The sequence below is a fragment of the Lathyrus oleraceus genome, chromosome 5 (genome assembly GCF_024323335.1).
Source record: "Lathyrus oleraceus cultivar Zhongwan6 chromosome 5, CAAS_Psat_ZW6_1.0, whole genome shotgun sequence".
NCBI classification, from domain to species: domain Eukaryota; kingdom Viridiplantae; phylum Streptophyta; class Magnoliopsida; order Fabales; family Fabaceae; genus Lathyrus; species Lathyrus oleraceus.
This window is the reverse complement of record NC_066583.1, coordinates 54,290,794-54,362,882: the sequence shown is the minus strand read 5'-3', so window position 1 is coordinate 54,362,882 and position 72,089 is coordinate 54,290,794. Positions and strand designations below refer to the sequence as shown.

Here is a 72,089-nt window from a genome sequence, read left to right as displayed (position 1 = left end):
TTGGGTTCCGCCAATTGCCTCATAGAGGTCTTTACCTGCTTGGCACAAAAGTAAACAATCACAATCATCGCCTCTTAAGGAGGACTTCAGACAGTTGCCTGGCCAAGTAACAGGCCAGGTCTTCCAGACTACATGGAGACAAGAGAGTCTACCTCAACTGGTTTATAAAACCAAGCAGCAGCAAGCAAGTTCTTAAAGAACTAAAGCGACTTAATGCACCTGAAATCAATCAAGTATCATCAGTACTCAGACAAACCAACAGTAAACAACAAATGTTAATCTGTACAGACAACACAAGTTAATGCACATAAGTGCAAGCCATGAGCCCAAGCTCAAGCATCAAATCCTACAACACAAAATCAATGTTAGTTGACAACATCAAACAAACTCAATTTATAACTTGCATTGTTCTCCTTATGCCTTTTGCATTTCAACCTGAAAATCCAAACCAAACATGAGAAACTAGACCACTAGGCCAAGCCTAGGGTCCAAAGGGGATAAAAAATCCTAAACAGCAAGTGAAAATTATCCAAAATCACATTCAAACAAATTAGAAGCAAATGCAATTGGTCCCATGCTCATATCAATCACCATTATCATTTCATGCACAATTTATCACAAACTAGGTCATTTGCAACACCAAAAGTCCAAACAGAACTATCTCAATCAAAAGCATATCAAAACAATTCAATTAATTCCACAAAAATTCACACCTAAACAGGACACATTCAAGGCATATCATGTCAAATTTCAGCTCAATTAGACAAAAGGAAGTAGGTCAATGAAAATCAAGAAGTCCAGACACATTTATACAAGCCAAAACAAGGCATCCAAACAAGCATTAACTTCCAAAAATCACAAAGCAGTGTCACAACAAGATAAATGAATGGGATCAAAACCACAATGACCTGTAATGTGTCTACAATCCCCATGTCAAATTTCATCTTCATCCAATACACCATGAGAATTTCACAAATGAATTACCAACATGTGTCACACAATGTTACCAAATGAGCACACAGAGAAGAAAATATTCAATCAATTAGAAAATGCAACCAATAAATCCAGCAAAATTCACATGTGATCTTGACATATCAATGATCATCCACACAAAATTTCAGCTCAAATCAACATCCCTAAGCATTTTAAATAAAATCATGAAGTTGACCTAGCTTGGTGTGACACAAATTGTCACACCTCTAATCAGAAAATCATATTTTAACAACCAAGTATTCAAAAATCACAAACTATACATGAAAATCACCATCAACGAGTCCAGAACAAGCACAAAAATTTTCATCCATTTATTTGAAGGCATCATCATTTCATGAGAGATATGGCAGGGTATACACAAATGTGACACATACAATCAATCCCTAAGCCAATTAATTTTCTACACATGCAAAAAATCCACAAAAATCATGATTAAATTCTACACATCTCAATGATCATCATGGAAAAAATCTCACCAAAATTGGACAAGAAATGAGTGAGTTATGATTTTTACAAGTTCATGGCATCAAAAATGAAATTGAAAAGAAAAAGAAATGAAATAATAATAAATAAATTCAGATAATGGCAATTTTGTAATACCAAAGCCATTGGCCAAAACGGCGCCGTTTGGAACAGAAGCCATGGCGCTTCCTGATTGGCTCAGAGGCGCGCCAAACATGATTCAAACTCTGGCCAGGCAATTGTTGGATCAAACACACGATTTCACGTGTTCTTCCTCATGAACCAACCAGAAAATTCCAGAAAATCAAGAACAACGAATCTTCACCGAAATCAACAAATTCATAATCAAAAGAACCGTCTCTCAACCTAGATCACGAACATGATAATGATTTCTCCTAACTCTCACTGTAGCGACGGGATCGAGCGATTTAAGATATGAACACAAACATTCAACTCACGATTACTCTCTCCACAGTTAACCAATTCACAAGCCAAGCATATCATGTTCATCTACACTGAAAGATCTATAAAAGCCACCTATTAATTTAAGCAAAAGAGAAATTCGAAAACTGACCTTAGGTTGATAGCAGTGCTCGATTTGGTCGTTTCCACGTGTAATTTGCCAAAACAGACGAAGCTAAGTGATGAGGAAGATGATTGGAAAGATTAGGTTAGCTCAAGGTTGCTTCAAGTGGAAGAATCTTCAAAACTCCATTAATGCACAAGCTTTGGACAGTCCTTGACCTTGGAGTTTTTGGCCTTGATTCAGCAAAACAGATGGAGATTGAGGCTTGTGGAGGACGAATCAAAAAGAATCAAGCCAATTGATGGAGAATTCGTGGAGAAATCTTGAAAAAAAGCTTGATGAAATTTGAGAGAAAATGGAGAAAATGGAGGGAAAGTTGGTTACAAATCTTGAGAATTGTGATTGTGTTTAACAAATTCTGTTACACTTAACCATTTATACCAATGCTAATCCACTCCTTAATCTCAATTAGCAAAATTTGGAAGATTAGTGTTAATTGCATTTTAAGTGAATGTCCAAAAATGACCTTGCCAAATATTGCAATGTGACAGCTCATGACAGTCCAAACAAGTTTCAGTTGTCATATGTGATGTGTTGAAAGTAGCCTTGCATCCAAATTCCAAGTATTTTGAGATTTCACTATGCCATGCCAAAAATGCACTTAAATCCACTTGAAATTTGACTTTTTTCATTGACCAATTTTGATGAATTTGGGCTATACACCATGAAAGTACATGTGAAATGGGGTTTGCTCACAAAAAGATCACCCAAATTGGACATTCCATGTGAAAGTTATGCCACTTTGATTTTAGGCATTTTTGGAAAATGAATGGACCATAACTTGCCAACCATACATGGGAATTTCAAGTTCTTGGACTTTTTGGAAAGGTGAGAGCAAGATCTACAACTTTCATGTTGAACAAAAATCCATTTGAAGCTTTTTTGGACATGTAATTTTGTGGTGAAAAACTTTCCATTTTTGGAAACTTCCATTACAAGTCACTTTCTATTTTTGGCAATTTTTTGTCTGACTTTATTTTCTTCATTCTTGATGTTTGAAATGTCAAATGAAGCTTGTTTCAACATGAATGAAGTGTATCCAACTCTCTCCCACCTCCAAATCCATAAAATCAAGCACAGTTGACCACAATTGACTTTTTCAACTGATAGATGAATTTGGCAATGCACTGATCAATCTGAGCCCCAATCTTCTGATGAAATGGCTCAAGGATGAAACCCTAGCCTCAATAAGCTCAATATAATCACATGATGATCCCCATATCCATTATAGACCCCATCTCCTTGCCATGCCCTGATTGGCCCAATGCAAATGATTAGGGTTGACCAGTGGTCAAAACCCTAATCTCAAGGTGTCTGATCAATCTCTTGAACCTTCTGGATGATATCAAGACCATGATGATGATGATGTATCATTGCAACCAAGATGAAGATCAATCTCCTTGAGAATCAAAACCCTAATTCGAACCACCACACTCAGATAGTTAGTGATCAGTCCATTCAATCAATGAAACCCTATCTTGCACATTAGTCCCTTATCTTCTGACCAAGACTTTTGAGGAATGACTTGCACAATGTAACCACATGATATGCAAGATGCAATGCCTAATGACCTAAAATGATATGCAATATGTTAAACTAGTCCCAAGAGAGGAGGGCAAATTTTGAGGTGTTACACCCGACACGTAATGGTTCATTGTAAGGGCCACCTCATGTTTAAATTTGCAAATTTGCATCATTAATAAAAGGATGTTTTTCAGTTAAAAGCGGTGTTCCCTGTTTTTCATTTATTTTTGCAGTTTAAAAATAAACAAAACAAAAATGGCAATGTTTTCATTTTTCTTTCAATTTGTCTCGTTCCGGTTCTAAAGCAATGCATGAATCCACATTCATGCAGATGCGATCACTCTCCGGATCTCATTGATAACAATCCTGTTACACCCTCGTATGACTTCGACAATCCAATCTATCATGCTGAAGAAGAAGACGAAGAAGATTGTGAACTGCCAGGGGAGTTAGCCAGGTTGTTGAAACAAGAGGAGAAGGTGATTCAACCGCACGAAGAGCAGATTGAGGTTGTGAATCTGGGTACCGACGAGGTCAAAAAAGAAGTGAAAATTGGGGCTGCTTTGGAGGAAAGTGTCAAGAGCAGAATGGTAGCACTGTTGAAAGAGTATGTCGACATCTTTGCCTGGTCTTATCAAGATATGCCAGGGTTGGATACCGATATCGTTGTGCACAAGCTACCCTTGCGAGCAGATTGTCCTCCGGTAAAGTAGAAGTTGCGCAGGACTCGACCTGACATGGCAATGAAAATCAAAGAGGAAGTGCAGAAGCAGTGGGATGCTGGTTTCCTTGCTGTCACTAATTATCCGCCATGGGTTGCAAATATCGTGCCAGTCCCGAAGAAGGATGGGAAGGTGAGAATGTGTGTGGACTACCGAGATCTGAATAGAGCTAGTCCGAAGGATGATTTTCCGCTACCTCACATCGATGTGTTGGTAGATAATACAGCTCAATTCTCGGTGTTTTCCTTCATGGATGGCTTTTCTGGCTATAATCAAATCAAAATGTCTCCAGATGATATGGAGAAAACAACGTTCATCACACCGTGAGGCACCTTTTGTTACAAGGTGATGCCATTCGGTCTCAAGAACGCCGGTGCTACTTATCAGAGGGCCATGGTGACTTTGTTTCATGATATGATTCATCATGAAATCGAATGCTATGTTGATGACATGATAGAAAAGTCCCAAACAGAAGAGGGGCATTTGGTAGATCTGGCCAAGTTATTTGACCGACTGAGACAATTCAGACTGAGGTTGAATCCGAACAAGTGCACGTTCGGAGTGCGGTCCGGTAAATTGCTGGGGTTCATTGTAAGTGAAAAAGGAATAGAGGTTGATCCTGCGAAAGTAAAAGCGATAAGAGAAATGCCTGAACCGAGGACGGAGAAGGAGGTTCGTGGTTTCTTAGGTAGATTGAACTATATCTCACGGTTCATATCTCATCTAACAGCCACGTGTGAACCGATTTTCAAATTGTTGAGAAAAGATCAAACGGTCAAGTGGAATAATGATTGCCAAGCGGCCTTTGAAAAAATAAAAGAATATTTGCAGGAGCCTCCGATTCTGATGCCTCCTGTGGAGGGACGACCGTTAATTCTGTACTTGACGGTCCTCGAGGGGTCTATGGGGTGTGTATTGGGGCAGCATGACGAGTCTGGTCGAAAAGAGCATGCCATATACTACCTTAGCAAAAAGTTTACCGACTGTGAAACAAGATATTCACTGCTCGAGAAAACTTGTTGTGCTTTGGTCTGGGTTGCTCGCCGACTGAGGCAGTACATGCTGGTTCATACCATTTTATTGATTTCCAAGATGGATCCAATCAAGTACATTTTCGAAAAGCCAGCATTGACCGGACGGGTTGCGAGATGGCAAATGATTTTGACAGAATATGATATACAATATACTTCTCAAAAAGCAATCAAGGGGAGTGTATTGTCTGATTACCTCGCCCAGCAACCCATTGATGATTATCAACCGATGAAGTTTGAATTCCCTGATGAGGACATCATGTTTCTCAAATCGAAAGATTGCGAGGAACCAATCCCGGAGGAGGGGCCTGACCCTGAATCCGAATGGATTCTGATGTTTGATGGGGCCGTTAACGTGAATGGAAGCGGTGTTGGTGCTGTTTTGGTTACGCCGAAAGGATCCCATATTCCTTTTGCTGCCCGGCTAACATTTGAGTGCACCAACAACGTGGCTGAATACGAAGCTTGCATATTGGGGATTGAAGAGGCGATTGATTTGAGAATCAAGAACCTTGTCATATATGGAGATTCAGCTCTGGTTGTAAATCAAGTTAACGGAAAATGGTATACGCATCAGTCTCATTTAGTTCCATACCGGGATTATACGAGGAGATTGTTGACGTTTTTCACCAAGGTGAAGATGCATCATGTGCCCAGAGAAGAGAACCCTTTGGCAGATGCTTTGGCTACTCTGGCCGCCTTGATTAAAGTATAGAGGTGGAATCAGTTCCCCAGTGTTGAAGTAGGTCGTCTGGATAGACCGGCTTATGTGTTTGCTGTTGATACAACGTCTGATGATGAGAAGCCGTGGTATTACGATATCAAGCGCTGTCTAGAGACTCAAGAGTATCCTGAGGGAGCATCTAAGAAGGACCGAAAGACTCTGCGGAGGTTGGCCATGGTGTTTTATCTGAATAAGGATGGGGTTCTGTATAAGAGGAATTTTGATTGGGTCTTGCTCAGATGTGTTGATGATAAAGAAGCAAGCCAATTGATGAAAGAGGTTCATGAAGGATCGTTCGGTACCCATGCCAGTGGGAATGCAATGGTGAAGAAGCTGCTGAGGGCAGGTTATTACTGGATGACAATGGAGGCCCAATGTTTCAATTTCGTGCGGAAGTGTCATAAATGCCAGATTTATGCTGACAAGGTGCACGTGCCTCCAAATCCGTTGAGCTTAATGTCGTCTCCATGGCCGTTTGCTATGTGGGGCATTGATATGATCGGAAAGATTGAGCCTACAACTTCGAATGGGCACAGATTCATCTTAGTGGCTATTGATTACTTCACCAAGTGGGTAGAAGCAGCCTCTTATACGAACGTGACGAAGCAGGTCGTTGCCAGATTTCTCAAGAGAGACATCATTTGCAGATATGGGGTTCCCGAGAGAATCATTACTGATAATGGTTCTAATCTGAACAACAAGATGATGGCAGAACTGTGCCGGGAATTCAAGATTGAGCATCACAATTCTTCTCCCTATCGTCCGAAGATGAATGGGGCGGTTGAGGCAGCCAACAAGAATATTAAGAAGATTGTGCAAAAGATGGTGGTGACCTATAAAGACTGGCATGAGATGTTGCCGTTTGCATTGCATGGGTATCGAACGTCGGTGCGTACATCTACTGGGGCAACGCCTTTCTCGTTGGTATATGGGATGGAAGTTGTGCTACCGGTTGAGGTCCAAATTCCCTCTTTGAGAGTCATGATGGACGTAAAGTTGCAAGAGGCTGAATGGGTAAGGACCCGGTATGAGAAGTTAAGCCTGATTGAGGAAAAGAGGCTGGCGGCTATCTGTCATGGGCAGTTGTACCAGCAGAGGATGAAACGTGCTTTTGACAGAAAGGTACGACCTCGGGTATATCACGTAGGTGATATGGTGCTGAAAAGGATCCTTCCTCCTCAAAAGATCGAAGGGGCAAATGGACACCCAATTATGAAGGTCCATTCGTGGTCAAGAAGGTTTTCTCTGGTGGAGCCTTGTTGTTGACGACCATGGATGGCGAGGATTTTCCATCCCCTGTGAATGCAGACGCAGTTAAAAAATACTTCGTGTAAAGAGACCCGCTGGACGAAAAGAATAAAATAGTCCAGGCAAAAAATGGGCATCCCGGCGAACCAAAAAACAGAGAAAGAGGTTCGGGCAAAAATTAGGGATAAAATGAAAAATTGTACACCCGGCAAGTCGAAAACCTGGAAAGGCGACTTGGGCAAAAAAGGGTATCCCGGTGGATTGAAAACCCGAAAGGGCGGTCCAGGCAAAAGAGGGATTGAAACGAACAACTGCGTCTGACATGATCGTTAGCGCTTTGGTTAAGGCATCATGGATAATACCCGGTGGGGATCAATCAGAAACGTCTTGTTCAGAAGGCAGAAAGCACGGAGAGTCTGAGGACATATGGGGTGTAACCGAGTTGGAACTCGATGAGATTACGGGTTTCACATTGCCATTAGGATAGATTTTTCCTTTTGTGCGCAATTACCTCTTTTCAGGAATTGCTTCTTTGTATTGCTCAATTTGAGCCACACTTTTCAAATCAATAAAATGCATATTCAGTCGAATAATTTTTGTTTTTGTTTTTCATTATCGCTTTGATTGCAAAAACATCCGATTATTTTTGATAAAGAATCTTTGCATTTTAAGACATACAGGTCCCTTCCAATGCATGTTTATAAGATTGGAATCTTGAAATCTTATTCGGAAGGTTGAGTGACCCCAGTGTTGAAATCTTGACACGCCTGGGGCACGGTTTTATCTAACGATCTCTTTTGCAGGAACTGTTAGGTATTTTACCTCACTTGCAGGTTGTGATGTGGGAGCTTTTGACGAATCAATCCCCATGGAGTCCAGTCGGGGGCGGATGGATGGAAGAACGATGAAAAGAAAGACGACGAGACGTACGACGATCTTTGGAATTAATCAAGAAGACTCTTCAAAGTCTGAAAATTGAAAAGTCTGTATAAATCCCAGGAGTTCGCTCTCCGTCGAGTACGGAGCGGTTTGGAATACAAGATGATGGAGCAGAAAAGGTCCAGACGAGTCTGGGAGTTCTCAAAATTGGAAAGCTGACATGGGAGTTGGATATGAATACCATGGTTCGACAAGTCGTCGGGTGTTCAGTGCCAGGCTGTCCTCCTCCTCAAGCAGAGTCAGAATGACTAATTCCCTAGCAGATTCAAGGTCTGTGGTTTCCCTGGCAGGGTCAGGATGGTTATCCCCAGCAGGTTCGAGATCAATGCTTCCCCAATCGCCAGGCCTGAAGGTTGCGATTTCCCCAGCGGGAGTATCTGTGTGCGGTGGTTCCTCAAGCGGAGTCGGGATTGATATCCCCAGCAAGTCAGAGACCGTTGTATCCCCACGGAGTGCATTGGTGGATCTTTCCCCAGCAATTCCCCAAGCGGATCGGGTGCAAAGGAGATATTATCCCCAGCAAGGGTTGCCTATTTCCCAGCAGCAGTGTTATTCCCCAGCAGGGTGGAGTCGGAGTATTGGCGAGTTCCTCAGCAGAGTGTCTCGAGCTCCCCAGAAAAGTCCCTTGAGGGGGATGCTTTTTATACATTCATCATGAAAAAATAAGCATAGCATATTGCATGATAAATCGCGTAGCATTTCCATGATTATGGAGCATTGCGCTAAAAAAGTCAATCATGCATCATATTGCAAGCATAAGCTAGTCTCAAACCGTGGTTATTGTTTGAGAGGTGGTTCGCCCAAAAGGAAGATGCCACTCCGAGGAGTTTGGTACTGTATCAGCAGTATTCCCCCAGTAGTGCGATATTGGAGGAAGAGTTTCTGTCGAGCAGAGATGGAAATGATGGTCAGAAAAGTTTCGGGGTCCAAAAAGAAAAACAAGAAAGAGATAATCCCCAGCTAAACGCGAAGTGTTTGTCTGCCAGGGTTGAATAGAGAGCAGTCGGCTCAGGGCTTGTTATCCTCAGCGTGGGTCGTTGTAGCACGCGTGCCGTCTCATGTATCACTATTCCTTTTCGTCGATGCTGACAGGCATGGAAGTTTTCCGGTGTCCAGACCGAGGCGGTTTCCAGACCGAGGCGAGTATCCAGACCGATGTGGCACTCCGGCCAGTTTCCGATTCCCAGATCGAAGAAGTTCTCAACAATCAGGACGAAGAACTTGTGGCACTCCGGCCAGTTTCCGATTTCCAGATCGAAGAAGTTCTCAACAATCAGGACGAAGAACTTGTGGCACTCCGGCCAGTTTCCGATTCCCAGATCGAAGAAGTTCTCAACAATCAGGACGAAGAACTTGTGGCACTCCGGCCAGTTTCCGATTCCTAGATCGAAGAAGTTCTCGACAATCAAGACGAAGAACTTGTGGCACTCCGGCCAGTTTCCGATTTCCAGATCGAAGAAGCTCACGACGATTAGCTCGATGCAGCTTGCGGCAATCTGGCCAGTTTCCCGGTATCCAGACCGAAGAGGTGTTCAGACCAAGGTGGCGTTCAGGCTAATTCCCCCAGGTGTTCAGGCCATGGTTATCCCTGCGTTACCATTTATTTTGGTATACAGGTCGATGGTTCTGTTTCGGTATTCCGACCGATTTTCTCCGTACCAGACGGATTCTTCTTTCAGAGATTGTTTCTTTGCCGATTCTGACAGGCATTGTTAATTATTTCCCATCAGAGTGCAAATTGTTCGTTTGTTCTTGGTATTCAATCACTCTTCATCCTGATCATCTGAAAGCCGAGGCTATTCATATCGACAGGTTCACAGTGGATTGAATAGAGGCAGCTGTAACACCTCAAAATTTGCCCTCCTCTCTTGGGACTAGCTGAGCATATTGCATTGCATTTCTTAGGTCATTAGTCATTAGCATGTTGCATATCATGTGGCTACATTGAGCAAGTCATCCTTCTAAGTCTTGGTCAGAAGATAAAAGGTTGATGTATGCAAGCCTAAGGGTTTCATTGATTGAATTGATCACTAGCCATCTGAGGGTTTGTGATTCAAATTAGGGTTTCTTGGTTCTCAAGGGGTTGAGCTTCATCTTGGTGGAAATGATACATCATCATCATCATGGTCTTAATATCATCCAAGAGGTTGATCAGATACCTTGGGATTAGGGTTTTGACCACTGGTCAACCCTAATCAGTTGAATCATCTGTATTAGGCCAATCAGGGCTTGGCAAGGAGATGGGGTTTTCAATGGATATGGGGGTCATCATATGATTATATTGAGCTTCTGGAAGCTAGGGTTTCATCATTGAGCCATTTCATCAGGAGTTTGAAGCTCAATTTGATCAGTGCATAGCCAGATTCATCTATCAGTCAGAAAAGTCAATTGTGGTCAACTCTGCCTGAATTGATGGATTTGGAGGTTGGAGAGGGTTAGATACACTTCATTCATGTCTAGACAAGTTTCATTTGACATTTCAAACATCAAGAGTGAAGAAAATAAAGTCAGATGAAAACTTTCCAAAAATAGAAAGTGACTTGTAATTGAAAACTGCCAAAAATGGAAAGTTTTTCACCTCAAAATTACGTGTCCAAAAATGCTTCAAATGAAAATTTGTCCAACATGAAAGTTGTAGATCTTGCTCTCACCTTTCCAAAAAGTCCAAGAACATGAATTTCTCATGTGTGGTTGGCAAGTTATGATCAAATCATTTTCAGAAAATGTTGAAATTCAAAGTGGCATAACTCTTGAATGGAATGGCCAAATTGGGTGATCTTTCTTTGAGCAAACCACATTTGACATATACTTTCATGATGTATCATTACATTTCATTGAAAACCTTCACATAAAAAGGTCATTTTTCAAGTGAACATTTAAAAATTGGTGGGAAAAAAGGTCAATTTGAAAAATACATGTGATTTCCATACAAAACCAATTCCAACACATTCTAAACATCATTTTGGACTTGCTTGAACTGGTTTTGTACTGTTGCATTGGCTGAATTAGAAAAGGGCATTTTGGCCAAAACACATGAAAATTGCACTTTGCTAATTCACTTGGATTTTGCTAATTTGGATTAACACATGGATTAGCACATGGTATAAGAGGATAATCATAACAGAAAATGATAATCACATTTCATTTCTCAGATCTAACAAACTTTTCATCCAAAAAACCTCTCAATTTTCTTCAAACTTTTTCACACTTTTTTCATCATTTTCATCAAGATTCATCATCTTTTGTGCTGGTGCTCGTGTGATTCATCTTCTACATAGGCTAAGGAAGAACTGTTGAAGGAGAATTGTGGAAGGACTTGAAGGAATCGTGACTGTCATCATCAAGCTCATCCATGGCATCTTGAAGGATTTTGGAACTGGAGCATGCTGGAGCTACAAAACCTCTTTCAATCATCTTCCTAAGCTTCAATCAACATCTGTTTTCATCTTGTGGACCTTGAAACACGCGATTGCAGCTTCTACACATTCAGAAGGTGAGATCTCGAATTTTCCAATTCTTGAAATTAACACATGGCTTTGATAGATCTCCTAGTGTAGAGTAGAATGAAACTTGAATCGTGCGTTTTGGTTGAGTATTAAGGAAGAAATCTGGAATTAAAGTTTGATGTTCAAATGTTGTTTTGATCGATTCATGCTGTGTAGTTAGAATTAGGTCAAATTAAGTTCATATCCATGATGTACATTGAATGAGGATTCCATTGATATAAAGATTGTTGAATTTGGTTGAAATTTGTTCGTGTTGATTTCTGGAAATGATGATAATGATGAATGTCTCAAGAACACGTTCAGATGAGCATTTGATCCATTTCGCCTAGCTTTGTTTTGAATTTGGTGTTTCCCGCGGCTTCCGTCCAATAGCGTGATGCCAGCTCCGTTAATGAAACGGGGCGTTTTGCCCGCGCCTCTCAATATTTACCAAACTGCCACTGCTTCACTTAATTTCATTTTATTTGTTAAATATTTATTTCATTTCATCACCAAACTTCAAAAAATCACAATTAATTCATGGATGATCCAATTTGAGTGAGGATTTTTGTGTTCATCTCCAAATTCTCTCTAGTTTTTTTTAGGTATGATAGTCAAAGTTGTGCCTGGCTGATTTTTTGCTTTTGCCTAGAGCTTTTGATCATGTATGCTATGTACATATGTTTCACCATTTCATTCATAAAATAATGATGCTTGCTCCAAAATGCTTGAAATTTTACATGCATATTCTTGACTCTTTCCTGGTGATTTTGGTGTACAGTTTGCTAATTTTGAGTTTCTGGATTGATAGATATGATGTGGTCAAGTTGAGTGTGACAATGTGTGTCACACTATGTTATGCCATCTTCTTGAATTTTTTTTCCATGCTTATTGAATGCCATTTGCCCTGAATTTTTGCATGTGATTCCATCTGTATGTTAGGTTTAACCATGATGTTTTGTAGGATTTGTTGATCTATTTCCTATTTGATTGATAATTTTCTTTGCTGTTTAGCCATTTGTGAATCTTTCTTGGGTGATCAACTTACATGACTTGTAAAATTCTCATTCCTTATCATATGAAGATGAAACTTGGTGGAGTGGTTCTTAACATGTTTAACTTCATTTTGGCTTTGGTGTGGTTCATTTTTCTTTTGTTTCCACTGTTTTACACTTGCTTGAAGTTGGTACATGAGTTGTGACCTTGTTTAAAGTTGTTTTTGCTTACCATGACTTAGTGAATTTCATTGACCTACTTCCACTTGTCCAAATAGCATGAAATTTGATATGCTACTCATTCAATGTGTTCTGTTTAGGCTTGAATTTTTGTGGAATTTATTGAGCTGTTTTGATATTGATTTGATTGTGATCATTCTGTTTGCTCTAATGTGTTTCCAAAGTGCATAGTTTGACATGTTTTGTATATGAAATGGATTTGGTACATAGTTTTGATGTGAGACCAATTGGACCTTATTCTGGAGTGATTAATCTTGATTTTGATCAATTTTCACTTGTTGTTTTAAATTTTTCATCTCCTTTGGACCCTAGGCTTGTCCTAGTGGTCTTGTTTCTCACGTTTGAATGTGATTTTCAGGTTGAAGAAGCAAATGCTTTAAGGAGATTAATGCAAGTTGATTGAGTTTGGTTTATATGCTTGTTATGAACTAACTTGGTTTATTTTGTAGGATGCTTGGCTCACTTGAGTTGATTGTGCTTTGCATAGTGCATTGTCTGATTATACATTGACTGTTGGTTCATATCTGTTTGCTTTGACTTTGTGATTGGTATACTGACTGTATTTGATTGATTTCAGGTACATTAGTTGCTAATAGTTCTTTGAGAACTTGTTGTGCTACTGCTTGGTTGTATAAACCAATTGAGGTAGAATTTCTTTTCTCCATGTAGTCTGGAAGACCTGGCCTGTTACTTGGCCAGGCAACTGTCTGAAGTCCTCCTTAAGAGGCAATGCCTGTGATTGTTTATATTTGTCCCCAAGCAGGAAAAGACCTTGATTAAGGCAATTGGCAGACACAAGAGGTGTGTAGTCCACCTCCTGCTATTCTGTTGAGTCGTCCCTCTGCTCACACCACTGTGTTGATGCATTGGGATATTAACCCAAGATCTTGTACAGTTGTATAGTTGAGTCAGAGTCATGAGTGTAGAAGGGTTCCCACTTTCTGAACCCACACTCCTTTGTCTGAAGCTCTCCCTGGCCAGGGATAAGAGCTGTGAGGCACACCCCTCACTCACCTTTCATCTGGCTTCACCCTGACTCTCAATATCAGGGTTAAGAGCCAACACCACCCTGACACAGTTGTGTTGCTTTTGTAACTTAACCCTTGATTGAGCCCACCTTGTCTGTATATAGTGTGTGCTAACTGTGAATGTTTGATTTGTTTTGTTTATGCTTGCATGCTTTGCTCTTTCCTGGTTAGGATTAGCTTGCTGTTGTGAAAGTAGATAGAAACCATAACATAGGGCAATGATGCATGATAACATCTAGGTTCGAGTACAGCTCCCTAGTAGTGTGTCTCCCTTTGTATCTAGTTAGAATTTCTTCCCGTTCAGGGGAACTACGTCGCCCTGATCCTCATACAAGATGAGGTACGTAGGCAGGAGACCGTGCGAGGTCTCTCCGGGCACTCTTTTTCTTTTTTGTGTGCGTGCTTGACAGTTGCTAGGCTCGAGTGCCTGACTCCTTAGTAACTTGTTGCTTGTTTGTTCTTGTGTGTCAGGATATGGATGTAAGACCAGCGATTGGCTGTCCGTATCCTGATTGTGTTTGTTTGGTTCGGAAGCCGATGTAAGTCCAACGATTGGCGTTCGGGTTCCATGTTTGCCTGTGTTTGTGTGTGTCCTGTTTGGCGTGCGTGAGCCGAACTACGGCAGCTCTGATTCTCGTTCCAGACGAGATACGTAGGCATAGGAGGCGATATCCTAGCGAGCCCTCTCCTCTCTTTCCCCACCTGTGTTGTTTTCAGTGCGTGTGTGTGATGTTTATGTTTTGTTTAGCAACCTTAACCTATCTTTAGAGCGTGGATCCCGTCGAGTACGACGGACGTGAGGGGTGCTAATACCTTCCCCTTGCGTAACCGACTCCCGATCCCATCTCTTTGGTCGCGAGACCACGCTTTTTCCAAGTTTACTTCGAGCGTTTCCTTTCCCTCTTTTGGGATAAATAACGCACGGTGGCGGCTCTGTGTTGTTTTTGTTTTAGCCCGCCGGTTGTTTTTCGCGGATGCGACACCATGCTTTTTCTTTGAATTTTGTCTCCATTCCATTTTGGGATTTTTGAACTTTAACTGCCTTGGCGAATCTACCTTGCTTTTACTGTAGTGAAATTTGGAGCATTCATGAGTAACTTCGTTTTTTTTTACGTGGCCTTGGTATTTAACTCAGCTTTGGATGGCTGTTAGGGAGGTTCGGTGGATATCATTTGGGTTGAAATTCGTTGGACAGTTGGAAGTTCGGTTGGGATTATTGGAGATTGAAATAGGAAACTGAATTATGTTATCTCCTTTTGAAAGTTGCAGGTTTTGTTTTATCAATTATCAGTTTGTTACAAGTTGGGTTATGTTAGGTTGAATTTGTTGTGATTCGGTTACGATACCGTTTGAGACTGGACAGTGTTGAGAGTGGGAAATCCAAAAAGAGTTTATCTTCAGTTGTGTTAATAAAATGTGTTATGGTTGAGTTTTTTTGCTGTCATGATGTTGATTGTTTTGCAGGTCTAGTATTGATGAACCGTTGTTGCAGCTAGAGACCAAGTCACTTAACATGAACTCCATCCACATATATGCAACTTCCTTCTTTGAAAGTCCTAGCTTCATCAAGTTCACTATCCGTTGAGGCAAGGTTCTGTCGATATCAAACACAAGAAGTTCTGGATATTTTTTGATAACCATGGGGAGGTAAGCTTTAGAAAGACAAATTCTACTAAGGAAATCAATCTTTCTCTATAAAGTGTTACTAATGCTGGCGGCAAAAATTTCAGGGCAGCGAGCAAGTAGTCTCCCAATGTTTCCTTTATCAGAATCCATGTTTTCAAAGAACACAACAACCTGCAGAAAGTCTTCTTCTTCAACAGCTTCACTTTCTTCAATCAAAAGCTTCAATGTTCTTCGTACCAAGAGCTTCAATCTTCATCCACTAAGGATCTCGTTTCTGTAATCAAGTTCAACTTCTCTGCATCAAGCTCAAGTCTTCTGCACCAAAGCTATGATTCTGGTGCACCGGATTTGGTAAGTTCTTCATCTCTCATGCCGTTCTGATTTTCACACACACAAATTTGGATTGCGAATTCGCTTTCAGTATGGAACTTTAATTCAATGAATATTTGAATGCGAGTTTGTTTCATCAATTTTGAGTTTCAGATTTATGGAACCTTATTGTCGATTGTGGAATTCGAACCTAGCTTTGATGCACAAGTGAAGCCGTCGGTTGGTTACAAGTGGGCACATTGAAGAAGCTGAGAATTGATGAAGGTTCCCTCGCGTTTCCAGTTATCAATTGCAAACTTTGGATGTCAAGGATGTAGATTGCTCTTGATATTTCGCATGGAATAAAGTATCTTTATGAAGGAGTTGTTCTTCCTTCTTTGGAATCAGAATGGAGACATTGGTCTGTGGTCCCGAATGTGCTTCACATGTTACCGCCGCCTGATGTTGACCTTTGCAAATCTGTTTTAAGACCAACTGAAAATGAAGCTGCACCTGTTTCACTTCTTTCTTCTGGGGTTAATGGAGCTTTGATTATTCATTAGGATTGTACTTGTAGGGTTTATGTAATATGATGAACTTGTAAGAAAATGTTGTGAAAATGTAATTTGGAACATGACTTTGTAACTTATGGTAATGTTGTAATGGTTGTGTAATGTCATGGTTTATGTAGATATGTATGTTGCAATTTGGTTCATGATTAGGTTATGGCCTAGATATAAATGTATGGTTGAATATGATTTTGAATGTATGATATTAATGAATAAATGAAAATTTGGTCGAAACTTGATTTGATTTGAATTTGGTTAAATGGTATGGAATTTTGAAATGAATTTGTGATTGTAATTTGAACTTGGTTGAAGTGTTTGTAAAAATGTAACAAGAATGGTTGTAACTTGGTTTATGGAAATGGATATTTGGTTATAAAAATGGATATGGATTTTAGAAATAATCCAAGACTAATCTAAATGTCAATTTAAAATGAAAAAATGCTACAACAGGTTCATATATGACCTGGAAATACTGGAATAAAACACAACAACAGGTTCATATATGACCTGACAATGCTGGGGAATATCAAGAAGTTCTGACAGCAGGTTCAGATATGACCTAACAAACTCAGAAAAATTCAAGAAGAGGGCATCAACAGGTTCATATCTGACCTGGTAATACTGAAATGAAAGCTCAACAGCAGGTTCATATATGACCTGACAACACTGAAACAATCATAGAGAAAGACTCTTCAGAACAGGTTCATATCTGACCTGACATTGGGATAAAGCCCAACAACAGGTTCATATATGACCTGACAAAGGAACAAAGTTCAACAACAGGTTCATATATGACCTGACAACATTGAAACAATTATAGAGAAAGACTCTTCAGAACAGGTTCATATCTGACCTGATACTGGAATAAAGCTCAACAACAGGTTCATATATGACCTGACAATGGAATAAGGTTCAACAACAGGTTCATATATGACCTGAATAGCACTGAACAACAGGTTCATATATGACCTGATAATGGAATAAAGTTCAACAACAGGTTCATATATGACCTTGAATGGTATTGAACAACAGGTTCACATATGACCTGACGATGGAATAAAGCTCAACAACAGGTTCATATATTGTTAGACTATGGCACAGATCTAGAAGGGGGGTTGAATAGATCCCAATTAAAATTTGAGTCGGCGCTACCAATTTAAAATTGGTTTTGAAAATTTGTTTTAAGTGCGGAAGCGGCCGAGGAAAAATATAGTCTAAAACGAACCGTTATTGGAAAACCGGATATGCGTCAAGCCTATGGATTAGAGATAATGTGAAATACGAATCCCTCCACTTTTTGCACAATTAATGATTTGTTTCACTTACTAGGATTCCTAGTTCCAATGATTCAAATACCAAATTAAACTAGATACACACTTAAGATAATTTTGGTTTAGGTTATCAAACACTTGGTGTGCGAAAACACTCCAAGTGATATTTGTGTTGAGTAAGTGATTCCAATTAATCTAGTACAATATTCTACTGTACTTAGGATTTAAAAACATAGTTTTAACCTCTTACTCAATTAATATCAGTTTGATAAAAGTGCTTATACTAAAATCACTTAATTTTTAAGCTGAAAATCAATTATGCAGAAAATTAAAGAAGACAGGGATTTGATGAGGCAGTTCCCCCGCCGTCCTCGCTTCGGGGTACGTCTGCCCTCAATTCTAAAACTAGAATTGAGATGATTTTATAGATATCACCTGTTGAATTTAACCGTTTATACAAGGATTGCAAAGCACATAAACAACAGAACTCTCAAGATGTTGAATGTAGCTTCCACTCCTTGTTCCTTGATTCAAGATGAATCAAGCCCTTCGATTGTTGTTGTTAGACCTCCGATTCCAACCCCTTTGTTGAATAACCTTCCGTTCTTCAAACCCTCGGCCTGGCTGATCTCAACTACAACGAATCGAACCCGAATTCTTCCCTTCAATATCACCGAATCTGCTACTAGACTGATGAAGACTTCCTCTTCTCAATCACCTTCGCTCAGCTGAATATTTATGAAGCAATTCGTCCAAAAAACCCCAAACACAAACCAGTCTTGGAGGACAAAACTCCAACGGTTTTATTCAAGAAAAAACCTGCCACGAGCTTCAACCCGAACCGGATTCTCCAATCTCGGCTTCGAACCTTATCACCTTTAACCGATCACGAAGCACATCAAAAATGGTTGTGTGTAATTGATGTGTTATGAGATGTTGAAGATGAAGATGATGAATCTTAGACACCTATTTTACTTTTTCTTGTTTCCTTGAACACTTGAAATCAATTTGACAAATGTTAGTTGATAAAAGTAATTTGACTTCTATTTATAGTAACCAACTTACCAACCAAAAATAACAGCTTTTCAAACAGTGGAAAATACTCAGAAAACTGAGTTTGCGCACGAGCGGTCGACCATAGGTTGGCGTGCGCTGACCCGTGGGAAATGCGCCGACCCCTATGGTCGACTCAAGTATTCCATGCGCTGACCCGTGGCCAACTGCACTAAGCCATGCGCCGACCTGTGGTCGACTCAAGCAACCATGCGCTGACCAGTCACCAACTGGTCTGTGTTATGCGCTGACCAGTGGCTTATGCAATGACCCTTGCGGTCGACTCAAAGCCTGCAAACCTGCAAAAATTCATATTTTTGTGGTTTTCATGCATTTCGTCATGATCACATTTTTCCACATATGTTTTATGAAATATAGCAGTTTTAGATAAGCATAGGGAAGGATATGATAGGTGATATGTTGCATTTGTTTGTAGACGTGGAATCGACAATGCCTATTCATCCATGATGGTCATTTGTCATCATCGAAACTTGTGATTGTATGTTGTCTGACAATTTTACCTTACATACTCCCCCTTTTTGATGATGACAACCTGTGCAAAGCCAAAGAGACAAACAACATGCAGTATTTACACACATTATGCACACTCCCCCTTTCTTTTGTAATCTAACGCTATCTGCAAAACGACTGTTAATTATGGTGAACATTTTGGCTGCTTGTACTCTTCTCCCCCTTTGACAACATCAAAAAGAGACAAGGAACGATTATTCAACGTAACATAAAGTTCAACAGGAAATAACACTAGCAAATAACAATATCACACCAAATATCATTACTGAACGATAATCATTAATTAAGAGAAGATAAACATTAAAATTAATGTTGCACAAACAAGCATTACAGAGAAATTAATACATTCAAACAACAAACAAATTCAGATGCATATGCAGTCCTATGTCCTAATGGTGTCGTCCTTGATGGTAACAGATATTAGGGTTTCTGTAGGGGTCATCCAGAGATGATATTTGTTCAGCAATACCGCCTAGATACTTGAGACCCCCGTCGACCGATCGTTCCTGGCGTTCAAACGTTTCGGTAAATGCAGCATACCGTTCATTCATGCTTGTAGAGAGGTTATCAAGCCTCTCATTTTGCGCTTGAATTTGGCTGCTAATATGAGCATAGCGCTCATCCTGAGTTTGCATGAAGGATTGTTGAGCCAGCTGCATATTTCGCATCATATCCAACAATTCTGAAGAGTTTGTGTGCTGTGGAGGAGACGGAGGAGATTCTTCATCATCATGGTGATACGGCTGGTAGAATTGACGGCGAGTTGACCAGCCCGTATGTTGCCATTCACCCCAGCCACTCTGGTTGGGGACATCTTCTTCAGTTGAATGTGAATGTTGAACCCAAGCGGAGTCGGAGTGGTCGTGAGTGTCAACTTGTGGAGGACTATTATCTCCACCATGGTGATCAAAGGCTTGTCCTGCTTCCTCTTCTTCATTTTCCTCTTCATCTTCTTCTTTTTCTCCGCTTTCATCACTTTCATCATCTGCTGCAACTGTCGCAGGAACATTTCCTCTTCGAACAAACTTGTACATTCTCCGCTCATCACACCAAAAATATCCCATCATAGACAGAGTTTTTGGGCTGAACTCTTTGTCTAATGAGATGGAGGTATACGGAAAGGACGGATGATTGACATCAGCTGCAGTAAGGACCTCTTGAATGAAAGATCCATAGGCAAGAGTCGTTCCTCGTCCGGAATCACGTAGGATGAACATCCTACTGGCAATGTAGTAGGGCCAGTTGATTTTCTGCTTATTCTTCAGGATGTACATGAGATGAACCTCAGCCTGTTCAACTCTGGAGAGACCACCCTTCTTTGGTCGCAGGATGCGTGACACAATCCACTGAAGAATCCGTTCTCTTGTTTTCAGCTTGCCGGCAGTGACAGTTCGTGGGAACGAGTCACTGTTAACAATATGATCAGGATATGGTCGTTTCAGCATATCATTCAACGCACTCCTAAACTCGTAACCTTCTATTTGGTGAGAGTCGGTTACCTCAGCTAGAGGATTTTCAGCATCATCCAATGACATATCCAAATATTTGTTCCAAAGGTTTGACTTAAACGATACCTTTATCGTGCCAATCCTGGAGTGAAACTTGTGCCCGCGAAATTTATCATGAAGACCGGCGTAGAACACTCGAACTAAGTCTTCGCTGTATTTAGCATTGCATTCCAAGAATTTGACAATGCCTTGATGCTGTAGCAGAGCCATGATTTCTATGAGGTGCATGCGTTCGGCGGTAAGTTTGTAGAAAGCATGTTGTCGTACAACTCCTCTTTTGCCGATATCTTTGTTGAAGGATTCAACGCGAGCCGGTGGAACTAGCGACACAACGGAGATGGGTAGAGATGCGGCGGATGATTCCCGGGATCTCTTGCTGGTGGGTCTGCGAGATGTGGAAGCCATTTGAAAAGATTTGAAGCTTAGTGTGTGTGGGAGTAGAGTGAAGCTTGGTGAGGGTTTTAGAGAATGATTTTGCTAGAGAGTGGTTTTCCCTTTTTGTAGATGAGAAGTTAGGGTTTTGGGAAGAGGAAAGATCAAGGGACAAAAGACACTAGGTAAATGCAAGTTACAAGTTAGTGGGAAGTTTGAAATGTAATTGAATGTAAATGCATACTTAATGATAATGTTTGAATGTAGATGCATGAGAAGGTTTAAGGTTTTCTGCAGAAAAACAGAATTTTTGAGCGATGCGTCGACCATACCTCTGCATGCATCGACGCATGCTGTTTGATTTTTTTGAAAAATCACAAAAAGTGTTAAGTGTGCGTCGACCATAGCCCTGTTACGGTCGACTCATACAGACAAAATTTCAGTTTTTCACTATTCTGCACATACGTTGACAAGTTTGATGCATAATTAGAATGCCATACAACAATAAACATCCAAAGAGATACATCATGCATATATATAAAATATCATTATGTAGTATAGCTATTTAACCATGAAACTTTGCAGAGAGAGAGAGAGAAGGGAACAGTATCACCTCGATGCCGGAGTAACTCGGTGAACAATAAACTTGTGCTTGCAACAACATCAACTTGTTAGAAGTACAAGATTATAGTCTTAAATGGAATAAGGTAAAACCAGCAGATTATAATGCCCGTTCCGAAATATCGAGAATACCAAGTTCTCGGCGGATGTGAAAGAAATGTTCAGTGGCTAGCGGCTTTGTGAAGATGTCCGCTAGTTGATTTTCAGTATTAACATGTTCAAATACAATATCACCTTTCTCTACATGATCCCGAAGAAAGTGGTGTCGAATTTCGATATGTTTGGTGCGAGAATGCAACACATGATTCTTGGTAAGATTAATGGCACTTGTATTGTCACAAAAAATGGGAATACATTCAAGTTTAAGGTTAAAATCCAATAGTTGTTGCTTAATCCATAGGATTTGAGCACAACAACTACCGGCGGCAACGTATTCCGCTTCGGCGGTTGAAAAAGCAACTGAAACCTGTTTCTTGCTATGCCAACTGACCAAAGAATTTGAAAATAAGTGACAAGTGCCACTGGTGCTTTTCCTATCCGATTTGCACCCAGCAAAATCGGAATCGGAGAAACCTACCAATGAACAATCATTACCTTTGGAATACCATAGTCCATACTTCGGAGTACCGGATAGGTATCGAAGTATTCGTTTAACAGCTTTTAGATGGGATTCCTTGGGACATGATTGATATCTTGCGCACATGCATACGCTAAACATAATATCGGGACGAGAAGCAGTAAGATAGAGAAGTGATCCAATCATACCTCTATACCGTTTTACATCTACTTCCTTACCGTCTTCATCTTTGTTCAAGTTTGTACAAGTTGGCATAGGGGTGTCTATGGCCTTAGCTTTTGCCATGTCAAATCTCTTGATAAGGTCCAAACAGTACTTTGTCTGGCTCACGAAAGTTCCATCTTTGAGCTGTTTAATTTGCAAGCCGAGAAAGTATGTGAGCTCCCCCATCATACTCATCTCGAATTCGCCCTGCATAAGGTCTGAAAACTCTCTCACAAGATTCATGTTAGTAGACCCAAATATAATATCATCTACATAAATTTGCACTAATATCAAGTGCTTTCCTTGACGTTTAATAAAGAGGGTTGTGTCAACCTTTCCTCTTGAGTAACCTTGATCGAGTAAAAATTTGCTTAGTCGCTCATACCAAGCTCTAGGAGCTTGTTTGAGGCCATACAAAGCCCTTTTTAGTTTATAAACATGATCAGGATACTCATGAGATTAAAAACCGGGAGGTTGTGCGACGTAAACCTCTTCATTTATGTGACCGTTAAGGAACGCACTCTTAACATCCATTTGGAATAGTTTAAAGTCTTTCGCACAAGCGAAGGCAAGGAGAAGGCGTATAGCTTCGAGTCGGGCAACCGACACATAAGTTTCCTCATAGTCGATGCCTTCCTCTTGGTTATACCCTTGCGCGACTAAACACGCCTTATTACGGGTTATTACCCCATTTTCGTCCAGCTTGTTCCTAAACACCCATCGGGTGCCGATTACTCGATGATCTCGCGGAGGAGGGACAAGGTCCCAAACCTCATTTCTAGTGAACTGATTAAGTTCCTCCTGCATTGACAAAAACCAGTGTTCATCGAGTAGGGCTTCTTTAAGGTTTTTAGGTTCCATTTGCGAAACGGAAGCGAAGTGATAACAAAAATTACTTAGCTTAGATCGAGTTGTAACACCCTTTGAGATATCTCCGAGAATGTTGTCAATTGGATGGTCTTTAGAAGACTTCAAAGCTTGAGGGAGATCATCTTTTGAAGGCGGATGAGCTACCTCGGTTTCATCATGGTGTACATCTTTATCCTCCTCAATTTTGACTTTGTCGGGTTGATCCATTCCCGGCTCGCCACCTTTGAGTATGTCTTCGGTAGATGTACCTGCACCATGAAAAATACTACCCTTTCCGACGTTTCTCGGATTGGATTCATCAAAAGTGACATGTACAGACTCTTCTACAGCAAGTAATCGTTTGTTGTATATTCTATATGCTTTGCTCGATTGAGAGTATCCGAGGAAGATACCTTCGTCGGCCTTGGAATCGAATTTGCCCAAGTTTTCCTTTCCATTATTCAATACAAAACACTTGCAACCAAAAACATGTAAGTGAGAAACATTTGGCTTTCGCCCTTTTAAAAGCTCATACGGTGTTTTATTTAGAATGGGGCAAATGAGCACCCTATTCAGAACATAACAAGCCGTACTAATGGCGTCGGCCCAAAAATATTTCGGTAAGCCACTTTCGTTGATCATTGTTCTTCCCAATTCTTCCAAAATTCGATTTTTACGCTCCACAACCCCATTTTGTTGAGGAGTACGTGGAGCGGAGAAGTTATGATCAATACCATGGTTACCGCAATATTCTTCAAATAAATGATTTTCGAACTCACCCCCATGGTCGCTTCTAATTGCAACAATGTTTGTATTTAATTTATTTTGGGAAAGCTTAGCAAATCTTTCAAAGGCGGCGAACGTATCGCTCTTGCTTACTAAAAAGATAGTCCAACAAAATCTAGAAAAGTCGTCCACTATTACGAAACCGTAATAGTTTCCTCCTAGACTTTTAATCCTAGATGGCCCAAATAAATCCATATGAAGAAGCTCGAGAGGTCTCGTTGTTGAAACGATATTTTTGGATTTAAATGAGATCCTCGTTTGCTTCCCTTTTTGACAAGCATCACAAAGGTGATCCTTGGTGAATTTTATTTTGGGGAGACCTAAGACTAGATCTTTTGAGACTACTTTATTTAGTAAGTCAAAATTAACATGTGCTAAACGCCTATGCCATAACCATGAATCTTCACTCATTGTTACAAGGCATTTGTCACTTGTTAACGATACTTCATTTAAGTCAAGCATATAGACATTGTTCACACACAGGCCATTAAACATACTCTTCTTATCATCATTATGTACAATTTTGCAACAATTTTTTGAAAACGATACATTGTATCCTTTGTCACATAATTGATTGATGCTAAGTAGATTGTGTTTAAGACCTTCGACAAGCAATACATCAGAAATAGTAGTGGAAGAAGGATTACCTACACTACCTTTACCAAGTATTGCTCCATGGTTGTTGTCACCATAAGTTACATATCCCTTCTTCTTAGCCACAAAGTCAATGAAGAGTGATATGTCTCCTGACATGTGCCTTGAGCATCCACTGTCGAGAACCCATCTTCTCTTGGTAGTCTCGAGGCATTGTACCCATGGAAATATAATTAACAAGAGAAGGTACCCAATGGCTTATTGGGTCCTGAATGGTGAGGAACGAAATGGTTGCATTTGGGCAGCCATTGATAAATGCCTTTAGGAACTAAAAATCTCCTAAACCTGCATTTAGCAATGGAGTGGCCTTTCTTGCAACAATAAAGACAAGAGAAATTTACATTTTGATTGCTTTTGATATCTTCATCCTTTATAACATATTTATATTTTTGATATGGATTAACCATACTTTTTCGAAAGTTTGATTTGTCGATAGCAAATGTAATCTTGGGCTCAAGAGCCTTGTTAAGTTTGGCCTTTAGGTTTCTTACCTCACCTTGCCAAATATAACAAGTATCACACCCAAAGTTGATCATCCTACTTCTAAGGTCCTCACAACTTGTTTTTGTGCTTTCCACTATAGAAGCTTTAAGTGCCTCAAGTTTCCTTTCGGATTCTTGAATTTTATGTTCCAAATGAGAAAAAAAATTCTTATTTGAGGCAAGCCTTTTAAAGGCCTCTTTCGCTTCACAGTGTAAAGTATCAAAAGCAGTTTGCAATTCATGATGAGACATACTAGAGGTTTTTTCATATTTAGCATGTCGTACCTGTTTCTTTTTTTTCTTTTGATGAGCAGAGAGACATAGGTTTGCATTTTCATCTTCATCACTAGAACTTTCATCATCAGAGGAGTCGCTATCGCTTTCCCAAGCTATGTATGCTCTCCTTGGCTTTGATGATTTCTTGTGTGATTTGTATGATTCCTTTTCCTTTGTCTTCTTGTTCATCGGACAGTCCGGTTTGTAATGACCCGGCTTTCCACACGTATAGCAAGATCCTCTAGTCATTTTACCTTTTGAGTCATCATTTTTAGAGTACCTAGATTGTTTCCGGAAGTTTACTAAGTTCTTCTCGGAATGTTGGATGCCGTTCTTTCTCACGTAACGATTGTAGCGTTTAACGAACAGCCCCATATCTTCACTCTTGTCCTCTTCTTCTTCGTCGCTCGATGAATAATCACTTTGCTCTTTTGCTTGAGACTTCGAGGAGGAAGTCTTTAGAGCTATAGATTTCTTTTCACTCACCTTTGCTTTGTCCTTCTTATCTTTCTTTTCGTGTTGTTCTAGGCTCAAGAGAACTTGTTCGTGCTCTTGTAGTTTGCTAAATAATGTTGTCAAGTCTAAAGTGGTAAGATCATTTGCTTCTTTGATGGCGGTCAATTTCGGCTGCCATTCCCTGTTAAGACATCTCAAGATCTTATTAGTAGCAACATCATTGGAAACCGGCCTACCAAGTGAATGTAATCGATTGATGAGATGAGTAAATCTCTTTTGCATGTCAGCAATGGTTTCCCCTTGCTCCATGAAAAAGAGATCAAACTCTTATGTTAGTGTGTTGATTCTTGCCAACTTAACATCGTTCGTCCCCTCATGGGCAATTTGTAGTGAATCCCACATGGCCTTAGCAGTAGGACAATGGGATACACGATAGTATTCATCTACACCTAATGAGGAGATTAGGATATTTTTGGCTTTCCAATCATAATTGTATTTCTTTTCATCATCATCGGTCCATTGTGCTTCGGGCTTACGCACCAATTCATTGTTCTCATTGGTCATGGTTATTTCAATTGGACCATTGAGAATAACGTTCCATATTTTTCTATCTATGGAATTTATGTGCACCCGCATACAGTCTTTCCAATAACTATAATTTTCACCATTGAAAACGGGAGCTCTATTATAAGCCCCTTTAGGTTCGTTAGCCATTTTCTATCAAAGTTATATTTTGAAGCACGGAGTGAACCGGAGCTCCTGATACCACTTGTTAGACTATGGCACGGATCTAGAAGGGGGGGTTGAATAGATCCCAATTAAAATTTGAGTCGGCGCTACCAATTTAAAATTGGTTTTGAAAAATTGTTTTAAGTGCGGAAGCGGCCGAGGAAAAATATAGTCTAAAACGAACCGTTATTGGAAAACCGGATATGCGTCAAGCCTATGGATTAGAGATAATGTGAAATACGAATCACTCCACTTTTTGCACAATCAATGATTTGTTTCACTTACTAGGATTCCTAGTTCCAATGATTCAAATACCAAATTAAACTAGATACACACTTAAGATAATTTTGGTTTAGGCAAATTATCAAACACTTGGTGTGTGAAAACACTCCAAGTGATATTTGTGTTGAGTAAGTGATTCCAATTAATCTAGTACAATATTCTACTGTACTTAGGATTTAAAAACAGAGTTTTAACCTCTTACTCAATTAATATCAGTTTGATAAAAGTGCTTATACTAAAATCACTTAATTTTTAAGCTGAAAATCAATTATGCAGAAAATTAAAGAAGACATGGATTTGATGAGGCAGTTCCCCCGCCGTCCTCGCTTCGGGGTACGTCTGCCCTCAATTCTAAAACTAGAATTGAGATGATTTTATAGATATCACCTGTTGAATTTAACCGTTTATACAAGGATTGCAAAGCACATAAACAACAGAACTCTCAAGATGTTGAATGTAGTTTCCACTCATTGTTCCTTGATTCAAGATGAATCAAGCCCTTCGATTGTTGTTGCTAGACCTCCGATTCCAGCCCCTTTGTTGAATAACCTTCCGTTCTTCAAACCCTCGGCCCAGCTGATCTCAACTACAACGAATCGAACCCGAATTCTTCTCTTCAATATCACCGAATCCGCTACTAGACTGATGAAGACTTCCTCTTCTCAATCACCTTCGCTCAGCTGAATATTTATGAAGCAATTCGTCCAAAAAACCCCAAACACAAACCAGTCTTGGAGGACAAAACTCCAACGGTTTTATTCAAGAAAAACCCTGCCACGAGCTTCAACCCGAACCGGATTCTCCAATCTCGGTTTCGAACCTTATCACCTTTAACCGATCACGAAGCACATCAAAAATGGTTGTGTGTAATTGATGTGTTATGAGATGTTGAAGATGAAGATGATGAATCTTAGACACCTATTTCACTTTTTCTTGTTTCCTTGAACACTTGAAATCAATTTGACAAATGTTAGTTGATAAAAGTAATTTGACTTCTATTTATAGTAACCAACTTACCAACCAAAAATAACAGCTTTTCAAACAGTGGAAAATACTCAGAAAACTGAGTTTGCGCACGAGCGGTCGACCATAGGTCGGCGTGCGCTGACCCGTGGGAAATGCGCCGACCCCTATGGTCGACTCAAGTATTCCATGCGCTGACCCGTGGCCAACTGCACTAAGTCATGCACCGACCTGTGGTCGACTCAAGCAACCATGCGCTGACCAGTGGCTTATGCGCTGACCCTTGCGGTCGACTCAAAGCCTGCAAACCTGCAAAAATTCGCATTTTTGTGGTTTTCATGCATTTCGCCATGATCACATTTTATCCACATATGTTTTATGAAATATAGCAGTTTTAGATAAGCATAGGGAAGGATATGATAGGTGATATGTTGCATTTGTTTGTAGACGTGGAATCGACAATGCCTATTCATCCATGATGGTCATTTGTCATCATCGAAACTTGTGATTGTATGTTGTCTGACAATTTGCCCTTACATATATGACCTGAATGGCTTGAACAACAGGTTCATATATGACCTGATAACGGAATAAAGTTCAACAACAGGTTCATATATTACCTGAATGGCTTGAACAATAGGTTCATATATGACCTGATAATGAAATAAAGTTCAACAACAATTGAACTTGAAAATGACTGCGAAAACCGGATGTTGGTTCAAGGATACCAAAGACAAACTGGAATTAGAGGTCAAAGGACATAGGATCAACAACAAGACCTAGGTTAATGCACAATGAGCACGAAGTACATTTCGGCTATGCGTGATTTGTATGCATGATATATGAATGATCATGATTATGAGAATGCTGACACTTGGCAGACTAGGAGTTTGTAGGGACTGTTTACAGAGATTCTGATTCCTCAACACCAATAACTCATACCAAATATTTTGCGATAGATGTTGCCAAAGGAGAATTTTATCAAGCTTGACAGCCACAACTTAGCCAATGGGATCCTTTTGGAGGATTCATGAATCATGCTAGCATAATTTTCGGGCACTCGTCTTAAACTCAATAGTGGTTGACGTATGGCAGAATTTGTTTGAGTAGTTTGAAAGCATAAAGAAAGAGGTTCTGCCCCTCTGTGGCTCCTCTTGCCCCAGTCTGTTGGGTCTTTGGAAATGTTCACCTTGAAAGTGAGTTTGGAAACAACTTGCCATGAGACTACCTCGAGATGGCTTGCCCCAAGTGTTTGAAACTTGCAATGGTCCGAACTTGACTAACCAAATGTTAGAATGGTGGACTCTTGATTGACTGTCCTTTGGATAGTTGGACTCATTGAGCTCTGAGGTGGCTTGCCCCGGTCTGAGTATTGAAACAAATTACTCTTGGCGAGATGACCCTTAGGGTGATTAGCTCGAATTAACTGATGCTCAAAGTGATTTCCCCTGTTTGGACTTCTTTCACTTTATCAATTTCCTCAACTGCATTTGGAATTTCTTTGATGCTAAGTGTTGACTCGCAAATAAGATTGTGCATTCAAAAAATGGTAATTTTAATGCAATATTTATGAAAAAATTTGAACTCAAAGTTTATTGATATGAATGGGTGAAATACAGTGAAAGAGTCGTTGATAAGAACACAATGGTGATCAAGTCATTCACAGTATGCAAGTTGGTGCCATCAAATGATTAACAAAAATCGTTTGGAGTCAAGTTAACACAACCTTGTTATAGTATGCTTTCAAAATAAACCATGTCGCAATTAGGTCTTTTAAGGGTTGTAACATGGTCTGGTTCACGGTTTTTTGAAACAAAAGGATATAAGGATCAAAATTTATTTTTACCCACCCCTTCTTCTTGATGATCTCCAGATCCTACGTTCAGCTAATTCGATACACGCATTCGACTTCTAAGAGGGTTCGAAGGTGTGATGGTAAAGATGAGGGTTCAAGATAGATTTCCTTGAATGACAGTCACCTTATTTTGTTTTTGTTGAGGATTTAGTGACCTCTTTTGATTGATCTTCCTTATCCCTGATTTTGCCTGGACTGCTTCTTTGAAGCTTTCGGTCCATCGGGATGCCCTGACTTTTGCCTAAGTTATTTTGTGGTGTTTGACTTAGCGGGATTTTTTCTTCTGTTTTTTGAAATGTGTTGACTGCCACATTATTGGTGGATGAGGATCAACCAACACTAATTTTAGCTTTTCTCAACTTCTTCGACACCTCAACATGTGCGCGAAGGATAACATGTGGTTGAACCTAATTGGAGGATGTACATATGGACGATTTTTTTGAAAGATCGAATGCACGACCAAACTATCTGAACACAACTACCCTGCCCCAGGTTAAGATTAAGGGTTTTAGATCCGAAATAAACACCGACTTCTAGGCTCAAAGTGGCTGACTAGGGATTAACTTCTTATCTCTTCAGTGTTTGGGGATTTGAAATAATGCCTTACATCATCGACAAGGTTTTACTCAAAAGCATACCACAACAATTTCAGGTGTTTCGTTTTCATCATCCTCCTTCCAATCTTTGTTAACACAACGGTTTGATACACAAAAGTGAATGAGAGGAGTATTTTTGTTTTTAACATGAATGAAAAACGAGTGAATACGAATCGATTAATTCAAAAGATGCATAAACATTTCATTAATCTTACCAATTCAAAGAAAACAACAATGCTTAAAAGCAATTAACAATCAACATGCAAGGATACTACAAAAGAAATGCTGAGACAGCCAAATGATTGCCAGCTTTAGGGAATTGACTTCTTCAAACTTGAAGGTTGGGATCAATAAGCTTTTTGACATTGGCATGATGATCTTCAAATTCTTTTCCTTCAATCTCATCGTTGGACGCAACCTTCTTGGATCCACTACTCACTTCTCCTTTTCTTTCATTGGTATGTGTCGTGACATTGAAAATCCAAGGCGGTATCTCAATGCTCTTACCAGGAAAGAATGATAGCTCATTAGCCACATCCCTGACATCTTCCTTGTGGTACAAAACCTTGAGGGGTTTCAAGGGTTCTTTCCCTTTCTCATTACCTGGCTCAGAAATCAAGATATATGTACCTGAGCCTTCCTCCTTGAGTGTTGGTGACCTTATGTCAATCAATCTTTGCAGCTTGAACTTAAAACTCTTGCATTCCTCGATGGAGTGCCCCATTGTTCCAGTATGGTATTGGCACTTGATCTTCGGGTGATCTTCTTCAAAGACTAAGCTCTTTTTGTTAATCAGCTCTCGTACCAAGGCTTTCAGCGCTAAGCAAGAATCTAGGTCATGTCCCACTGCCCCTTTATGGAATTCACATGTTGCATTTGGATTATACCATGGCAGGTATGGTGACACAAGTGTGAGAGCTCGAGGGGTCACCAAAGCATTCTGGATCAGTTGTGGGTAGAGCTTGCTATATGGCACCGGAATTGGATCATTGTGATTTTTGTTCCTCTTGTTCTGATTCTGATTTTTGTTCTGAACCTGACTTCGGTGATTTTGAGGAGGAATAGCCATAGGATATTGATGATGACGTCTTGGGGGAGGGCCATATGCCGGTAGATGAGGAGCTTCCACACGAAATTTCCCTTGACTTGAGGTAACACTAGATGGATGTGGAGTAGTAGCTCTCTTTATTGCAGCAGTGTATATTGGGTGACCCTCTTTTCTCAACAAGACTTGCAGGGTTTCCAAGACCCATCTCATTTGGCTCTTCAAAAGATTAAGTTCCTCCTTCAGTGCTTCTTGGCTTTTCCTTAGCTTGTCCATCATCTCCTGAGACATGGTTCTTTATTCTAAACGCGTGTTGAGAATCACTTTGCTGATCACGGACAAAGGATGGATGAGTTTTTTTTTTGTATTTTGTCTGGAAAATGACATGCGTTATGATGAGATGCAGATGCAATGAAGTGTGAATGAATGCAATGCAAGTCATGCATATTTGTTTTTTTTTTCAATACACGGGTTCAAAAGTCTGAGGTACTGATGAATCAGATTGCTCTCCAAGAATAGGTTCTCACTGGGTATGATCTAGGGTTACAAAAGTTCCTAGAGTCATGGATCCATTAGACTGTTTGCTACCTGCGGCAACTTACTTGCCGGGCATCAACTCCATCCAAAGAATCTACTCTAAGTGAGGTTTTGGCATCGATCCAACGAGAAATTCACTCGCGGACCCACACAACGCAACCATCTTTCCTAATTGGACACATGATTAAGGTTCTACAAATGGTCCTTAGATTCATGGATCCTTATGAAAATATCGAAGCTTACAACAACTTACTTGCCGAGCGACAACATCCTCTCAAGAATCTACTCTAAGTAAGGTTCTCGTACCGACCCAACGAGAAATACATCTCGTGGACCCGCACTACTCAACCTCGTCCTATCTTATGTTTTTACTCGAGACTCGGGTAAAAAAGTTTTTCCCACAAGGTTTGCAATCAGAGTATCCAAGTACCAAACCATAACCGAACCAATACAACAGATTCATATCAATATGACAATAGAGATAGTAAAAACAATAAAGAAAAGCCACATAGGTAAACAAACAAAGGCACACAAACGACCTAACTAGGCTTGACTCACTTAGGGATTTGTCGTCCCCAACAGAGTTGCCATCTGTCGCACCTCGAAAAATGGGGATACGACTTTAAGCGAAGCGCGATCGCACGCTCGCAATGATGGACTGAACAAAGTCGCCACCGAACTTTATTTATTCCTAAAAAGGAAAGGGGAAATATCGATGAAACCCAAGACAAAATGACAATGATTATGGTCGTCGCAACCAATATCAGGGTTCGGGAGTCGATTACGCAGGGGGAAGGTATTAGCACCCCTCATGTCCGTTGTACTCAACGGGAACCATTAGGTTAGCTGTGTGCGTTAGTGTTAGTTGAAATGTTAGGCTTTTCGAATTATTAGGTGGGAAAGAAAGAAAGGATGAGCAGGGAATGTTTTTGGATTTTTGACGAAGGACTAAACCTAAGTTTTTTATTAGTGGGTCTGACAAGATTAAAAAATCCTGCTCCTACGTATCTCAAAAGAGAAATCAAGGCTTACGTAGTTTTGGGTAAAAAAATGTTTGTTTGTTGGTCGATTTTAGCGAAAGCTATACTGTATTAATCGACGAAAACATTATTTTACCCAAAACAGATGAGGAGTGGACGCATACCACACATTGAACGGATTTATAAATCTACACTCGGAAAAGCGTCACTTATCTCGACTCAACAATCGTGGCCGAAACATTGTTTTGTATCACTTAAGACAAGATACCTTTCGTTTATGAAAGAAGGTTTTTGATTAATCGCACGGCGGCAAAAAGAGTTTGATTGGTTGGATGTATTTTGAGTGATGGCGAGAACTTGGATGAGCGAGATATCCATCTCGAATCCTAGTCTCAGGAGTGCACGGTATACACCATGTTCCATTTCCATCCTTATTGAAAGAGTATTTAATAGAGATTAAGTATTTTTAGGTTTGATTGAGAAAGGGTTTGAAGAAAACACATTGACAATTTTAGACAATGGCGAGAGTTAAGATAGGCGAGGCATCCACCTCGAATCTTATTCTCAGGAGTGCACAGTATACACCATGTTCCATTTCCATCTTTATTGAAAGAGGTTAAGATCGGAATTAAGTATTTTGGAGTTTGAAGGACGAGTACTTATGACTTGCAAGCTCTTACAGCTTGGGTCTAGTACTCGGGACTACGTCTGGACATTCCACCCAAGCAGTCTGTTTCTTTCCAATATTGCTAAGAAAATGATACGAATATTTACGAATGTTTTGGAAGGAAGACGAATATTTATGGCTTGCAAGCTCTTACAGCTTGAGCCTAATATTCGGGATTATAACTAGATATTCCATCCAGGATAATCTTTTTCTTCATGTTTTATTTAGAAAACGATTTGAATATTAGAGTGTAGAAGGGAAGACGAATATTTATGGCTTACAAACTCTTACAGCTTGAGCCTAATATTCGGGATTATAACTGAATATTCCATCCAGGATAATCTTTTTCTTCATGTTTTAGAAAAGGGTTTGAATATTATGTTTGACTTGTGAAATGATCTTGAAATGATTCACATTATTTTTGGAATGTATTTTAAAATTGAGGAAAGTTGAAATTGATTTTGAAATCGAATGAAATTTGAGTATGATTATTTACACGTGTAAAAGTACGGATATGGGTACTAATAACCTAATTAAATTAGTTAACACACAAAAACCGACTAATCGAATAAAAATATATCGGAAATTCAACCATCAATTAAATAAAAAAGGTAAACATTTAAAGATACAAACGACTAAATATCGATCAAATTACATTGATAAAAAAATTAAAATAAAATAAATAGTAGAAGTTATATACAAAATTAAATAAAATAGTAAGCATAACAAATCGAAACATGGAGATATGTTATCCCCAAGTATCGAACCCACTCCACTAAAGACAATGAGACTACTCTCTCTCCACAAGACCACTTATGATTAGTTATTATTTACAATAACAACTTGGATATATAAACCAGAATAGGTTAAAACCAAAATTAAAAAATAAAATTAAAATGAAATGGTCTGTTAGACTACTAATTAAAATAATAGGGGAATCCCAAATGGTGACCCTAGCCGCCTGGCTGTTGGGTTCAAGGAACTAATAACTAGTAAATTACTAGGGAACACAAAAAAAGCAATGCATTAATATCCACTATTATTATAAAAAAAACAAAAGCAGACTAAACATATTACATTCTTTAATGGCTTAAATGTTTGTGTTGTTTTTAAAAAAATAAATAAAAAATGGGAAAATGTGAGAGGTACAGTAACAGAAACAAGAAACCCTCAATCTCGTCCTCTCTCTTCTCAATCTCGTCCTCTCTCTTCTCAATCTCACTATTCATCAACCTCGGTCACTCATCTCTCATCAAAACCCTCTCTCTCAATCGCTCACACTAGCCTCAATCACTCTCACTCTAAAACCTTCGCACCTCTCTCAATCACTCGCACTTCGCTCTCTCACTCTGAACATGCAAGAATCCATGGCTTTAAGGAGAAACAAACAAGGAGGCTCACCTTTGGCGGTGACGGCGACGATGAAGCTTAAATCTCACTTCTTCGCCTCTTCAATCCAGGTTTTCTTCTGCCGTTTTTGGGATTAGGGTTTCGTTTTTTGAGATCTCCCCTTTGTCTTCTCAATCTCACCTTCCCTTTTATATCCAGCAGATTAGGGTTTCGGGTTGGCTTATGCAGATCAAAACAAGTATCTCTGCGAAGTCCTTTTGGTGGACTCAGTTTGGATCGGTCTCTTTGATGCTTGGATTTGGAAAAGGTAACCTGAACCCATGCTTTTTCTTTGAATTTTGTCTCCATTCCATTTTGGGATTTTTGAACTTTAACTGCCTTGGCTAATCTACCTTGCTTTTACTGCAGTGAAATTTGGAGCATTCATGAGTAACTTCGTTTTTTTATGTGGCCTTGGTATTTAACTCAGCTTTGGATGGCTGTTAGGGAGGTTCGGTGGATATCATTTGGGTTGAAATTCGTTGGACAGTTGGAAGTTCGGCTGGGATTATTGGAGATTGAAATAGGAAACTGAATTATGTTATCTCCTTTTGAAAGTTGCAGGTTTTGTTTTATCAATTATCAGTTTGTTACAAGTTGGGTTATGTTAGGTTGAATTTGTTGTGATTCGGTTACGATACCGTTTGAGACTGGACAGTGTTGAGAGTGGGAAATCCAAAAAGAGTTTATCTTCAGTTGTGTTAATAAAATGTGTTATGGTTGAGTTTTTTTGCTGTCATGATGTTGATTGTTTTGCAGGTCTAGTATTGATGAACCGTTGTTGCAGCTAGAGACCAAGTCACTTAACATGAACTCCATCCACATATATGCAACTTCCTTCTTTGAAAGTCCTAGCTTCATCAAGTTCACTATCTGTTGAGGCAAGGTTCTGTCGATATCAAACACAAGAAGTTCTGGATATTTTTTGATAACCATGGGGAGGTAAGCTTTAGAAAGACAAATTCTACTAAGGAAATCAATCTTTCTCTGTAAAGTGTTACTAATGCTGGCGGCAAAAATTTCAGGGCAGCGAGCAAGTAGTCTCCCAATGTTTCCTTTATTATAATCCATGTTTTCAAAAAACACAACAACCTGCAGAAAGTCTTCTTCTTCAACAGCTTCACTTTCTTCAATCAAAAGCTTCAATGTTCTTCGTACCAAGAGCTTCAATCTTCATCCACCAAGGATCTCGTTTCTGCAATCAAGTTCAACTTATCTGCATCAAGCCCAAGTCTTCTGCACCAAAGCTATGATTCTGGTGCGCCGAATTTGGTAAGTTCTTCGTCTCTCATGCCGTTCTGCTTTTCACACACACGAATTTGGATTGCGAATTCGCTTTAAGTATGGAACTTTGATTCAATGAATATTTGAATGCGAGTTTGTTTCATCAATTTTGAGTTTCAGATTTATGGAACCTTGTTGTCAATTGTGGAATTCGAACCTAGCTTTGATGCGCAAGTGAAGTCGTCGGTTGGTTACAAGTGGGCACATTGAAGAAGCTGAGAATTGATGAAGGTTCCCTCGAGTTTCCAGTTATCAATTGCAAACTTTGGATGTCAAGGATGTAGATTGCTCTTGATATTTCGCATGGAATAAAGTATCTTTATGAAGGAGTTGTTCTTCCTTCTTTGGAATCAGAATGGAGACATTGGTCTATGGTCCCGAATGTGCTTCACATGTTACCGCCGCCTGATGTTGACCTTTGCAAATTTGTTTTAAGACCAATTGAAAATGAAGCTGCACCTGTTTCACTTCTTTCTTCTGGGGTTAATGGAGCTTTGATTATTCATTAGGATTGTACTTGTAGGGTTTATGTAATATGATGAACTTGTAAGAAAATGTTGTGAAAATGTAATTTGGAACATGACTTTGTAACTTATGGTAATGTTGTAATGGTTGTGTAATGTCATGGTTTATGTAGATATGTATGTTGCAATTTGGTTCATGATTAGGTTATGGCCTAGATATAAATGTATGGTTGAATATGATTTTGAATGTATGATATTAATGAATAAATGAAAATTTGGTTGAAACTTGATTTGATTTGAATTTGCTTAAATGGTATGGAATTTTGAAATGAATTTGTGATTGTAATTTGAACTTGGTTGAAGTGTTTGTAAAAATGTAACAAGAATGGTTGTAACTTGGTTTATGGAAATGGATATTTGGTTATAAAAATGGATATGGATTTTAGAAATAATCCAAGACTAATCTAAATGTCAATTTAAAAAAAACCAATAAAACCAATTAAAATCAAATTAATCTATAATTTGTTAAAATTACTTTGATATCAATTCTAACATTTATTTGAAAATTAAAATCAACTAGAGTTTGAATCATTAGTAAAAAAAACAATTAAGATTAACTTGAAATTTGGAATTAGACTTAATTTGAAATTAAAACCAAATTGAAAATTAAAAAAAAGTCAAATAACTAAAATCCATTTTGTAATCAAAAAGCACCATGATCAAAAAGCCTAGATAATGACCAATGTTTTATCAAAAAAATATGGATTTGGGAATGGACGGTTGTCTTTGGTCATGAATGTATGCAAATGAACTTTAGGCCAAGTGCCAAATGAAAAATGAAAAAATGGAAAAAATTCAGGACCAAAATCGGGGTATGACAGAATCCTTTTTGGAAATGTGTGTCATAGGTTGATATCTGTGAAAAGATTTGTACTAAAGATTGGGGAGATGAGAAGAGAATAGATTATATTTACAAATTTTGTTGTTTGAATGGATGAACCCATTGCCTACGTACCATCACAAAGGAGGATCAAAACCTCGTAGTTCGGGGTAAAAATCTTAAAGATTAGTGAATTGATTTGATCAAAAGCCTTAAGGTCTTTTGTTATCAAAGGGATAAAACTCAACCTAAACCAACAATCCACCATGTGAGGAAGGCTTCAACATACTAGTGAAGGGTTAACCCTATAACAAGTATGGAAGACTTATAATCCAATCACTAAGGATGAGGTGAGATTTGCAGCAACCACTATGACAACTCAAACCTATGACTAATGTTTATGAAAAGGTTTTAACAAAGGTGGCCATTGGAACCACAAAAACAACTTGAAGTGAGTTATATTTACAAGTTAGATTTATTTACAAAATGAAGTCAAAATTGAATTAAAGTTTATTCACAATGAGTATTAGTGAAAAATGGTTTTGAAAAGTCAAATGCATAAGGCCTAGGTTTCTAGTTTGAAACAAAGTCAAAGTTTTAAGAAAAGATTTTTTTTGGCTTGGGTTAGAGTGGGGAGAAGAAGAGAAGGGCTAGTCCTAAAGCATACAAAGATAAGAGGGTAAAGATAAACCCTTGGAGTTCCTTTTCTTGAAATCATAGAGATGATTCAAGATGCTCATTTCCTTTGGACTTAGCACACATAAGCAATCAAACAAATTTTGGATTCAAGCTCTTAGTATCTCCATTTGACTTGTCTCTCTTAACTTGGCTACTCATGACAATGGTTCTCTTTTCACATTTTCAAGTTAGGATCCCTATCACACAAAAGCAAACATCAAAAAAATTCACAATACAATAAGGGGAATGGACAAAGAATAGGTTTAGATGAGAAGTCCTTTAAAGTTAACTTTAGATTTTAGCATTCTAAAGGCATAAGGCCTAGTTGCTCTTCAACGATTTTAGCATTCTAAAGGCATGAGGCCTAGTTGCTCTTGAACTCCTTTAAGCATAGGTAAGTCCTAATTCTAAGTCCTTTCTCCTTTTTGCATTTGGTTCACACAAAACATAGACAAAGCAAACACAAGATAACAATATATTTATATACAATAATGGGCTCAAATGAGCAAAAGGAAGATGACATAAACATAAAATATGTGCTTAAGTGAGCAAAGTGAAAATCAATATGAATAATGAGCAAGAAATAAATTGTATTAAAGGTAAAGGGCAAGAAATTAAATGCTTAAATTAAAGTTAGTAACTAGTAATGTTATGTTAGTTTCTCATAAGATAATGTAGCGCTATGTTAAGCAATCGTAAGTGGACTAATGTAGTAGTCACACCTATCTGAGGCCGGTCAATAAAAATATAGGCAAATAAACACAAGTTAGAGATCATGACTAGTAAGCCAAACTCCACAAACTTGCCATGCCAAAACAAAAGGGGAAAGGCCTTGTATGGACTTTAGGTTATTTTCTTGACCAAGAAGCAACCTATCTTGGACACAAAATAACTTACTTGATCATGGATCAAGTTGAGTTTGGTTTGGATCAAAGAAGGTTAAACCTCTCATTTGTCAAGACCAATCATAAGACATTAACATATTGGCCAAATGATGAAAAGAATGGGAAGAAGGTGAAAGGGAGGGAAAAGGAAGACAAGTACCAAATTCAATTGATCAAATGTGAACCAAGTCATCATCAATCAATGCCAAACAGAAAAGAAATGAAGATTACAAGTCAACAAATCAACCATAATTTTTTAGTATTTTTTGAATTAAAATAAAATGCAAAAATAAAATAATCAAATAAGGTCAAATCTCAAATTCAATTCAAATCAACTTCAACAAGTCCAATTAAATTCTCATAGGTCTAACATGGTCAAACAAACTTTGACAAAATTTCTCAACAATTTTGGAAATCATAAACTATTTGAAAACAATTAAAAACAATAAAAAATAATACAATATGAATTAAAATCTCAAATAAATCTCAAATCAAATAAGAAATTGATGAGACTATTTTTCATTGACTTATCATGATCCATAGGTATTAGGAAAATATTTTTGGATTTTTCAAATATCAGAAAGCATTTTAAAATGAATTAAAACTATTAAAAACCAAATAATTCACAAAAAATATTAAATGAAGTCACAAAAATAATTAAAAATTAAAATATGAAACTAGATTTTTCAATAAATTTTTTGGAATTGGTCTCATATTTTTGTGACTTCAAATAATTTTTTTATGAATTTATGAAAATAAAAGGAATTAATTAAAATGAAAATGAAAATTGGAATAATAGAAAAATCCAGCGCCACAAGATCAACTTCATTAAATGACGTGGCGTGGATGAATGGATCAGATGCAAGGGCGCATGGTACGCTTGAGTCAAACGCGCGGCATGTTGAATTAAAATAAGTAAACATAAGGAATGGTCAGGATTATAACGTGGCGTGACAATCCAATGATCATGAAAGTGCACATATGGTGATGGTGGTGGAAACCACCATCTTCTCCGGTGAGATACCAGATTCCGGCCACCACCTGCAGAGAAAATTTTTGTAACGAAAATGAAAAACAAGGACATCAAATTGAAGCTCAGGTGATGTACATCACCACTGTATCCATGGATCTTCCTCACCCTTCCTATTTTGAGAGAAATGTGAGGTGGAAGATCATGGTGTTCAAACTGAAAGTGCACGAAATGGAAAATTGAAACCACCATTGGCTTGCCTCAAGTGTGAGGACTTCAGAAAACCACACAAACAAGAGAATACTACATTGAATTGCAATATCTAGATCCAAAAAGTTTGAAGTTCTACCTCTGAATTGGAGCTCTTAAGGCCACGAATTCTTCAAGATCTTGATTCCTTTTTGCTCTGGAGATGTGATGGAGATGATAGGCTAAGGAATTGAGCTTTGAAAATCAACTAATGATGTTGAATTTTAAGCTTGAAAATGAGAGAAAAATCTGAAAATTCCTTTGGTAATGGTTGGGATTTCAGTGCTGCAGCATTTCAGGTCTCCACAAGGTTGATGAATGAATGAGAGGAAGCTCTTATTTATAGCTAAAATGTGGTTGAGCTCATGATTCCCTCGTGTGCATGGCAATTTGAACTTTGGTGCATGGGCCTGTACAGATGCATGTGAGGCCCAATGATGGGTGCTAAACTATGCTGAGAACAATTGAAATGGAATTGGACGTGTGATTTGGAAGGAAATGTCTTGTACATTAAGTTTCACCATGAAATGCAAAAATGAACATAAAGAAAAAGCTCTTTGAAACTCACACATGGAAAGTCCAAAAAAGTAATGTGAGTAATGTTGGGCAAAAATTAATTTGGCATTTGGAAATTAATAAAAACTGATTGTGAAAGTTTGGGCACAAAACATGACTAAGTCACCCTTTGAAAATTTTCACCAAAAGCAAGCCTCTTCAAGCCCCTCTATTTCCATGATGCAAGCTTCAAATGAAATAACCTTCAACAATAAAGTTGTAGATATTTTCAAGATGACAAAGTTATGGGTATTTGAAGTTGGGTACTTTTTCAAATTCAATGACTTAGGTCCAAGGTGACCTATAATGTTTTGTATTATCACATGTATTTATTTTAAGATTATGAAATTTTATCCAACATAAAATTTGAATTAGACATCTTAATATTTCCAACTCATTTGGTCTCACCTCAAAATCATAAAAATTAAGGAAGTTAGGTCCTTGGGAAGTTGACCCAAAATTAGGGTTTCAGTCAAAATGACCTATAATGTTTTGAAATGATTGATGACCTTCCAAGTTTCAAATAGATTTTGGATGAACATGAAAGTTGTTCATATGATTCTTAATAACATTTTTGGTCTTGGAGTCATCTTTATTTGACAAACACATCAAAAATTATATCTCAGTGATCCTCAGTTTAGTCAGATGACTTGACTTGCCAACTTCTCAAGGCCAAACTTCCCATCTTGATGAATGAATGATTGGGATCCTCAAATAGGCTCATATATGCATAAAATAATGAATGAAAGAACTTCCCTTGATTAAATTTGATCATAGGTTAAAGTTGATTCATGAGCAAGGCACAATTGAATTAGGGTTTCCTTGGGAAACAATCCTCAAGCCCTTTGGGTTATCTTGATCAAATTGGAAAATTGAGATACTTGGGAGACAGATATGATGATTAGGATCTTTGTGGACCATTGTCATGATTTTCCTCATCTTCATTTGGCCATTTCATTGGGCTTAGGAGCCTCCTAGGAGCATGGGAGCACATGATCACGTGAGCTTCAAAATAAAAAGAGTTAGTGACATATTTTTATGCTTTTGGTTAGTAATCAAAATAAGAAAAGCAATAATATATAATACGATAATGCTTGGTGGTCTCAAACAACTCACACAAGTCCCAACCCTGGGGTTAAGGAGCCAAACATGCTATGATCCTTGAGGCAATGCACTGAGCAATGATATGATGCCATGAGGGATCTTAGGGTCAAAATTAGGGTCTTACACAAAGCACAGACAACGCAAGTAACAGTATTTGATTTCAAAGGCTCCTTATTAGAACAAATAATCATTATTGTCATAGCCTACATAAACACCATGAAAATTCATCATGTAATAACAATAATTTATTAGCACTACAAAACTCATACGACACAACTCCGGAACATAATTTTCACAAATATGAATACTACATGAACTTACATAACACAGTAGATTTCAAGAACAAAATCTTCAATGCATAATCATAAACAAACACACACATACATTTTAATGACATAAACGTATTTTAAAATACCTCACTTATATATCAGTTTCAAACTGCTTCCTCAATGCCGTTCTCGAATCAAAAAGCTGTGTCGATGCGGAGAGTAACAAGTCTGACGTAATGGTGATTGGAGTATTGTTTTGTGTTGTTGCAATAAGAAGAAAAATATAAAGAAAATAGTAGCAGGTTCTTTGCTTTGTGAAAGAAAGATTTGTATGTGGTGTGTATGAGGTGAATAAAATTGATGAGGAAAGGTGTATTAACATGGGATTCATGAGGAAAAAATGTATTTCACCTCCATCACTTTGCAAGAAGCTCCTTCCTTTCAACCTTTTTTAGTTTTTTCTTTGTTTGAAAGTTTGACAGAGAGAAAAAAAAGGGTAAGTGTCGTTTGACTTTTGTGTATTGGATGCCTCTCCCCCTCATTTGGCCAATGGTGTCACAATATATAGCATGAGTTTTAGGGTTGCGATTTTATTTAATACCAACAATGTCCTTTGGAGTGTTGTTAGTATAAAAATAGTTATAAATAAATTAGATTAAATAAAAATAATACTAATATAAATAAATTAAATTAAATCAGAACAAAAACATAAAAAAATTCTAATTAATTATTATAAACATTTTCTTAAAGAAATAAAAATAAAATCACTCAAGATGAATAAAATTCGGGCACGAAAATGCTCGAAAAATTAAATTGACTGCGCCAAAATAATCAGCGCGAAATAAACCTCTCGGCAATATACAACATATGAGACAATTTTGAAATAAAATGTGACCCGTTAAAAGGATCAGACTGACCAGAATGCGACCGAAAAAGTAGTCGAAAAATTAAAACGAGCACGTCAGGTTAAATGACGCGAACTGTAGATTAATAAAATTGACGTCTACAAGATGGATCTTGAAAATTTTAGCCCGCCAATTTTACGTACATTTGAGGATCAATTCGACCGGTCTATCTGTAATCCAAAAATTTATTCTGGTTGACATTTCAGACATTATGCAATATCAAATGCATACTATGGTGTGCAGATGATGTGAAACTCATGATGAGTGTATCGATTTATTGAATGAGGGGTAAAATTAAGGTATGACAGTACTACAGTTTTTAGTTGGATGTCGAGGATACAAAAGATCGTTGCTTTATCCACTATAGAGGCTGAGTATGTAGCAGTAACAGAAGCTAGCAAAAAGTTGATATGACTTCAGGGATTGTTAATAGAGTTGGGTTTTACTCAGGAGAAAAATGGTTTGTATAATGATAGTCAGAGTGTGATACATCTGGCAAAGAATTCAACATTTCATTCAAGAACAAAACACATTGGTCTTTGTCATCGTTTCATCGGATCTCTATTTCAGGATGAGTTACTAACATTGAGGAAGATTCTCAGAAGTAAGAACCCAAAAAACATATTGACAAAGGTGGTGACTATTGATAAACTAAAGTTGTGCTCAACTTCAGTTGACCTGCTAGAATAACATACCAGAGAAGGATGTTGCATGATCGAGGTGTGAAGACCGACTGAAGTCAATCTTCAAGTGGGAGATTGTTGGTCAAAATAGATGAGAAAATGGGGTTTCCCTGCAGCTAAAGGTAGCTCAAACAATCAAACCCTAATTGGAGGTATCTCTTGGAACCTGTGTATATGATTAGCATTGGAGATTCAACCGTGACTTCTTGTTGGTTTTCCTAAACCCTAATCATATCCCCAAATCCTAATTCATGGCACTACTCCTTGTGTGTACCCCTAACCCTACTTCATTGGTTCATCATCATTCCATGGTGTATGTGTCACTTGCTTGGCCAATATTCAGTCTAAGCCCACTTAGTCATGTGTTTTCTTTGGTTGATTGACATTCATCTCATGGCCCCACATGGTCATCTCTGGCGTGTTCATGGTCTTTGGTTCAAGTTCGAGTCCATGGCATATCATCCTGTCCTTCTCTGATTACTAGCCCATAGCTTGTTCATGGCTTGTTTGTATTCATTTCATCTGTTCTTTCCTAGTACATAGTTTGTTCATGGGATGCCTATTGGTCCATACAATCTCATTGCCCATTGGTCCTTGCTAAGGCCTAAGGTTTCATTAAGTTCTTGTATCATCCATACACGTTCATTGTCTAGGTCGTGGTTGTTGTCTATTAGTCCATGTTAAGATAGTCCATCAAAGTCTTGTTAGTGTTAGTCATCAATTATGTCAGTTTCAAGAGGTTTAGGCTTGGTTATGTGGATGATTCATTCAAGTCTATTTCTTCACGTAATGAATATTTTATGACTTGTATTGATGTGATTGATACTTGGTTCATATGAATTAAAATTGTATTGAATTGAAATGAATTGAATGTATTGAGCATGGCTTTAATAAACAAACTAGGGTATTGAAAATGGAATGAATTGTATGGGAAATGGTCTTGAATGAATCATCCATATAACCAAGCCTAAACCTCTTGAAACCGCCACAATTGATGACTAACACTAACAAGACTTTGATGGACCATCTTAACATGGACCAATGGACAACAACCACGACCTAGATAATAACTCGGGAGTTGAGAGGACAAGTTACCCTAACCACTCTTTTCCATCCAAAAAGGATACTTGAATTGTGAAAAGAGTTTGGCAAGTCTAATCATTGGAACTTAGAGGGAGACAAGTATCTGACGCTTGACTAAGTACGATCAATAATCAGAGTACTTGGGAATTGAGAGGACAATAGATTCCTACTCTTTTTCATCCTCATAGTACCTAGATCTAACTTGTTCGAAAAATTGGATGTTTTAAGAGGGAAAGTCAAGTGTCGGGTCCTCAGGCTAGGTACGACCGACAACCCAATTACTTGAATGTTATGTACAAACACGTACACCCCATTTGGCATTCCAATTTATTATGAAAATAGTTTTGAAAAAGGTACTTGACGTTGGATCAAGCATTTGAATTTATTATGTAAAGTGTGAGTGAAGAATAGAGGTGAGAGATAGAATGAGGTTAAGAAGAGAATGGAGAAGAGATGATAAAATGAGTTTGAGAAAGGATGGGGAAGGGATGTGAATAACAGATCATTAAATGGATGGAGGATGCTTGACGTTGGATCAAGTATTCAAGTTGCAATGGTGTGAGTTCTATTCAGAAAACAACTTGACATTGAATCAAGTACCTTTTGTTTCCTTTGAAATGCTTTATTTATCGTTTTGTATTTTATCTTAGTTATTAACACACATAGTGGACTAACTAGAAAGCAATAAATCTAAGCTATTACATGACTAGGGGTGGGGGAACATTTGGCCCACAATTGGGGGATGGATCCATACAATACAACATAAGGAAATGAAAAGAAAATACAATTACAAATTATTAACTATGTACTAAGCCTAAAGCATACAAGTGACATGGTACTTCAAACAATACAAAACTATTGAATGAAACTGAAATGGTTAGAAGCATGGCTAGCTAGGAGTAAGCTTGCATCTCAAAGTCAACATGTGGACACAAAAAAACAAACGGGTTAGCATGAGATTAAGTCAAATGAATGAGAATGATGCAATAATATGTAAGCATATACATTGGTTAGAACCGTTTCAAAAGGTAATGGATTAATCAATGAAAAACAATCAAAGATCTATCATATGATCAAGGAAAATGAAATTAGACATACAAAGTATTCATCACCTAAATTAAAATGGGATTTTCAATTTACAATACGATCATAAACCAACGAATCGATTAAATGGACAATTAAAATAAATATTAATTCTAAGGATTAAAATCTACCTAAACATGAATTAGGATCCAAATTAATCAAATGGAAAATTACCAATCCAAATTCAAGAATTGAACCTAATGGAACACTTGTCACCGGGTTTGTGACTGGCCTCTTCGGTCGCATGTGCGAAGGTCCACATCATTGTGGTGTTCCAATGTATCATGGCCTTTTGATTTGAGTTTTGACTAGACTAAGTCTTGAGATCGTGTGGCCACAGTTTAGGGGATTTTAGGACAGCTTCCTTCAGGAGGTTGTGTAAAGCCCTTTCCGGAGGTGGGCCTCCAGTTCCGGCCCAGTAGGCCTCATTTGATCTCAGCACCCCATTTTTGGATGGGGAACTTCCTTTTATTTTGTACTTTGATCGGGCCTGAGGAAGGCCCATCTCCTCTCAAAATTGACTTGTTTCTTTTATTATTATGTATGACTTTTTTTATTTTCAAATTAAGTAGACATTTTAGGTTATATAATTAATTAATCTTTGATTAAATAACTAAAGTCTATTTTATTGTTTGTAAAATTAACCCTTTTTATTTCTTTTAATTATCATTATTTAATTTATCCTAGTGGGGGTTCGCTCATAGGATTTATTTATATTTCATTTGTTCGATTAATTTATTCGCACAAATTATTATGTCCTTCAAAGGTGTACGGTTGGTAATTAATCCAAGCATTATAATCGCACTAAACCACTTACTTCTCGACTCAATGTCGAGCCCATTTCCCGAATACCTTTGTAAGTCGATCGCTTCTAGCATCGCCATCAACCTCACATAGCTTACTCTTGGGCTTTCTTACAATGAGACCTATTCGGTTATTGAATAATCGAGTAGATGATTGATTCACTAAATAAAAATCCAATTTATTCACAAAAACACAAATTTAAAACTTTGATCCAACATCGAGTATTTCTATTCAAATTAAATTAAAATACCTAATCACAATTAAATAACATTTCATTTGGGAATGAAAAGGGGGATGGTTTTGAGTTTTCAACTCCTCTCCTCGATTATTTGAGTGCGAGTTCTTTTACTTGGTTAGTCAAATAATTGTCATTCTCATCCATCTAAACACAATTAAATCAATTTATTCTCATGATAACGAAATGAAAAGGGGGATGGTTTTAAGCCTTTAACTCCTCTATTCGATTATTTGAATACGAGTTTTCTTACTCTGTCAGTTAGACAATCGTCATTTCTTTACAAACCTTAAACCAAGATTAAATTAAATTATACTAACGAAATGAAAAGGGAGATGATTTTTAGCCTTCAACTTCTCCCCTCAATTGATTGAATACGAGTTCTCTTACTCGGTTAGTCAAACAATTGTCATTTTCCCACAAACTTGTGACTTAATCAAATCATTTTCATAGTAAACTATATGAAAAGGGAGATGGTCTTGAGTTTTCGATTCCTCTCCTCAGATGCTTGGATATGAGTTGTCTTACTCAGCCATTCAAGCACTTGTCGTTTATTCTAAAATACATCAACCATACATAAACCTATTTTCATAATTGCTCAGATGAAAAAGAAAGTGGTCTAGAGTCTTCTATTCCCTTTTCCGAATATTGGGATACGAGTTGTCTTACTCGACCATCCGAGTATTCGTCATACGTTCAAAAACACCTTAACTATTATTAAATCCTTTTATAATTAAGAATGAAAAGGGAGATGGTCTATAGCCTTCGATTCCTCTCCTCGATTATTAGGATACGAGTTGTCTTACTCGACTATCCGAGTAATCATCATCCAACAAAAATATCTCAACACATCAAATATATTCTTCTCGTCCCGTGCGATCAAAACCAATCAAACAAAACGTCAAACATATTAATCTAACTTGTCACCCTCATGTGATCAAAACTCTTTTTCAGAAAGAACACTATTTAATCTTTTCTAACGCGCACAACAAACTAGCGCTTAAGCCTCCGCCGAGAGTAGACAAGTCAACGTTTAGCCTTTAGAACGCGATCTAAAACAGTCATTCACTAAAAGACACCAACCAGTCGTAGTTCCCTGAACTACGAATACTCTGATTTCCTTATTGCACCATAAGGATACGTAGGCACGAGATAGCGAGATCTTGGCGAGCACACTAATAAAAACCCTCAATTTTCCACCCTTCTGAGGTTTTCATCCATCTCTTTTCAATATTCTTTATTCACTTGAAGAAAACAACCAACATAAGTTAACACTCAAATCGTAAATTAAACTAAAAGGTTCCCGTTGAGTACAACGGACGTGAGGGGTGCTAATACCTTCCTCTTGCGTAATCAACTCCCGAACCCGAATATGGTTGCAACGACCATTATTCTACTTTTCATAGGTTTTGTCAATATTTTCCTATTCCCTTATTGGGATAAATAAAGTTCGGTGGCGACTCTGTTCGAACTAATAATTTTTCCGCGACCATCACGAGGAATCATATTTTTTAAGATGCGACAGATGGCGACTCTGCTGGGGATTAGCTCCAAGCAAAAGAGAGTGAAGCCTAATTTAGTTCAGTTTCTGTATTGTGTGTTAATCTTGTTTGTTTATTTGTTATTTGTTCTGTTATTATTATTCTGTCATAATTATTGTCTGGTACTTTATTGGCTATGTACTATTAGGGTTCTCTGGTTGGTGGTACTTTGTGAGATAGGCTCTCCACCCGAGTCTGAGAAAAAACCATAAGATTAAGTTGGTGGTTGCGTAGTGGACGCCCACAAGGAGTTTTCCTTGTTGAGAAGATACGAAGACCCCGCCTAGAGGAGATTCTCTTGAGATATTATTGCCCAACGAGTCTTCGTCACGACGATAGTATTCTCAAGTTGGATCAATGACTTTAGGGACCTTTTAACCCACTATACCTGGCGGTTATGTAGTATTTACCTGAAAAGTCTCAGACTTGTTGGGTTAATACGAAAGCCCCAATTAGATGAGATCCCTTGGGCGTATTACTACCTTACAATAGTATTCCCAACCTTGATCTATGACTCTGAGAACCTTATTAGAACCTTGGATTCGAGAGTTGTGTAGTATGGACCCACTAGGAGTTTTCCTCTTTGGGACCATACGAAGGCCTCACCCAGACGAGACTCTTTTTAGGGACGTTATTGGCGGATGAGCTTTCATCATGACAATAACCTTCCTAAATAGTGATTAATGACTTTGGGAACCTCCTAACTTTAGCATCCTCCCAAAAGGGTTTTTGTTTAGTAACCCAGGATACCCACTCTCACGGCCTGTATGTTGACCTACCTGTGGCATGCATAGCATTATGCATAACATGACATTCATATTATTTTATTTCCAAGGAATTTGAGTATCATAAGTTGCAGGAATTCAAGAAGCATGGAATCAAGCAAGAGAAACATTTACTCTTTCAAGTTTAAAGATCCCGATCTAATAAGCTTGCATGACCTGGTCTCCCAAATGCACCCGGTATATAGAATCAATTTTGGGAAGAATTATGGCAATCTGCTCAGCATCCTCAACCAACGAGTGGACCATATAACTTTAGTCACTCTGGCCCAATTCTATGACATACCTTTAAGATGTTTCACATTCCAAGATTTCCAGCTAGCACAAACGTTGGAAGAATTCGAGCGTCTTGTTAGGATTCCTATGAAGAACAAGCCACTGTTTGAAGGAACAAATGAATCTTTGCCCCTTGAGATTATTGTTAACACGCCTCACATGGACGAAAGGGAAGTAGAGGCTAACCTAGAGACCAAAGGGAATACCAAAGGATTTTTGCTAAGATTTCTCTTGGAAAGAGCCTATACCCTACTAAAAGCAGAAAGTTGGGATGCTTGTTACTCCGCCATTGCGTTTGCCATCTATGGCATCATTCTGTTCCCAAATATGGATGGTTTCATAGACATGGCTGCTATTTGCGTCTTCCTTACTGGAAACCCGGTACCCACCTTGTTAGCTGATGTTTACTATTACATGAGCCATAGGTACACCAAGAAGAAAGGAACGATTGCTTGTTGTGCTCCTTTATTATATCAGTGGTTTCTTGAGCATCTTCCGAAGACAGGTGTTTAGGTAGAACAGACAGATGTTATTTGGCCTCAGAGATTGGGGTCGCTCCGATCAGAAGATCTTTCTTGGTATTCCAAAGAATACATCAATATGGACATCATATTCAACTGTGGAGATTTCCCTAATCTACCACTCATTGGAACTCAAGGATGTGTAAATTCTAACCCGGTTCTATCACTAAGACAACTTGGGTACCCAATGGAAGGCCCTCCAGAGGCAAGGTCTTTGGAAGATTTCTTGTTGCTTGACTTTGGGATTGAGAATCCTAGCTTGTTCCAACGAATCAGAGAGACTTGGAAGAATGTCAATCGAAAAGGGAGAGTTCATTTGGGGATAGCTAATGGGATTACAAAAGAACCATATTTTTGTTGGGTAAAGGAAAGGGTGGAGATGATCAAAATGGCATTCGTCACTCGGACACCTGTACTTCTTCCTGAACCTAAGCTTACCCATATCCCTATTGAAGAAGTGGATGAACTCAAGACCACCATGGGAAAATTAGAAAGGGAAAATGAAGAGTTGAAGTTAAAACTCCAATAAGTCATCAATGAGAAAAACACCATGAAGTGGGAGCTTGAGAGAAAGGATGTACATCTTCAAGCACATGTGGAAAAGTTTAACAAAGAGGAGCATAAGAGGAAAAAGATCAAAGTGGGACTAGAACAAGCTGGCCTTTGTCTAGATACTCTTAAGGGTCAGTTACGATAAGCCCAAAAGGAATGTCAGGACAATGAGCATTGGTGGAATCTGGCCACAAAGGAAAACAAGACGATTAGAGATACAATTGGGGCTCAGATAAAAGAACTCACCATTTATGTTCGCCATGCAAAGGCTGAAGCGGATCAAGAACGTCGGCTCAAAAATATAGCCACCGAAACCTCGAGAGTATCACCCATAATATGGGAGGAGAAGTGTCGAGAAGTGAGAGACACAAAAGAGTCTGCCAGCTATTGGAAGGGCCAGCTAGAGTCATTACACCAAGACAGCTCCATGTGGTTGAAGGAACGGGAGAATGTGATTAAAGATTATGAATCCTTTAAGAAGACCATAGACTTATTGCAAGGAGATAGGGATAAGTTTCGTGCAAAGCTCGATGGGCTGGTAGGGTTCTGTAATTGGGCGGCTAAAGAATTACCATGGAAGTTAAGAGACGCGGTTGAAAAGTTGAAGGAAGATAGCACTCCTCCAGCCATAATCAGTTTCATTTTGCTCTGTAGAGGATTGCTGAAGAGATTCAAAAAAGAACTAGAAGAACTTCAAGCCAGAAAGCCTGCAGTTTAATTTTTTATGTCTTATATTTTATTCCTTTGACAATGTATGTTGAACTAGGGCCTCTTGGACCCCTATGTTATGTACTTGAATGAATGATGTTTAAAATTACTCCATTATTGTTATTCTAAGTATTTCTTGTTTCTCTGAATTACTAACAACTAATGAAACTCGAACGATTCTCTGAAAATAAAATATACATAACATCCTGTCGCAACCTGAAAAATACAGTATGCGAAAAAAACAACCGGCGAAAGAAAAAGATGACAGAAGAGTCGCCACCGTGCGTTATTTATCCCAAAGGAGGGAAAGGAAACGCTCGAAGTAAACCTGAAGAGAAGGAAAGGAAAAGACAAGGTCTCGCAACCAAATCTTGGGTTCGGGAGTCGATTATGCGAAGGGAAGGTATTAGCACCCATACGCATCCGTAGTACTCTACGGGATCCACTCTTGTTGTTCTTGTCTAAAAGGGTGTGAGTTATATCTAATGTATTATTTACTAAAAGATGGTCAAAAGAAAAATGACTCGCACGGATGTCGCATCCACTACATACGTATCTCATCTGAATATGAGAATCAGAGTCTTCGTAGCTCGGCTACCTATGGGTTAAAGAGATGTGTGCTCGCTAAGACATCGCGTCTTATGCCTACGTATCTCATCGGGAATGAGAATCAGAGCAAAACGTAGTTCAGCTAACTACGAGAATAAGGGTCTCGATTGCAACTAGGGCAAGAGAAAGGTAATGTCTCGATCGCAACGAGGGCGAGAGAAAGGATCGCAACAAGGGCGAAAGCAAACAAGGATTAGTTGTTAGTCGTTAGTCAAACTCGACAAGACATCGCCTCTTGTGCCTACGTATCTCATCTGAACATGAGAATCAGAGTTGTCGTAGTTCGGCTACATAGGGATTGCCATCTGAACATGGACTTACAAAGGAGGACACCAGTTGTGTCAAAGGAGAGTGGGCAATGTGTTCACGTCCTAGCAGCAGGTGTCGCAGCTCGCTGAATCGAGTCTTAGGCAGTTACCTCTTTGCAATAGAACGAACTACATGCCACAAGATCGGAGACGCTCTGAAAGGTCTAAAAGAAATGGGGAAGTTCTGCCCTAGAGTTGTCATGCAATATGTACTTAGGTGTTAGGATTTACAAATGGGAACATCTACCTAATGTTGGCATGCAAAGAATATGGGAATTCTACCTATGTTATCATACAAAAGAATAAGGGCATCCTACCTATGTTATCATACAAAAGGAAATGGGAATCCTACCTATTTTATCATACAAAAGGATAAGGGCATCCTACCTATGTTATCATACAAAAGGAAATGGGAATCCTACCTATGTTATCATACAAAGGGTTCTATCTAATGGGTGCTACCTAATCGGAACAAGGATCGACGAATGGAGCAAGGAGAAGTGCTAGGGACAAGGGTAGATGGCGGTGCACGAAGCAATCGACTTACAAGGTTGATGGCGATGCATAAAGCAATCGACTTACAAGGTTGATGTCGGCATAAAGCAATCGACTTACAAAAGGGTGGATGAATACGTGCTGGTTCTGTTAAGTTTTGAAAAATGATTACTCGACGTTGGATCGAGGTTTTGATCTTGCTTTGAAATGGTTATCGAATGTTCATTTTAATTCTTGTACTAACAGATGAATAAAGAATGAAAGAATAAATGTTATACATTTCATGGGAGAGGGATACATTTGTTATGAATGGGGGTTGACATGGCAATCAAGCAATATAAGTATATGCCCCGTACACCATACAAGTAGGCCACAGTTAATCAAACAGGTAAGATATAAACAAGTATATAATCAAATCAAATAATCAAAGAATGAAATGAATTAGCATTAAATAATGTATGAGAAGTATAAACATATTAGACAATCAAACAATAAAGACATGGATGAAAGAAAACAAGTATAAAAATATAAGATGAATAAGACAAGTGAAATTATGCACACAAAGAATCAATGAATAATTTAATCGGGAAATGATGCAAGGATCAAATAAAATCAAGATGAAATGCCTCTAATATGTGGCACATGAGATGAACAAGGGAGGATCAAAAGATCTCTTCAATTGCCCTAAGCAATCCCTATGTCAAACATCAATCATAGAAAAGTCAACCGAAAAGTCAAGTCAACTTAAAAAATGTCAAATAAATAGTAAATTAATCACAAAATTATGAAAAATTAAACTAAGTTAGGTGGGGTCAGGACATCATCATCCCTCAAAAAGATTTCAAAAATAATGAAAATTGGTTATTGAATGAATTGAATCAAAACAAAGGTCAAACCAAAAGTCAAACAATAAGACTAGGTTAGAAATAAATCAAAAATAAATTGAAAATGGGAAATAAAAATTCAATAAAAGGTCAAGTTGACCATGAGACAATGGTCAACCATCATCCCAAAAATCAGAAGTTAAAAATGATTCTAAGTCATGAGAATAAAATTAACGAAAAAAAGTGTGTTAAAATGGCCTATTTGAACCAAATAATGAAAATAAAATATTAACATAAAATAAAACGAAAATAAAAAAATTAAAATAAATTGAATGATACACTAAGGAAGTTAAAAAATATTTTTTTAGATTTTTATGAAATAAGGAAATATTTTTTAAATAATTAAAAGAAAACAGCATAAAAAAAAGAGTAAAAGAAATGGACATGAAATAAGAATGCGAAATGGGCTTTGTGTGTGGGTGCGAATAGCAGGTGCTGGAAAGCCCAATCCAACAATAAATAATCAGCATGTGACATATGAAAATAAAAATGTACATTTAATTTGACTAGCTAACGTGATACCATGTGGATCGGTCAAGCCTCATTTAAGTTAGAAAAAGACAAAAAACAGCATGGATGGTTGAGATTAAAAGACCGCATGCGATCTGGTGGGTACAAGGGCGACACGTCATTATATTATTCATGCAGCAAGCCATAATCCCATGCATAATACAGAAAACGCAGAAAATGCAGGAACCAAACGCGAAACGCAGCATAATAAAGTCCTACTTCTAGCTAACATAACTCGAGCCACAGTGCTCCAAACGAGCCGATATAAAAAGCAAACTTCAAGTATCAAATGAGAGGAATGTCATGGAGTTTTGTTTTAGTGAAAATGATGACTCTAACATAAAGAAACATGAACAGCAAGGTGTACACATGAGCATGGATTCCATAAAAAACAGTAGCATAAATTCAAGCTTGCAAAACAAGTGCTTCATGATGATGATTTCATGGACAAATATAGCACAATAATAGCATGGTGATAAACGTGGTATAATGGCAAATAAGCAATGGTAATGGCATGAAGAAAAGAGTAGCAAGCATCATATAATGGTGATCTTAAGAAACTTCATTATGTCTATGGAAGAAAAAAAAACAAGAAGCTTACCTAGTGAAGAAGATGGAAGAGAAATAATACTGCTGCTTGTGCTTTGCAAACTTGCAGAATGGAAATGGAAGGAAATGGACTTCTCACTCCTTGCCTTGCTTACTCTTGTTCAATTTCGAAAATGACAGCCCCCTCCTTCAGATTAGGGTTTCAAGGTTTATATATGTTGGTCCCAAGTGTTCTTAATGGGCTTAGGTCCAATTGGATTTGATTGTGTGCACTTGAAACAAAGTTGGCAATGTGGGGTGGTGAAATTCTGGTGTAGTCAGAATTCAGATGTTATACTCCACGTCATGACATCTGATCTAACATTGTACCTAATACAGCAAGATAGTTATTAACCACTGTACTAATATGCACAGGTTCACAGATGTCACGACATCTCATTCCATGTCACCCTAGAATGTATGAACCCCTGGTTCTGTGCATCAGGAAGAAGGACTCAACAGAAATCAAACCTAGCACTCACTTCTGTTGTTTTCTTCCATAGTTATCAGCATGATGTCTTACTGTTGTTTGTGGACATCATCTGTTACATTGTTCCAGTGTGTGTATCTTTTACTTGTATTTCCTGAATTAAAGGTTGAACATGTTAATCTAATTTCCACTTATTAGATTGCTAACAATTTGGCTATTTGTTAGGTTCATTAATTGTAGGTTAGTAGTTGGTTTCCTGGTTTTTCTCTAAGCTATTGAAACCCTGAGAAAAATACTGAACCAGAAAAACCAATCATCCTACACTTTAGCACCTGCTGTTGGGAATGAATGTCACACCATTCAGTTCGACATCCAGAACATATGCTGATTCTGATATGTTCCTGGAAACGTGCTGTGCTAAGTTTGCAATACTGTAAAAGACCAACTAGTCTCTACTTCAGTATCCGCCTTCAGTATCAACTGTCAGAACATCCAGTTTGACAGTTTCACTATGATCCTTCAGCCAGGTCTGTTATCCTTGAAAAGAACAGACTTAAATAAGTACTGAACTAAAGTTAACCTACTTATCATTCAGTATGCACTGTCCCTGATGAATGTTACAACTTTCTGATTGACATTCAAATAGAAGTCCATATGCCAGGTCAGTTAGCATCTTGATAAGCTAACTGGAAGACCTGCAGAGTTCTGACAGTAATAAACACATGCAGAGGGAAAACAAACACAGGAAATTGTTAACCCAGTTCAGTCCAACATGACCTACATCTGGGGGCTACCAAGCCAGGAAGAAGATCCATTATTAGTAGTATCAATTCAGAGTTAAACTCACCCGTTTACAACTCATCACTTAATCCCTACCCAATGCAATCTATACCTAGGAACTCCTAGATAGAAACCTCCAGTTTCCATTCCTATCACTACAAATACAATGTAATGTTAACACACCTTGAACTTGCTTCACAGCTTCATTCAAGAACAAAATCACTCTTGCCTACAGGCTTTGAGTTACAAAAACTCTCAGGATTTACCACTGAGATACACATGGTAACCTTCCCACAGATTGGGAGGTTTACCTTACACACACCCCTAAAAATTCATTCTAAGAGGCTTACATAAACTAGATTACAATCAGATATTTATAACCTAATCACCCAACTGGATTTGGGCCTTCAGAAATCGCAGCAGACTTGTTCTTTGCTGTTACAATTTCAGCAGAAAAATTCTGCTACAAACAAGGTCTTCAATCCTAGAATCTCTCCATATATATCTCCATATTTTGAGCCTATATATCTTCTGATTGAGTCTTCAAGACCTCCACATGGGAGTTAGGATATTCACCAGATATCCTTGCTGATCCCAGAATATATACTGAATTAATTAATTCAGTTTTCTACACATGTGCGATGTCACAGACCTGATGTCGTGACATCGTACATGACATGTTGGTCCAGATGTTGAATTTCTTCAACCCAACATATTAAAACAACAGAGATGATTACATTATTTGTTTTCTAAAATTAATGCCAATCCTAAGGAATTAACAATCTCCCCCTTTGGCAAATTTTAGCTAAAACAAATAACCACTGCACTGGACAAACATCCCAATTTGGGAATGCTCTTCATCTCCGTCATTGTCTCCACCACCACAAACACCAAAGTTGGTGTACATGGGGAAGAAGAGGGACAAGACTCAGTTGTACCAGAACCCTTCCCCTCAACCGGAGAGCTTCCAGAAGAATATGTAATGCTGAGTACATAGACAATGTAACTCAGATCACAAGGCACAACTGTCTTCTTAACTCAGATCACAAGACACAAGTGGTAACCCAGTTGGTGGATTTTGTGCCCTGATGCCAACTTCTGTTTGCTGCCACATCCACAGTTGGCTTGCTTCTGGTACATTCTCAACCCCAGGACTATATTTCTCTCCCCCTTTTTAGCTAAACATTTGTAAAGGCACCCTTCACAAAACCAGATCCAGGCGCAGCTTGCCCAAACCTTAACATACCCCATGATACTGAGAATGGAGTGTTTTTCTTGTGAGAGGAAGAGGGCTATTGCATCCTTTAAATAGTCCAGCCCGTGCCTAGGAATTTCCGGTAGAAATAAATGCTTGGTCAAGATGCATTTATTTTTGCTGAGAAACAGTCAGAGAATCACCAACAAAATCTCAATATCTTTGAATACCTTTTATAGCTCTTGACTGTTTCTTTTCCAAAACAGCCGTTCCAGTGCATGGAGACTATTCCATATATGCAGTCAGACACGTTGCACGCGATGTCTTAACATTTCACGTGGCTTTTTCCTGCATTCAGCTAGTATTCAACATTTTCCAAGGTTCCTGTCATATCTCCAGTAGAGACTTGACATTTGGCACTGATACAGTCAAATTCCCACACATCAGCAGATGGTTACTCCCCCTGTACCACACAGCTGTAGCCATCTGGCTTATTCTGATTTACCAGAATTTGACACCTCACCTTCATAGTTCCTACTGACTTTAAGTTTTAGAAGGAATTAGCAGCATTGTCCAGGTCAATGTCATGACATTCGGTCAGACATTCTTCAGCTCACTCAGCCTTGACACAGCATCCTGATAACTGACAAGGTGCCATACCTGGTTATCTGAGTACACATAGACCACAAGCCTGATGATTACTTGCAGCTTCAAGAACAGAACTCCCCCTGTCATGGACGCCCTACTCTCCTCTTGACACTTGGAGATCAAAAATGGGCATATCCAACATCCCAAAGTTGGACCTTCACATACTTCCTGATTCATAGAGAATCCAGACCACTTGATGAATGGAAAACACAAGACGCATCTTCATGTCTTCAAGAGCACACCCTCTGTTCAACCCTCTTAGCTGAACACATTCACATTCTGTGTCAATCTCTCTTCTAACCAGAACATAAGACCACTTCACTGGATGTTCTAACATCAGCTGGGACATCCTTCACACCAGGACAAGGCACACCATCTGATAGTCTTCAGATACCACTGAGTCTTCGGTTTGATCAAGAAGAACCCAAACATTCATTGGGACACATGCATTTTCATCCCATTACGCGAGATAAGCTTCCATAGATAGCTCAGAACTCCTACCACAAGCTCCAAGGGATGAATAGAAGGCACCTCCTTTAGTCTTCAACTTACTACTTTTCTTCTCAAGAGTAATTTGTCTCAGACTTTCCTCAAGAATAATCAGCTGCCATATGTTGATTATCTTGATTCTTCGAACTCACATCTGAGGTAAACCAATTGCCACTGGTTGATTACCTCCTTCATGAATCCTCATATGAACAGGTCAACTGCTGCTTTTTGACCTCCCCAAGTTTATCAGACTTCTCCCAAAGATATTCTGACCTTTCAAGTGAGACTAGAACTTCAAGCTTTTTGAAGTATCCAATCTACAACCCTGTAGACCTTTCTATCTCAAGTTGATGTGCCACTTCACCACTTAAGAGTCTGATGTTGAACCAAATGTCACAACATTGTGTTTTGACATCTAGCTGTTGAATTCAGCTCCTTCTTCTGCCACTTGAAAGAACTTCCTCCCTTCACAGAACAAGAGTTCAATGTTCTCATAGACTTGATTGTGGACCCAAGTTTGAGTAAACAACCTCCATCCTGCAGGTTTGCAGTTAAGTCATCCAAGCTCACACCTTGATGAATCCCTGCTTCTTCTCCAAAGACATCAGACACTCTGATGTATGAGTCTTCAGAAGGACCAGTTAGAAACTAACCCTTCAGCTCTACCAAGGATTCCACATCCTAAGGCAAGGCTGTTTCCATGATGTCAAGACTGCTGCCACTTGTTCTTGACTCCACAGAGTGCATAAGCTAATTCACTTCCTTACCTAGATCAGAAATAAACTGATCCAAGTAACCACCATCAAGACTATGATGTCTTCTTCAAGGCTGAACATGTTTCTTGCCAGGAAACCTTTTCAGAGATCATATGCTTTTGCTGCCACCAAAGAGATAGATCATAAGCCAATGTACTATCCTTCCTGTGATTCTGCACATGGTCTTGAAGAAGTGATGTTCCAACATCTTTAAGAACATCCGTTATCTTGAGCTCCAAGGATAATCAATTACACACTTGTACGTGGCGCAAGTAGACATTGATCTTAAATCCTTTCCCAATTTTCCTTTCAGATACTTCCACCATAAGAATACTTTGAAAGTACTCTTCTTGTGTCAACATCTTCTGCTTGCAAGCACCTAGACAATTTTGAAAGTCTTCCCAGATTAAATTCACCCTTAGGAATGAGAGAGATGAATTTTTCCTTGCAAATGTGTCACACAACCACCAGAACCCATGTGACACAGGTCAACAGCCAACCAGACCCTAGGCTGACCAGACTTGAGGAGGTTAACCAAGACTCCCCCTCAAATTAACAATCATGGACACTCCACACCAATATCCATGCATTGTACACATATGTCTCAACATGACATACACTATCCCTACCAGTGGCAACTAACTCCTCCAATCAGACTCCAGCTGACCATAAGTACTAGTGAGACACACACTACCAGTCAATAGTAGTTATGCATTGCCAGGGCATACTACTTCAACTAACCTCTGAATCTTCATATTCTTACTCCTTGGCAGAGCTGCCACTTCTGCACGTGGTGTTTGAATAACATGATTCATGGTTCCAATCCTCTTAAATGATACAGCAATCAGGTTACCCCATTATTGACTGCTAACATCCAGGGGACTTGTCTTCCAACACAACATAGTACTTCAGGGAACACCTATCCAACCCTGCTCAATTTACAGGAATTATGCCAAACAGCAGGAAATTGCACACTGCCACATCTCAATCAGCTCAACTTCTAGAGATCAGTCTTCTAAAGGTGACCTGCTTGAGCACACATACAGTTGACCCTTCCCTTGTCAACTTCGTACACACAGATGTCTCCTCTTCCAGGTCAGGAGTAGGTTCCAAACAGAAGTATCCCTTTGTTTGATACCTAAAAACATCTGCTCTTCAACCAGTAGCTGCATACTCGTTGAACACCATGTTCTAACATCACATAGAACATTGGTTCCACCTCCTTGGAACACCCCTCCTTGAAAGTCTTTAAGGTCTTCACATACACTACCCAAGAGTGTAAAAGAATCAGTGGTCAGGTGATTCTTACCATCCTGACGTGAGAACATCATGATGAGTGGACTTGAGGTGACTCAAGTAGCTTTGACATCTTCAGAGGTTATGATGACATCTTGAGTACAGCAGCCTTTCATCCACATGAGGGGAAACAACATCAGAGTTTGAGTTTTGCCATGTATTATGCAGCGGAAATCATAATACAACTCAACCCATGAACACACACTTCACCAGATTGGTCTCCAAGACCATACCAAGTTTGAATGTGATTCAGTACTGGCACAACTGTCCCACACAAAAGGCCAATTGCCAACCTCCAGAGACAGGTACACTCCATTCCTGTCATGAACAGTCCATCCACCTACTTCAAGGGACTATTCAGGGAAGTTACAGAACCTTCACAGGTTCCAGCATAACTTCTTGCAAGATACCAGAAAGTATCACCCATGGATCTCATCCAGAAGCAGAACAGGATGCCTGCTCTGATACCAATTGAAATTCTGGTGTAGTCAGAATTCAGATGTTATACTCCACGTCATGACATCTGATCTAACATTGTACCTAATACAGCAAGATAGTTATTAACCACTGTACTAATATGCACAGGTTCACAGATGTCACGACATCTCATTCCATGTCACCCTAGAATGTATGAACCCCTGGTTCTGTGCATCAGGAAGAAGGACTCAACAGAAATCAAACCTAGCACTCACTTCTGTTGTTTTCTTCCATAGTTATCAGCATGATGTCTTACTGTTGTTTGTGGACATCATCTGTTACATTGTTCCAGTGTGTGTATCTTTTACTTGTATTTCCTGAATTAAAGGTTGAACATGTTAATCTAATTTCCACTTATTAGATTGCTAACAATTTGGCTATTTGTTAGGTTCATTAATTGTAGGTTAGTAGTTGGTTTCCTGGTTTTTCTCTAAGCTATTGAAACCCTGAGAAAAATACTGAACCAGAAAAACCAATCATCCTACACTTTAGCACCTGCTGTTGGGAATGAATGTCACACCATTCAGTTTGACATCCAGAACATATGCTGATTCTGATATGTTCCTGGAAACGTGTTGTGCTAAGTTTGCAATACTGTAAAAGACCAACTAGTCTCTACTTCAGTATCCGCCTTCAGTATCAACTGTCAGAACATCCAGTTTGACAGTTTCACTATGATCCTTCAGCCAGGTCTGTTATCCTTGAAAAGAACAGACTTAAATAAGTACTGAACTAAAGTTAACCTACTTATCATTCAGTATGCACTGTCCTTGATGAATGTTACAACTTTCTGATTGACATTCAAACAGAAGTCCATATGCCAGGTCAGTTAGCATCTTGATAAGCTAACTGGAAGACCTGCAGAGTTCTGACAGTAATAAACACATGCAGAGGGAAAACAAACACAGGAAATTATTAACCCAGTTCAGTCCAACATGACCTACATCTGGGGGCTACCAAGCCAGGAAGAAGATCCACTATTAGTAGTATCAATTCAGAGTTAAACTCACCCGTTTACAACTCATCACTTAATCCCTACCCAATGCAATCTATACCTAGGAACTCCTAGATAGAAACCTCCAGTTTCCATTCCTATCACTACAAATACAATGTAATGTTAACACACCTTGAACTTGCTTCACAGCTTCATTCAAGAACAAAATCACTCTTGCCTACAGGCTTTGAGTTACAAAAACTCTCAGGATTTACCACTGAGATACACATGGTAACCTTCCCACAGATTGGGAGGTTTACCTTACACACACCCCTAAAAATTCATTCTAAGAGGCTTACATAAACTAGATTACAATCAGCTATTTATAACCTAATCACCCAACTGGATTTGGGCCTTCAGAAATCGCAGCAGACTTGTTCTTTGCTGTTACAACTTCAGCAGAAAAATTCTGCTACAAACAAGGTCTTCAATCCTAGAATCTCTCCATATATATCTCCATATTTTGAGCCTATATATCTTCTGATTGAGTCTTCAAGACCTCCACATGGGAGTTAGGATATTCACCAGATATCCTTGCTGATCCCAGAATATATACTGAATTAATTAATTCAGTTTTCTACACATGTGCGATGTCACAGACCTGATGTCGTGACATCGTACATGACATGTTGGTCCAGATGTTGAATTTCTTCAACCCAACATATTAAAACAACAGAGATGATTACATTATTTGTTTTCTAAAATTAATGCCAATCCTAAGGAATTAACAGGTGGTATTAGGAAATGACTTATTTGGCAAAACTTAAGTGAGTTGTCAACCAAAGTACATGGCCAAATGAGGAAATGCAAGGGCTGGTCGAATTTGTGGTCTGGCAACCAAAAACAGCTTTTTACACAGTGGAAAATACTCAGAAAACTGAGTTTTCGCACGAGCGGTCGACCATAGGTCGGCTCAAATATGCTATGCGTCGACCATAGGTCGGCTCCAATATGCTATGCGTCGACCATAGGTCGGCTCAAGCATGCCATGCGCTGACCCTTATGGTCGACTCATAGCCTGCAACAATTTTTTTTTTTTTTTAGAAAGAAAAGGAGGGCAAATTTTGAGATGTTACAGCTGCCCCTATTCAATCCACTGTGAACCTGTCGATATGAATAGCCTCGGCTTTCTGACGATTAGGGTGAAGAGTGATTGAATACCAAGAACAGACGAACAATTTACACTCCGCTGGGAAAATAATTAACAATGCCTGTCAGAATCGGCAAAGAAGCAATCTCAAAAGAAGAATCCGTCTTGTACGGTGAAAATCGGCATGAGTACCGAAACAGAAAGTTGACCTGGATACCAAAATAAATGGTAACACACGAATACCCATGGCCTGAACGCCGCACATTAGTCTGAACACTAAGCATCGGAATATGAGAGTATCAATGTTGGTCTGATCACCGGAAATCTGGTCTGAACACCACTTCGATCTGGAAATCAGAAAACTGGCCTGAATGCCACAAGTACTTCGACTTGATCGTCGGAAACTTCTTCGATCTGAAAATCGGAAAAAACTGGCCTGAATGCCATAAGTACTTCGACCTGATTGTCGGAAACTTCTTTGATCTGAACATCGGAAACTGGCCTGAATGCCATAAGTACTTCGACCTAATTGTCGGAAACTTCTTCGATCTGAACATCGGAAACTGGCCTGAATGCCACTTCGGTCTGGATACCGGAAACTGGCCTGAATGCCACAAGTTGCATCGACCTGAATGTCGGAAACTTCTTCGATCTGAAAATCGGAAAAAAAACTGGCCTGAATGCCACTTCGGTCTGGATACCGGAAACTGGCCTGAATGCCACAAGTTGCATCGACCTGAATGTCGGAAACTTCTTCGATCTGAAAATCGGAAAAACTGGCCTGAATGCCACTTCGGTCTGGATACCGGAAAAACTGGCCTGCATGCCACTTCGGTCTGGATACCGGAAACTGGCCTGAATGCCACAAGTTGCATCGACCTGAATGTCGGAAACTTCTTCGATTTGAATATCGGAAAACTGGCCTGAATGCCACTTCGGTCTGGATACCGGAAAATTTTCATGCCTGTCAGCATCGGCAGAAAAAAGGAAAATGATAATTGAGGCGGCACGTGGGCCAACGATCCCTGCTGGGGATAATAAGTCATGAACAATCTTCAGTCTGAGCACTGGAAACAAACTTCTGGCTTGTCACTTGGGATACCGAGAATGTTTTATGCTTACATGCGTATGTTTGAATTTTTCAATAGCGTCATGCTCCATGAAAATGGAAATGCTACGCGATTTGGGAGGATGCAATGCAATATGATTCTACATGCAGGGATGCGAAATGCTGGGGAAAATGCCAAGCCGAAGCAGGGAATTCTGTTGGGGAAATGATCACAATCTTCTGGACCCTGGCAAGGCTGTTGGAGATGCACAGCATAATGAACTATGTGGGGAAATGACCGGCCACGCGGTGTTCTGGCAATGACGAGATACCGAGACTCTGACTGGGGAGAGAACGGCGCTGCAAACCTGTTGTTGGGGGAAGCGATAGTGGTTCTGGCAACCATAATCTACGAGAGATGACTCAGCAGGGGGGAGCAAACACCGATACGGTACCGAGGTTATGCTTCCAGGAAAGAGATCATCGATCTGGGATTGAAAACATCGATCTGGCATCGAACTCTGAGGAGCAGCTGCTTCTGCTGGGAAGATACAGTCTGGTACTGTCAACTCCACTGGGGAATGTATAGTCTGACACACATGCTTAGGAAATGCCCCGAGGGTATCTGTTCTGAATAGATGATCCAAAGCACTTAAAATTCACATCAACTTTAAATGTTTATTAAGCATATACCTGTAAAACCCTTATGTGTCATGATGCAATGTTTATCAAAAATTCGGACGTCATTTTTGCAAACAAAACAGTAAAATGAAAATGAATAGGCATTTACATCAGGAAGCAATCCCTAGGAAGAGGTAATCGCAAAACAGAAATTAATCTAGTGGCAATGTGAAATGGATTTCTACTGGGTTCCAATTCTGCTATGACTTGCCCGTCTTCAAGATCCTCCAGATGATCAGCCTTCTGAAAAAGTGATTGGACTATTTCCTACCCTTTTGAAAATTTCCAGTCACCGACATGAGATGAGATTCAGAACTAACTCAGAACGCAGTCATTCGCTAAATCCCTAACTTTTGCCTGGATTTCCCTTTTCGGGTTTTCAATCCACCGGGATACCCATTTTTGCCTAAGTTGCCTTTTCAGGTTTTCAACTTACCGGGTGTACGATCTTTTCATTTTTAAGTCCCTAATTTTTGCCCGAACCTTTTCATTTTCTTGGTTCGTCGGGATGCCCATTTTTGCCTGGACTGTTCTTTTTACCGTCCAGCGGGTCTATTTTATGCGAAGTATTTTTTAACTGCGTTTGAGTTTACCGGGGAAGTGAAGTCTTCACCATCCATCGTTGTAAGCATTAAGGCCCCACCATCGAAAACCTTGGTGACGATATACGGTCCCTCATAGTTAGGAGTCCACTTGCCCCTATGATCCGTTTGAGGAGGAAGGATCCTTTTCAACACCAAATCTCCGACTTGGAAACATCGAGGGCGCACTTTCTGGTCAAAGGCTCTCTTCATCCGACTCTGATACAACTGCCCATGACAAATGGCTGCCATTCGCTTCTCTTCGATAAGACTCAACTCATTGAACCTTGTCCGAATTCATTCAGCTTCATCTAGCTTGACATCCAACAGGACTCTTAGAGAAGGAATCTCCACTTCAACAGGTAGGACTGCTTCCATACCATACACCAGGGAGTAAGGGGTCGCCCCGGTCGACGTACGTACTGAAGTGCGGTACCCATGCAAGGCGAAGGGTAGCATCTTGTGCCAATCTTTGTACGTAACGACCATCTTCTGCACAATCTTCTTTATGTTCTTATTTGTTGCCTCAACAGCACCGTTCATCTTAGGACGATAGGGGGAAGAACTGTGATGCTGAATGTTGAAGTTCTGGCACAACTCCCTCATCATTTTGTTATTGAGATTGGAACCATTATCAGTAATGATTCTTTCGGGAATCCCATAGCGACAAATGATTTCTTTCTTGATGAAACGGGCAACCACATGTCTGGTGACATTCGCGAACGACGCTGCTTCGACCCACTTGGTGAAATAGTCGATGGCAACAAGGATGAAGCGATGCCCATTGGAAGCAGTCGGCTCAATCTTTCCAATCATGTCAATGCCCCACATTGCAAACGGCCACGGCGAAGACATCACATTCAGAGGATTCGGCGGTACATGCACCTTTCAGCATAAATCTGGCATTTATGGCACTTTCGAGCATACTTGAAACAATCTGATTCCATGGTCATCCAGTAATAACCCGCCCTTAACAATTTCTTAGCCATTGCATGTCCGCCGGCATGAGTACCGAAGGAACCTTCATGAACTTCCTGCATTAACATGTCCGCCTCGTGTTTGTCCACGCATATGAGCAAAACCATGTCGAAGTTCCTCTTGTACAGCACATCGTCTTTGTTCAAGAAGAAACTGCCTGCCAATCTTCTCAATGTCTTTCTGTCATTGTTGGATGCCCCTGCAGGGTACTCTTGATTCTTCAGAAAGCACTTGATATCGTGATACCAGGGCTTGTCATCGACCATTAGTTCAGCGGCAAACACATACGCGGCCCTATCGAGGCGCATAACATCGATCCTAGGAGCATGGTTCCACCGAACCACCTTGATCATGGAGGATAGAGTAGCAAGAGCATCTGCCATCTGGTTCTCATCACGAGGTATATGATACAGCTTTACTGTTGTGAAGAAAGTCAACAGTCTTCTCGTGTAATCTCTGTAGGGGACCAGAGTGGGCTGGAGAGTATTCCAATCACCACTCACTTGATTGATCACCAGAGCTGAATCTCCGAAGATGTCCAGAGTCTCGATTCTCAAATCAATGGCTTTCTCGATACCCAAGATACAGGCCTCGTACTCAGCTTCATTATTGGTGCACTCGAAAGTCAGACGAGCGGTGAAAGGCATGTGGGCACCTTTCGGAGTTGTAATGACAGCACCAATTCCACTTCCTCTGGCGTTGACGGCCCCATCAAACATTAAAGTCCACTTTTCATCTGGATCAGGTCCCTCCTCAACAACTGGCTCTTCACAGTCTTTCATCTTGAGGAACATGATGTCTTCATCTGGAAAATCAAACTTCATCGGCTCGTAATCATCAATCGGCTACTGAGCAAGATAGTCTGACAGAATACTCCCTTTGATGGCTTTCTGGGATGTATATTGGATGTCGTACTCTGTCAGTACCATTTGCCAACGAGCAATCCTTCCGGTGAGAGCTGGCTTCTCAAATATGTACTTGACTGGATCCATTTTGGAGATCAGTAAAGTTGTGTGAGTCAGCATATATTGTCTCAATCGCTTAGCAGCCCATGCAAGTGCACAACATGTCTTCTCAAGCATTGAGTATCTCGACTCGCAATCTGTGAACTTCTTACTCAAGTAGTAGATGGCATGCTCTTTCCTACCTGTCTCGTCGTGTTGACCGAGAACACAACCCATGGAATTGTCTAGCATTGTCAAGTACATAATCAGCGGTCTCCCTGGGACTGGAGGCATGAGGATAGGGGGACTCTGCAAATACTCTTTTATTTTCTCGAAAGCCCTTTGACAATCATCGTTCCACCTGATAGCCTGATCTTTCCTCAACAATTTGAAAATTGGCTCACACGTGGCTGTTAGATGAGAGATGAACCTTGCAATGTAGTTCAACCTCCCTAAGAAACCACGGACCTGCTTCTCTGTTCTTGGCTCAGGCATTTCCTGTATTGCTTTCACTTTGTCAGGATCCACCTCAATCCCTTTTCCGCTAACAAGAAAACCCAACAATTTTCCAGATCTCACCCCGAAAGTGCACTTGTTCGGATTAAGCCTCAGCTTGAATTTCCTTAAACGCTCAAACAGTTTCTGCAGATTCACCAGATGTTCTTCTTCTGTCTGAGATTTGGCAATCATATCGTCCACATAAACCTCGATTTCATGATGAATCATGTCATGGAACAGAGTCACCATATCTCGTTGATATGTTGCCCCAGCGTTTTTCAGACCAAACGGCATCACCTTGTAGCAGAAAGTCCCCCATGGGGTTATGAAAGTTGTCTTCTCCATGTCTTCTGGTGCCATCTTGATTTGGTTATAGCCAGAAAAACCATCCATGAAGGAGAATACCGAGAACTGAGTTGTGTTATCCACCAAAATGTCGATGTGAGGTAATGGGAAATCATCTTTAGGGCTAGCTCTGTTCAGATCCCGGTATTCGACACACATCCGTACCTTTCCATCCTTCTTAGGTACTGGAACGAAGTTTGCGACCCATGGCGGATAATTGGTAACCGCTAGAAACCCTGCATCCAACTGTTTTTGCACTTCTTCTTTTATCTTGACAGCCATCTCTGGTCTTGTTCTTCTGAGCTTCTGCTTGACCGGAGGACAACCCTCTTTGAGAGGTAAACGGTGTACCACGATGTATGTGTCAAGCCCTGGCATATCCTAATAAGACCAAGCGAAGACGTCAACATACTCTTGCAACAGTTCAATCAACCCCTTCTTCACATCATCTTCCAAAGCAGCCCCTATCTTGATTTCTCTCTTGGCGTCCTCGGTGCCAAGATTAATCACTTCAGTAGACTCTTGATGCGGTTGAATGACCCTTTCCTCTTGCTTTAACAGCCTGGCAAGTTCTTCAGGGAGTTCACAGTCTTCATCACCCTCTTCTTCAGCTTGGAAGATTGGATTTTCGAAGTCGAAGCGAGCCATAGCAGAAATGTTATCAATAGGATCCGGTGATGTGCATCTGCATGAGTGATGGTATGTGCTTATGAGTGTGAACAGTGAGTGAAAACTAAACAAAACATTGCCAAATATTTTTATTCTTTTGAAATTTTGAAAACTGTAAAAATAGAAAAACAGTGAACAAGATTTTGAATGCAAAAGACGTCCTTCATTTATGATAAACAATGCAGGTATTCACATAGATGAGCCCTACAATGAGTCATTACGCCCTGGGCGGAACGTAAGACTTGGACATGCATGAATAAAACAAAGAAAAATTACTCCTCTAGAAGAGTGACTTGGACAATTTCCTCGGAAGACCAATTGTTGATGACTTCACCAGGGATCCTCGGACGCACCCAGTTGTCGATGTCGCAATCACTATCTCCATTTTCATCGTTGATCGTAGAGATCTGGCCATATTGGATGACGCCAGCACTGGAGAAAGTAATCGGCCCCTGACGAGTCTGAAGTGCTGAAGTTGTAGAAGTCAGCGCTGGTTGATACCCAATCCCAAACTTGTCGTCCTTCATTGGTAATTCCAACAAACGTCCCCAACCGGGAGCAACACCTGAATCTACCAAGGCCTGTGCCTGCTTAAAGGATGAGATAGAGACACCCGTTTTAACCTCTTTTACCGGAGCTGCATCCTTGATCTGAACTGACTCAAAGGCCTGACAGAGAGTCTCATGGATTTCACCTTCTACCTCTACATACTTGAATGTAGACAGGTTACTTACCAGGATGTCCTCCTCACCACAGACAGTGATAACTCTTCTATTGACTGGGAATTTAATCTTCTGATGTAAAGTTGAAGAGACTGCCCCAGCATTGTGACATGTTATGGGATATGCAAATGCACTGACATGTTTATCAATTCCAAAGGGCATTCTACCCCTTGATTCCAGTCTTACATTTGATAAACGGTGTAAGAAGAAAATCCCGACTAGAATCAAGAAGAAGATATGAACCCCTGGGAATAGATAAACATGTGTTAAATGATATGAATGCAAAATGATATGATGCAATGCAGTGATATGGAAATCAAGATTGTTGTATCTGCTTGAACATCTGTCGGGTTGCACTGTCTGAAGAGAAACCCACTGAGGAGTATAATACAAGACCAAAACTCTGCTCCAGAAAACCGGGTTGGTTGGAGGTTAAGGTTCCCTGAATCTAGCCCGCCCCTCACTGGTAGGTTCTAAGAACAGAAGTTTGTCAGCTTCAGCCCTTCAGTCGAGAATAATACGTTTACCACTGAAGGTTTGGCATTATTACGGGATAAAAGACCTCCACTGACTCCCCTCAACAGGACATCCTAAAGCAAGTTCCCAGTCTCGGGGTCCTCGGATTGATTAGCGAGAACGCGCCCACCAGAGCTAACATAATCACGTCTCGGAGGAGAGGCCTCGACTGAGTTCTCGGGAAATGGTCACCAGAGTCGACGATTTCTACAGGAATATCTGTCGTTATGGAACACCCATAGGACAAAATATATCCAACAGAAAATTCGTCTGGAATGTGGGTCTCATGAACGACTTAACGTAGCAACATGCTACGCAAGCCTCATGACTATCCACTCTAAAACCTATGTGTACGCTCAAGCCTGGGTAGTGGGCTTGTCTCTCATAAAACATCCCCAACCCAACAAACAAACAACCCACAGGACCCACAGATACAGCAAACATATGTACTGAATGCAATAAGGTAAAGCAGGTAAATGCTGAAAATAAATAACTGTACAAAAGAAAAAACACCCAACAAACAAGAAACCTACAAAAGCTAGGAGGGACTCGCTTAGGGAAACCGGGTCCCCAGCAGAGTCGCCAGCTGTTGCAACCTGAAAAATACAGTATGCGAAAAAAACAACCGGCGAAAGAAAAAGATGACAGAAGAGTCGCCACCGTGCGTTATTTATCCCAAAGGAGGGAAAGGAATTGCTCGAAGTAAACCTGAAGAGAAGGAAAGGAAAAGACAAGGTCTCGCAACCAAATCTTGGGTTCGGGAGTCGATTATGCGAAGGGAAGGTATTAGCACCCCTACGCATCCGTAGTACTCTACGGGATCCACTCTTGTTGTTCTTGTCTAAAAGGGTGTGAGTTATATCTAATGTATTATTTACTAAAAGAGGGTCAAAAGAAAAATGACTCGCACGGATGTCGCATCCACTGCATACGTATCTCATCTGAATATGAGAATCAGAGTCTTCGTAGCTCGGCTACCTATGGGTTAAAGAGATGTGTGCTCGCTAAGACATCGCGTCTTATGCCTACGTATCTCATCAGGAATGAGAATCAGAGCAAAACGTAGTTCAGCTAACTACGGGAATAAGGGTCTCGATTGCAACTAGGGCAAGAGAAAGGGAATGTCTCGATCGCAACGAGGGCGAGAGAAAGGATCGCAACAAGGGCGAAAGCAAACAAGGATTAGTTGTTAGTCGTTAGTCAAACTCGACAAGACATCGCCTCTTGTACCTACGTATCTCATCTGAACATGAGAATCAGAGTTGCCGTAGTTCGGTTACATAGGGATTGCCATCTGAACATGGACTTACAAAGGAGGACACCAGTTGTGTCAAAGGAGAGTGGGCAATGTGTTCACGTCCTAGCAGCAGGTGTCGCAGCTCGCTGAATCGAGTCTTAGGCAGTTACCTCTTTGCAATAGAACGAACTACATGCCACAAGATCGGAGACGCTCTGAAAGGTCTAAAAGAAATGGGGAAGTTCTGCCCTAGAGTTGTCATGCAATATGTACTTAGGTGTTAGGATTTACAAATGGGAACATCTACCTAATGTTGGCATGCAAAGAATATGGGAATTCTACCTATGTTATCATACAAAAGAATAAGGGCATCCTACCTATGTTATCATACAAAAGGAAATGGGAATCCTACCTATGTTATCATACAAAAGGATAAGGGCATCCTACCTATGTTATCATACAAAAGGAAATGGGAATCCTACCTATGTTATCATACAAAGGGTTCTATCTAATGGGTGCTACCTAATCGGAACAAGGATCGACGAATGGAGCAAGGAGAAGTGCTAGGGACAAGGGTAGATGGCGGTGCACGAAGCAATCGACTTACAAGGTTGATGGCGATGCATAAAGCAATCGACTTACAAGGTT

General features: G+C 39.4%; 1 protein-coding gene across 1 annotated transcript; it reads left to right on the top strand.

Moving 5' to 3' along the window:
* The first annotated feature begins 49,707 nt into the window (after positions 1–49,707).
* On the top strand, positions 49,708–50,406 carry LOC127078690 (uncharacterized). The gene has a single exon (XM_051019125.1). It carries the CDS (start codon positions 49,708–49,710, stop codon positions 50,404–50,406), a length of 699 nt encoding a protein of 232 aa, XP_050875082.1.
* Positions 50,407–72,089: the final 21,683 nt, after the last annotated feature.

What these genes read in the sequence shown, in the direction of transcription:
- LOC127078690 (XM_051019125.1), top strand. Translation starts at nt 49,708, where the DNA reads ATGGAATCAAGCAAGAGAAACATTTACTCTTTCAAGTTTAAAGATCCC.